Genomic DNA, 72,089 nt, shown 5'->3' with positions numbered 1-72,089 from the left:
TGATCACAGATAATGGGGTACAGCTCACGTCATCAGCAACGTCAGAATTCTTGGAAAAACTCAAAATTACCCATCTAAAAACCGCACTATAATGCCCGTGGGCAAATGGCATGATCGAGAGAGTGAATAGAATGATTAAAGAGAACATCCAGTTAGCATGTGCCAATAATGTTCCTGTAGAAAGGTCAATCAGAGAGCTATTATGGGCATTTCACACAACTCCAAACGCAGTCACTGGAATATCTCCTTTCTGTTCCCTCAGAAGAAGGAAGCCGAGTACCAAATTCTTCCCTTCATGGATAGGAGGTGGAGAATGTTCTTCTCATTCGGTTGAAGAAGCAAGAGGAAAAATAGAATCTCATCAAGCCAAGTATAAAGAAAAGTACGATGCAAGACATGGATGCAAAGCACAAAATTGGGCGGTTGGAGAGTTGGTAATGGTAAGGAGACCGAACATTACTGGACATTTTGAATCCAAATACTTAAAGCCCAAAAAGATTGTAGAAGTTAAAAACAACACAGTAACATTGGAGAATGGACAGAACTGGAGCATGGACCGATTAGCAAGGTATCATGAACCAGGAACCCCTGCACAGGGGAGCTTTAGGAAAACCACCGACCAAAGGGTACACACAAAGAGAGTTACCAAGACTCCTAATTGGCACAAGGACTATAGGATGTATTAATGTTTGTTGTAGACAATTATATCTCTTGGCATTTTTGTTAGGAGGGAAGATGTGTTATAATCCTTACGTATGTATATACATGTTACAGGCTTCTACTTATGTTATATCCACAATGTATTTATATGGGTTGTATGTTTATACAACGCATTCCGTTGCAACGCATGCCTTTACCACGCATGCGTTACAACGGAATGATTTTTTAACGCATATCCTTTTCCTCTAATTCTTGCGTGGTGGCGTCGTACATCGTTAAGAGGAAACGGAAGTTTTTTCCGTTTCCTCTTAAATGACGACGATTGCCTGCATAATATGACGTGATTTTAGGTGAGGTTTTTATTTGGGGGGGAAAGCCCCCAAGCCCCCTTGTTTATTTTGAACCTTTACCACATATGCCTTTACTACATACCTCGTAGTAAAGGTATGCGTGGTAAAGGCTTTCGTGTTAACCACGCATGCGTTGTAATGCATGCGTGGTTAATGTATTCGTGGACACGGCCGCGTTGTAGTGGCCGTTTCCCATTTATATGCTTATTATAGATTGCTAAAATCCTATTATTAAGATTGGGATATGAGCTAGCTCTACACAGGTTAAGGTATGTGGTTTATACCTGAGGTTATATAGTACTTGGTATCTTACTCCACCCCTCCCTTTCCTACCCCTTGGAACGTTCCTTACCCCTGGAGGCTGCTGTAGAATGTTGACAGCGATTAGACTGATCTTGAAGGGAGAATGAACTGAAGTTTCCTGTTAATCTGGTGGCACTGTGGAGGCCGTGAATAAAAAAGAAATTTACTCAGATTGCATCTGGTATACTTTTTAACACTTGCCTTGTGTTGAGAAAGTGTTCCATTGATGGGGTATGGGCATCCCCACGACTCCACCCTTGGATTTCGGCGCAGTCCTCGATTTAAAAAGCCTTGTCTATATGGGAATGAGTCAAAATGCTATGACTTCCCCAGTGACATGTAATGAGGAGAAATTTCGTTATTTCTTAATGTTATTTCCTCTTTCCACGTGTTGCATTTTGCACTACATATGTGGAAAACCTTGTTAAGGGTAATTTGTGTGCCATAAGGAGTTTCTTCTTGCACAAAAACAACCCTCCCTGTATCGTATGCACCCAGGAACCATGGTGGCTGCATTAGCACTAGGTAGTACACAGTGGGTCTGTGCTAGGAGGGAGTAGACATGGCGCATTTCTTCTGTGTCTCCACCCCGCAATGCAGTGTAAAAGGTTGCCTTGCTGAATTTGCGAGAAGTGTAAGTAAATCTGGCCCACAGTTTCTAAGGCCAGATGTACATACCTTTAGGATAGCAATTTCCAAATAGCATTTTTTTCTGAATCGTTATTTGGTAATCGCAATTGAAAATGTATGAAAGTTTAATTTTTTATTTAGCGATTCTTAGTGGGTAACCAATCGGCCGACCTCATTAATATCAATGCGGTAGGTATCAATTTGTGACCCATTAGAAATTAAAGCTGTCACAGGGATGGTGGCCTGCTGAGGTCAATAGACAACCATGTGTGTCATTGCTTTTTAAATAAAGCAATCTCTTTTTTTGTTGTGAAATACAGCCATTTCCAATAAAGAAAAATGAGATGAATTTAAAAATGAAAAATGTAACTTTGATTTTTTTCAGCATAGGAAGTGATCCATGGGACCAGAGCCTACCTTTGAATTGGTGGTAAAGTATTAATGTATTGCGATTGGAATACAGTAGCAAAACATTAATACATACTACCGGAAATCGGTACTTGGAGTGGACAACCTAAATGTGGCAACTCCAAATACTGAATAGCTAATGCAAATTGTGGGCTAGATGTACAAAACATTTTGCTTTTGTGAACAGCCCAATTTGCAGAATCAGGCCGTTTAAAAATGTAACCTGTTCTCAAATCACAATTTGGATTTCTGATTCGGTAGTTGAGAGGGGCGAGTTTGGGGTGTCCTTTCCAAATATTGCATTGGCGTATACAAATGTTTTGCGACCAAAATGTGGGTGCAAAACATTTCAATGTTGGTGGTAATCCATTTGAAAATAGGAAGGGGTCCACAAGGAACCCCTTTCACTTTGAGAATGGTTGAATAAATACTACTCTTAAAAAATTAATTTTGATGCAGATTTACAAGCCCCTTCTGCCGCTAGTGCGTCATGTTGCATAACGCACCGGTGACGCAGCATGCTGCGTGATATTTACAAGCACACGTAAAGCCACCCTTATGAGCAATTGTAAATCTGATAATGCGTCAGAATGCTAAGCCACCTTAAGGGTGACGTAGCGAGGTGCATCGAGGAGAAATGTTTTTATTTCTCCTCCTTTTTTTCCTCTTTCAATGCATGCTGCATTCTACACCACGCATTGGAAGAGGAAATCACCTCAATTGATTGTTTTTTTTCAGGAAGGTGCCCCTTCCTGCACAAAACAATCTCCCCATGAAGCAGTCCTCCTTGCAACATGGTCACATCCTTGTGCTTCGAAACTGATGCGGCACAGCACAGCAAAATGACTTGCGGCACTGCGGTGCGTTAATTTCTTGTAAACCTGCCCTTCATTTTTTTCTTTTGGAACCCATTCCATTTTCATTTAAGGAAAATGGCCTGCGTTTAAAAAAAAAAGATTGCTTTATTTAAAAACAATCACAGACATGGTGGTCTGGTGACCCCAGCAAGCCACCATCACTGTGATGGCAGTGAACCTTAGTGGGTCACAAATTGCCACCTACTTCATTAAGATTTATTAGGTAGGTCTATTTGCGACCCTAAAACTCAAAATAGTATTTGCAAGAAATCGCAATAAGGAAATCGGTAATCCTAACTTTCATACACATAGCCCGTCATTAGGCCACAAGCTGCAGAATCACATTTTGCCTTTTGTGCATTTAAATAAGCTTATTTGCATTTGCAAAAGGGCCCGATTCTGCAAATCGTGACGTTTGTAGCCTTAAAAAACCTGGGTACATCTGGCACCAACTAGATTAAGTTAGTTTGTGTAGGGCAATGAATAATGAGCCCTGAAATATGAATTCGAATGTAGGCTTTTTGATCTGTCTTTGCCTCAGATAACATTCACGCTTATTTGCAAGATCAAAGTCAATGGCTTTAGGAAGGGGTGTGGAAAATCTGTCCATCACAAAGAAGAAAAATGTATTCCATTAAAACTGGACAGGTTTGACTGACACTAAAAGTATTTTATCACCACTTTTAATTGTGCCCTAATTAAAAAGGCAACAGTAACACGGTATCTTCCACGATTTACGAATCCTCATCCGAAACTTAATGGAGAAATTGACTCCTGAAGTTCTGAAAAATAAATCTGCATAATGTATCGCCCTGAAATCTAAACAACTCAATCAAAATTATCTCTGAAAGCCCGGTCTGACTTTCAAAGAAACGGGCTGTCTTCAGAGCCTTCAGGTTTTTGCACATCTTGGAATGAGGCCGAGACAGAAATCTTGCCTCAGACTGCGAACCAGACAAGAAAGAGATAGAGTCTGCCGTCAGCTGCCTGATGCTGGTACTTGTAGCTACATTTGAGGTGCGCGAGGGCGTTCATTAGACATTCCCAGCTCTAATGTCCTGGGTGATGATGAAAGCTTTGATGATGGGATGCACGCCTCCTAAGCAAGAACGCTGTCAACTGCAGTATCACACACCATAATGAATAAACAGCTACATTAATGCAGGACGTGAGGACAAAGAAATTGCCGCCTGTCAGCTGCAGTTCAAGTATGCAATATTAACACTGTGGGAAAATCTGTTTTCCACCTTCTTCACTTTGTGATCAATCGTTCCCGGATGATGATATTTAATAATGTATACGTAGCCATTGAACAGTGTGGACTGCAGACAAAGCTGGCGTGCACACGAAGTCTGAGTAAGTTTCATTTTCGTTTCTTTCTCGTTTAATTTCATTTGAACGCAGTCATTAAAGAGTTCGAAAGCAAATCAATGCAACTTTTAAAGTGCAATGAAATGTCATGTCATGTTCTACCATATTACTGCATTTGGGTAATATATTGTTATTGTATTTTCCAGTGTGGATGCGGCACATAGGAAATGGAGGACTGTAAGAAATAGCAGGCCTTGGTAAAACCTATAAGTATGTGTTTAATGCACCAGGTCATGTAAAGTCACTGTTTATGAGTATATATATAAACCTTGAGAAAGGCGTTTGCCGAAACACGTCAGTTTCACTTGCGGGTGCTCCCGTAACGTGGGAGTGAACCCAAGTGAAGTATTCCAAACCAATGTCCAAAGGAGGACACAACGCACTCACAAAGTAATTCTCAATTAATTTATTTCCAAGTGAAGTGTTTAGGCGTTCTGCCTTTTTCAAACTTGCTTAAAACAAAACAACAGAGTGGTTGTGGCTTTTTAATACCAATGATGTTCTCTCATTGGACAATAGTCGATAGCAAAGGAGAGAGACCTGGTCCTTCAATGATTGTGATATGTTTTTCATTTCAGCCATAGCCACATGGTTCACATTTGCCTTATTCAAAATAGTGGTTCTGCCACATCAGGAATCAATACATTTCTTACTTAGTCCTCACAGAGGTAGGACTGCAATTAATGATTCAGCGAATCACAACACTGATTGTACAAACAAGACACACAATTGACTTGAATAGTGTTAATTAATATATTGAAAAAATCACGTATTTTGAAGAATAAGTCATAAAGAACGACACATACCCAATATGCACAACAAACATAGGTCATTTTTTACAATGGTGACAAAAAAGAAAAGAAAGTGACTGAAGTGGTTGTATACATGTATCAACAATACAAACTATACATAAATATAACACATATTCCAGCTCCAAAGTACCCAACGTACAAAGGAGCACCCGGACCTCAGCTGCCCACAAGGAGCCTTAAATTTTCACAAGAACATGCTCCTCTATCCTCCTCCAGACTCCTAATTCCCTCAAAGTAGATGGCTGGATTACTCCCAATGAAGAAAGACTCTGCACTTGTGGGGATGTTCTACTTCTTTGCGGGTGAGTTGACGGGTCTGGGGCATGGCTGTGAAGGTCTAATACTGGCTAAAAGTGGTTTGGAGAAAATCGGAGCAGAAAAAGTTTGTGCGCTTTTGATCACTTGCCTGTCTTTGGGGTGCTGTTTCCTAAGTGTGGCTTTTCCTGGTTTTGCTTTTCGGCTTTTGGGGGGGTGAAACTTGTTTTTGCCCGGGTTCACGGGTCTGGGGGCCTTGCTTGAAAGGTGTAATACCGGCTAAAAGTGGTTTGGAGAAAATCGGAGCAGAAAACGTTTTTGCGCTTTTGATCACTTGCCTGTCTTTGGGGTGCTGTTTGGGGGGCTTTTAGGTTGTTGGGGGTGGGTTGTGGTCTGTGAGCACTGTTGGCACATTCTAATGTTGATTGCATTTGTTTTACAGGAAATCCATGGTGGAAAAGGGGAGTTAGGGCCTAGCTGCAGAGCGCATTTGGCCTGAATTCCAGGTAGGCCCAAAGTTTTGTAAGTGTGGCTTTTCCCAGGTTTTGCCTTTTGGCTTGTTGGGGGTGTTAAACTTGTTTTCGTCCGGGTTGACAGTTCTGGGGCCATTGCTGGGAAGGTCTAATACCTGAAAGAAAGTGTTTTGGAGACAATCCCTGGGGAAAAAGTTTTTGCATTTTCTGAGATTTCGCTCACTCTACCGTTTTTGGGGGGCGGTTTGTGGGGGTTCCTGGTGTTTGTGGGGGGGTTTGCGAGTCTTGGAGCAATGCTGGGTATGGATACTTTTGCTTGCTTGCAAGTGATTTAAATACAATCCTTGGTGGGTAAGGGGGATTTGGGCCTACTTTACTTTCAAAGTACGTTTGGTCACCATTTTCTACTAGGCCTCTGACAGGTAGCAGTATCGCACGTTTTTGAGATCTGATTGGGGGTCTTCTACATTTTTGCGACTGGGTTTAGTAAGGGTCTGGGAGCACTGCTGAGAAGGTCTAATTTTGTTCTAAAACACAGTTTACAGTACACCTAGCTTGAGGGGAAAGATCCGCTAAATTAATTCGCCCATACTTATTTATCCTTCAAAAGTAGACTCAGACAGAGTACACACTTTAAAAATATTGTACTGTCTATTAGGAAACTCAAAGTGTGACTTTTTGCACTACACAGCGTACATACCTTATATTTATTTGTCAGTGGTGTTCTAATATCACTTCCTGTTTTTCCATCAATAATTACAGGCCGGGTTTCAGCCTGTGCAATGGGAAAAAAAGGATGAAGTCAGGCTTCACATTAGCGAGCCGCAATTCAGCATCCGCCAGGCAGGCAGTGGACGATGCATGCAACTTCCCAAATTCAACAGGACAACTACAACAACATACAGATACAGTATCCGTTCTTTTCTAATTATCTTTTAAGTAATGTTATTGCTGTGAAATTCTATGAGTGTGACTCTGCATTTCTTTGATCTCTGCTTCTAAATTCATCCCTACAGCCATTGTATAGGGTTTACTTCTGCTATTTTTCAAACCTAATTTAATGTACGAAGTGTTTCTCTGAGTGCAGAGATAGGCAAGTGAAAACGCATAATTACTGCAGCCCTGTACTGTCGCATTCTTTCATTCACGGTTGTCTAAAGTACTACTTACTTTTCAGTAACCATGCATGCAGTAGTCCATGCACTTCCTTTATGTCACTTAAAAGATTTATGGATAGCTTTGTACCCAAAGATTTGTTTATCTTCAATTATTGTTCATCCATGCTGTGCTTTTTTTTTCTTCTCTCAACAAAACTTTCCCAAAAACACCCATTCCCATCCATTTTCCAAACCCTAACCCTCTTCCCCCAGGCTGTGTGGTTTTGATTGATGTGTGACTAAATGACAGCAATAATTCCACACACTTGCTGGGGAGGATAAGGTCATAGCAACAGGCTGGTGAAGGAATCCGAGGATATATTCTTACTCAGCTTGACACGGACCCATGACTATTGGCAAATGAAAGCAGATTTTCATGTGCACCATCAACTTGATTACTCATCAAGAACATCCTCCTCCTAGGCGTGGCGAATGATTACGCTGCTGTGTCCTTCACCTTCAGTACTATTTCTTGTAGTAGTAGCCAATCTCAAAGAAATTCAACGCAAGTAGTAGTTATACTTTCAATACTTTACCATTTGTTAGGCTACATTGTGGCACTGTTCTAGTGTACTGTCACCTGCTATATTCTCTATCGTACCGTTCTAATGCTACGGTAAGGACAAACAAGGTTTCATTTTCTTTTTTTTTCAGATGCTGCAACTGCCACTGTGTAACACCACTAGTACCACCGCAATGATGACATTTCATCCGCCCAGGATTGCCAACCTTAATCGCCATTTTCCGTGCATCCAGCCCTGTGGCTAGCCCTATTTCCAAACACAAATTACAGGTAAGTTAAGCGTTTGGGGGGAGGTAGTATAATGGAGTATTAGGAGAGACGAGAGACTGACGGTCCTAGGACTATTGAATTCACTTACTCTGTGAGAGGCACTTAGTTTTGAAAACATTTGGGCAATAATTACTTACACAACTTGAATCAAGATACCACTTAAGTTTCTGGAAAACAAACTTACTGGTAAACCCCCACCCACCAGCCTCAAAAGCAGTAAAAACCACGTATGTTAAGATAAAGTTTAAAGTATATATTTATATCCCTAACATAAATAATCTCCCGCAAGACCCAACCCACCCCCCCGAACCCCAACGAATGTCCGTGAAAACTAAGTCCAAAAAAGTAGAAAACCCTAACTCCCAATTCTCACCCCCCAGAAGTCTTTAAAAAAGGGGCAAGGGACAGTCTCCTCCTACTGCTGGCTGCTGTTGACTTTTCGGGCCAGGTCGGCATGCTCCTTGCGGAGGGTCTCGAGAAGGGTTTTGGTGTTGAGCAGCTCCTGCTCGAGGTAGGACACCCTCAGTGAAAGGTGGTGCAACCTTTTTTTGGTACTGCTGTGGGGGGCAGCTGATTTTTTTGCTGCTCGGCAGTGGCGGGTGGCTGTGGTACCCCGGCTCCGTACCGCTGGAGACCTGCTGCGCTGACTGGCACACCCAGGGAGTGCGGAGGAGGATGCAGCTGTCCCGGTCGATGTTGTGGTCGACTGCGTGTCCCCCTCCTCCTGGGCCACCAGCCGCCGATATTCGGCGACAGTCGCCTCCAGCCTCCGTTACCGGGCCCTTTTATCCAGCTCCTTCCGTGTTGGTTTGGAAGGAGCATCTATATGAAGAAAGAAAGACATAGTCTGTAACCAATGCTCTTTAAGATTAACACAAAATGACTCAGCAGAAAGTTGTGTCACAGTAGAACTAGCAACTTGCAGGCGCAGTACATAACTATTGTGGCCAGTCTCTATCTAACCTCCCACTTCTTCATCCTTGCTCTAACATTAGTGGGAGTTTAAGGAATCAATTCTACGAGCACTATGGACTCACTCCATTACAGTAGACTATGACAGTACACCAGTCTTATTCTTCTTCTTCTCTCTTGTTTAGCCCGCCATGATGAGTGAGACAGACTTGCGTTACTGTACCGGTCCAGTACATGCAGGTGGTGATGCTCTTACTTTTCTATTACGGGTGGCACTGAGAATACTCTGTTACAAGGGCTACTGCTTAATTAATTTAAATTTCACCCTACAGTGCCAATGAATACTAGAAAAGGAAAATGAAGAAGATAAATAATCTGATTATCTATCACTGCACATGGTATGTATTTGCTTACATATGGGATGACTTTAGGTGCTTTGCTTTTTATTGAGTGAACAGTGATACATCCACACATGAATGACAGAGTTCAACTAAACTTATTAACAGAGGTAGTGAGTGGCCATCGTAATAGCCGCATATATTTGCTGTGCTTGCAATAAAAACCACTGCTACTATTCATGGTAGTATTCGGACAAAAATAAAACTTCTTTTCCTTGCCTTTCCTACACTGGAATGGACGTGCGGGTGCAGTGTTACATGCTCTTCAAAGTAACACTTAGTTCATCCAGTGACCGTCTACTCTCTCTAGATACACATATGCTATCTAAGAGTCAGATAGTACCATGATCCAGGCATCCATCCATTCGAACTATATCTCAATCATTCTTCTTCATGTCTCTCATCTGGACAAACCTTACGTTTTCCCACGGGAAAACAACCATTTCATTTTATTTGGGAAACCGCAAGCCATACATCCGTGCTTGACTTGCATTTGAATTTCAACCAAAGGATATATTGCGCACACATACAGTTTCTGTTTCACCCACCAAGGCTGTTCTCCTTCCACCCATCCTTGCTTCATCCTTCACCCAGCCATGCATCATATTCCTTCCCAGCCACCTCGGGCACCAATCAAACACGTATCATTCTTCTTTGTCAGTCATCATTACTTTTAACTTGCTCGTCCTTCCACACTTACTTAGACCCTTCTTTCGCTTTTCGTTCATCCCATCCATCAAGTTCATCCCAGATCTGATTTGGATTCTCAAAAAAAATTCACAGCTGAGTTGAAGTACATTTAGAGGAGGCTACTTCCTGGTTGATAAAAACTTTGTTCTAAATTTGAAAATCTTCTTAACAGTATAGTAACTTAACTGTACAACATATATATTACACACGTGCAGAGAGAACACTCTGCAGTCTGCAATCTCAATAAGTAAGGAATATAAGAGCTTACCACTGCCCGCCACTACCGTGGCAACCCTCACAGCAGTATCCTCCGGCACTTGCACCGCCTCTTCCCCAGAAGTGTCCTCCTCCACCTCCGCGCTGGCCCCGTCACCAGATGTTCCACCTACAAAGTACATTTAAGAATGTTAGATGTGATAGACATACACCAATCACTAGTATTTTGTCTAGGAATGAAGAAATGTGAATACAGAAACCAATCTAATAATTTGTGACTGTCTACTCTAAAGTAAAAATGTCCCTTTTTCCAGGGAAGGGTGTTGTCTTGCTGCACTTTTTGGCACAACTGATGAATGCTTGCTTTTTAACACGCACCATTTTTCTCATAACAGACAGAAGCTTCACTTCTAAGAACAAGAGCAAGATCAGATCATCATCACTAGGACGGAGTGACCAACGATTCAGCACCAAAAAGAAAAACTAAAGTTCAAACCAGGTGAGGGCTCGGCTCGCCCACAATAAATGTGTGAAATAAATCACTAAGCACTTTTCCATTTTTAATCAACCGTTTATGTTTTATGGCAAACTTGATTTTTAATAAATGTTTTTACTTTTAATAAAGCTTTAAAACTTAAATAGACTCTGTGGTTTTTGGTCAAGAGTGACTGAGCAAAAGGTTTTGCAATTTGCACGCATGAGTCCGTGCCTCTGACACTTCTGGACTCTGACTCCGTACTCTTGTCCTGCGTTGGATAATCATCATTGGGGATCAATCATCGATGAATTCGGGAGCTAAATGACTCTGTCACACTATCTAGTCAGTAAGGAGATTGGGGGTTCTTCAAAGTCTGTTATCACTGAGGTATGTGGAAAGTCTACCTGCGCCTATTATAATTGATAAATAATGCACTATTTAGTGTCCATAGTTCTGTTTGTGCAGATTTGTCCCTGCAACAGTAGTAGTATGGATTGTCCTCCTATCCAAACCAAAAGTAAAGTAGTATCTTATTCTTTCTTGGTGGTCATTCGCATTTTATTGTTGGGAATTGTCAAAGCATAAACATTTTGAAGACTTGAAAAGACATTATGGACAATCCCAGAGGACTGCACTCAGTTCATAGAGCTATTGATGACTAGAATGGGAGTTTCGTTTGACACCTTTTGCCAACTGTGCAATCTTAGTTAGCTACACAGACAGACTAATAAGAATGATCTAGTAATACCACAGGGAGTCATAGTAGAGGCAGGATAAGAATTTAGATACAGTCTACAAGAAGATCAAAGACGATTTAGAAAAAATCGAATGAGAAATAAGAATGAGAATAAGATAAAATAGGTACTCTATATTAAAATGAAACCTTACTGGGGCCAGCAAAGGAGCCCTCGCCTTACCGATCCTCCTGGCCTTCTACAACAGCAGCAGCAACCACCTCCTCCTCTGTCCTCTTGCCCCTGGGGGGAGCTGATGTACAACATGAAAGAAAGAAAGACCCGAAAACATGGATGATTGTTGTCAACCAAATCAAACATTTCAAAAGAACAATAACAAAATATTTTGGCGAAATAGCAAATAGACAACTATTCCACGAGATATATTGACCTATCTCATGTGGTCTACTACGATATTAGTATTGCTTGATTTGCGGACCGTTGACTTGGAAAGTTATGTAACTCACTAAACAAAGTACTAAAAAGGTTCGCCTAGGACTGGCAGGCAGCAGTCCGCAGCACGCGAAGTGACATACAAACTCCATCGTGATTGCAGATCATTGACAACACTAAAAAGTTTCCTACTACATTAACCAGTCATTAAAATACTCAAACTATCAATCCACCACCACTATGTCTTCTTATTGCCAGGTGTACAAAGGAAGGACTGGACTTGAGTCTGTAGGGGCAGATTTACAAGTCCCTTGCGGCTCTTTTGCTCCGTTGTTGCGTGACTTTTGTGACGCAGCGGCAGAACAAAAGAGGCGCCATGGTGCGGCGTATATGACGCATATGGGAGATGCATCACGTTGTAAAGCCCTGCGCCATCAGGGGGCGATCCGGCGCAAGGGAGGGCGTTCCTTCGCAGGAACGCATCCTAAGAGTGGCTGAGGATGGCAGAGATTGATAGAGGATACAGAAAGGATGCCCAGAACCATAGCAATGAATGAAAAACAAGATGGCCGCGCCCGTTCACGACCACGTGGGTCAGTTTGCGCGAGATTTCCCCCGCTAACACGCGAACTTGTACTAGCGAGCCGCACACTTTGCGAGATTACACATAGCGCCCGGAAACGGAAATACGTCACGCAAACAAGATGGCCACGCCCATGTACGACCTCTAGGGTAACTTCGCAACGTTGCGCTACAAGCGGCTTGCGAAAAGGCAAAAAATCACGCGAACTAACACGCCGCAAAAAACAAAATCGTATATTCGCATGAATTTGCGGCTTCCGAATTCGATCTCCCCGCGAATCGCGCAAAATTGCAGAAAAACGATTTTTGCAAAACTGAAAGCACTCAGCAGGTGCAAAAGTTCAAGCTCATCATTAGTAACCATTCCCTGCAGTGCTTCCTGAGGGGCCCCTCCAGAGTTCAGTTGCCTACTTGCAACTATTCTATGACCCTGCTCTGACCCTCACAGCAGGCTTTAGAGAATAGCTACAAGTATGCCACAAAGGTCCCGTTAAAAAAAATTACACTGCAACAGAAAGCAATTACAGATAAGGAAGCAGGTGCCAGACTGGAAGTTCAAATTCAGTGACACATTAATCAGCCCCTAATTCATTCATGTCAGTTGAGGCAGGGCAGATGTGCTAACGAATTTTGCAAAACTGAAAGCACAGCAGATTCAAAAGTTCAAGCTCATCATTAATCAGGAAGCACTTACAGCTATGGAAGCAGGTGCCAGCTCAAATTCAGTGACACATTAATCAGCCCCAAATTAATTCATATCAGTTGAGGCAGGGCAGGTGTGCTTTTCCCACCATAATCTACAGTGATAAACCAGAGGGTGGCAGTGATGAACCAGAGGTGGCATGGGTGAAACAGAGGGTGGCAGTGGTGAAACAGAGGGTGGCAGTGGTGAAACAGAGGGTGCTGTGATGAACCAGTCGTAGAAACAACATGGTCGCGACCGTTGCGACCCGACAAGTAAGTTCGCGTCTGCGAACTGGTAAAAAAACCTCGCGAACCGGCAGAAACCCTTGCGAACACAAAAAAAAAAATCTGCTAATTCGCGAGAGTTCGCGAATTTTGCGGATTGCGAATCCGTAAATACGCAATTTCACGAATTGCGAATTCGCAATATTCGCCCATGCTTAGTCATCATTGATGTAATTTGAGATGTCATCAGAGATGTCACTGACCCTGTCATGAGTGATGTAAAATGGCAGGTCATAAGCATTGCATTGTGGGTGTGTAGGTTAAAGTTAGCTCAGGTAACTATAACAACTGAATTTCAATGGTTTTAGACAAGTGAAAAGTGAGCCTAACTATAACATCCCTGTAACCTTTGTTTTTCTTCAGTGTATATATATATATTACCTACTGGCGGTCGCCAGTAGGTATATATAGTTAGGATTTTTTCTCTATGGGTTTTTTGAAAATTCTATGTCTAATAACTTTGGCGTTTGTGGACGGAATTGGCTGAAATTTTCAGGAAAATGGCACATTTTGTTTCTGAGCAGCCCTTGAAAATTTGGGGGGGGTTCGTCAAGGGGGGGCCGAGAAAAAAGGGGGGTCCCAAAACGTGTTTTTAACATTGAGTTTTCCATAGGGCGGTTGGCCTCACTTTTAGCCCGAACGGCTGAATGGATTTGCACGAAACTTGGCAAAATTGTAGGGACTGGTAGCCCGATGTGCCTTTTGTAGGTCTCAATATATGTGCTCCAGTGGATTTTGAGAAATTAACGTTTAAAAAAAGATATATATCTGTAAGCGCGGACCAGGCAGCGCTCTGGTTCGCGGACTTTTCGCGCAACGGAGCTTTGTGAAGCGAAGCTGATTGGTTCTCCGGCGTCTGTCAACATTCCAAACAGTCCGTAGCGGCCGCCATCTTGTCTCTCGGTAGGATCGAGAGACAAGAGGAGGCCGAAGCGAAGGGGCAAATGACCATAAGGGGGCATAGTACATTGTCGCTCACCCCCTAGGTTTGATGTGGAGGTTTTAAAAGGGCCCCGCGGGGCAAAAAAAAATAAAAATAATAATAATCGAACAGCTGAATGGATTTGCACGAAACTTGGCAAAATTGTAGGGACTGGTAGCCCGATGTGCCTTTGCTAGATCTCAATATATGTGCTCCAGTGGATTTTGAGAAATTAACGTTCAAAAAAAGGTATATATCTGTAACAGCGCACCGCTTCGCGTACTTTTCGCGTTACGGAGCTTTGCGAAGCGAAGCTGATTGGCTCTCCGGTGTCTGTAAACATTCCAAACAGTCCGTAGCGGCCGCCATCTTGTCTCTCGGTAGGATCGAACAGCTGAATGGATTTGCACGAAACTTGGCAAAATTGTAGGGACTGGTAGCCCGATGTGCCTTTGCTAGGTCTCAATATATGTGCTTCAGTGCATTTTGAGAAATTAACGTTCAGAAACAAGATATATATCTGTAACAGCGCTTCGCTTCGCGGAGATAAAATTATATGTGTATTACCTAGCTGTTGCTAACACCAGTTAGCGACGGCTAGTAGAAGATAGCGACCATCTTGGGCCCCACTTTGCATGTGAGTGATATTTATCACTAATGACATGCAAAGTGGGCATGCCAAGATGTTAGCGACTGGAAACAGTCGCTAACATCGCTATCTCCTATTATCAACTTTTGGAAATATTCGAGATAAGGGCGAATATCTCTAAAAGCTACCACCTGCCCTGAGCAGTTCTTAGCCATGTTATCCAATGGGAGGTGGATAACATGGCTAAGAGCATTAGCTCGGTAATGCATGAATATCGCTGAGTTTTCAGCGATATTAATGCATTGCGGTCGTTTTTTATCGTATTTCCGATAAACCTTGATAATAGCAAGGTTTATCTGCGATAATTTCTGACGGTAAAAAAATCGTTGCTAAGCATCGTTAGGGATAAATATCGCTTAACTTTGGTAATATGCCCCAACGTCTGTTAACGTTCGATTCGAAGGAAATCAGGAAGTGTTGAAAAACATTGTCTGCGCCATCTTGTCTTTTTTCAAATGCCACACTTTTGTCGTGCACGGCAGCCATTTTAGATGCCTTGACCAGACCCACTCTGTGCACGCTGTCGATCCTTAGCATGGCTCCCCACCCTCGCAAACATCTCCCCCAGGCAGTGGTCACCCCCGCTCTCTGTCTTATGCATGGGTAATAAACCTCCCCCATCTGTGCTGCTGTTCCCTGAGAATCACACCCTGTGCCCGCCCGACACCTCCCTTTCGCCCTATTCACTACCGCACCCTCTGACACTCCTTTTCCTCTGTGTCCGATTGTCCAGGCTGGTGCTAGGGTATCAGCTAGCCCTGCAGATGTAGTTTATGGCCACAGCTGTAAAGAATCACCCCTCTTCAAAGGAGTTATAGTAGATCAAGGCCCACACTCGATGAGATTCGTCACAGCAGAAGCGTTGCTATTATCTGAAAACCATCCTGTATTGTGATTGGGGAGGGGACCGAGCCTGAAGCGGAAGATTCCAGGGATGACTGTTTGTACATCAAAGTTTTTACAATTATGTGTCACATTAAAAATATATAGCACTCCGACAAAGTAGTAAGATTATAAAACTTTAATAATTTATAAATATATACAAGAAAACAAAAATAGTAATAACATATAAACATTTTTAGGGAAAAACAACGAAGTAGCGGTCGGCTGTGCGAATAGTCCCAACGCAGCACAACGTCCAGATTTCCGGCGTGGGGCGTCGCGGGGGGTGGGTCATCAGTAGCAAACTGTTGTGCGAATAGTTCCAAGGCAGCAGAACGCGTTGAAATCTAGATGACACGAAAGTGATGTCTAGTAAGTTGCCACCCAGCAAATAACGGCATGGGGCGTCGCGGGGGGTGGGTCATCAGTAGCAAACTGTTGCGCGAATAGTTCCAAGGCAGCAGAACGATGGCACCAAGGTGATGTCCAGTAAGTTGCCGCACTGGTTTTGGTATCCTACAATGCTGCTCCGAATAACGGCGTGGAGCGCCCCGGGGGAGGCGGCGTGAACGGGCCTCTCCAGGTGGAGTGTCATCTGTTGTAGTGGGGCGCCCCTTTACCGTTTCAGTTGCCATTCCGTCCGTTTTTGGTCCACTGTGTCAAAAGCCGCAATTCAGCTGAGTTGCGCCCACTCTCGCGGTGCAGCGATAGGCGGCTGTCACAGGACTCTCAAAATGGCGGCAGGCTGTTTCCTTTTTGGGCCTGGTCCACTGAAATGGCCCTGGGACACCTTGGAAATCGGACGCTTGTCTGCTAGGTCTTGGACCTCATTCTCGAAAGCGTCCCCTCCGCCTTGAGAATTCATCAAAAGTTTTGGGGGCTCCGACTCCTGCAGGCTTCTGGTGGGGAGCGGCTGCCATGATTGCTCGCGGAATGACCACGACTGAGCTACGAGATGGTGGTGCTTTCATGCTGATGCCAGCTTCAGTCTGAAACATCCAGAAACAAGGTGGGGCTTTCATCGTTTGGGGAAAAAAAAAAGTTTTCATCCTATGAAAAGTGTTGTTTTTAGGTCACATGATCAAGCCTTCCATCATTAGGAAACCAAAATTAAAATGAACCAATGAAAAGTTTTATAAACAAGTCACATGACCTGTTATGCGGCATAGGGTGTAACATTAGGAGAAAATACGTTGGCACGTGAGGCGGCGTCAGTAGCGGACCGATGTGCAAATAGGCCGAAGGCAACACAACGCGCCAAGATCTGGATGGCACCGAGGTGGTGTCCAGCAAGTTGCAGCACTGGTGTGGCCATCCTACAATGCTGAAAGTCGGCGTGGGGCGCCCCGTTGGCCTGTGAGTTTGCGTCAGTAGCGGACCGATGTGCGAATAGGCCGAAGGCACCACAACGCGCCAAGATCCGGATGGCACCGAGGTGGTGTCTAGTAAGTTGTCTCACTGGTGTGGCCATCCAACAATGCTGAAAGTCGGCGTGGGGCGCCCCGTTGGCCTGTGAGTTTGCGTCAGTAGCGGACCGATGTGCGAATAGGCCGAAGGCAGCACAACGCGCCAAGATCCGGATGGCACCGAGGTGGTGTCTAGTAAGTTGTCGCACTGGTGTGGCCATCCTACAATGTTGAAAGTCGGCGTGGGGCGCCCCGTTGGCCTGTGAGATGGCGTCAGTAGCGGATCGATGTGTGAATGGGGCCGAAGGCAGCGCAACAATATTTTCTGATTTGAAGACACCAAAAGGCGCTGAGATGCCAAGATCCGGATGGCACCGAGGTGGTGTCTAGCAAGTTGTGGCACTGGTGTGGCCATCGTACAATGGTAAAAGTCGGCGTGGGGCGCCCTGTTGGCCTGTGAGATGGTGTCAGTAGCGGACTGATGTGTGAATGGGGCCAAAGGCAGCGCAACAATATTTTCTACTATATTTTCGGAGTAGAAGACACCACAAGGCGCTGAGATGCCAAGATCCGGATGGCACCGAGGTGATGTGTAAGTTGCGGACGGATGTGCGAATGGGGCCAAAGGCAGCTCAACAATATTTTCTGAAGAGAATACACCACAAGGCGCTGAGATGCCAAGATCCGGATGGCACCGAGGTGATGTCTAAGTTGCGGACCGATGTGCGAATGGGGCCAAAGGTAGCGTAACAAGATTTTCTGTATGGAAGATACCACTAGGCGTTGAGATGCCAAGATTCGGATGGCACCGAGGTGATGTCTAGGAAGTTGTGCCACTGGTGTGGCCATCGTACAATGGTAAAAGTCGGCGTGGGGCGCCCTATTGGCCTGTGAGATGGTGTCAGTAGCGGACTGATGTGCGAATGGGGCCAAAGGCAGCGCAACAATATTTTCTGACTGACACCACAAGGCGCTGAGATGCCAAGATCCGGATGGCATCAAGGTGATGTCTAAGTTGCGGACTGATGTGCGAATGGGGCCAAAGGCAGCGTAACAATATTTTCTGTATGGAAGATACCACTAGGCGTTGAGATGCCAAGATTCGGATGGCACCGAGGTGATGTCTAGCAAGTTGTTGTGGTCATCCTACAATGCTGAAACTCGGCGTGGGTCACCCCATTAGCCTGTGAGATGGCGTCAGTAGCGGACCGATGTGCGAATAGGCCGAAGGCAGCACAACGCGCCAAGATCCGGATGTCACCGTGGTGGTTTCATAGTTGAGAGGCACTTCATCTGCAGTGGGGCGCCGAGATCCGGATGGCACCGAGGTGATGTCTAGCAAGTTGCTGTACTTGTGTGGTCATCCTACAATGCTGAAACTCGGCGTGGGTCGCCCCATTAGCCTGTGAGATAGCTGTTCTTTGGATTTGGGCCTGGTCCACTAAAATGGCCCTGGGACACCTAAGAACTCGAACGCTCGATTTTTTTTTCCTTTCCTGTACATGCAAAAAAAGGTAAATGCCCGGTATGTTACACGCTTCATCTGCCACGATGAACTCTCCAGAGGAACCGAAAAAATATATAGTTGTGGTAACTATACCATGCATCGTCATATGGAGAGGTGGCACCAATTAATTATAGTGCTGCATAAAAGAGAGATTTGGAGGAGAACCCCTGACCTGCTAGTACATTCATCAAAGAAGTGGCACTGAGAGCTTCAGAGGCAAGGGAAACGGTCCCAAATATTTAGAAGAACTTTGGAAAGATTAAAATGACATGTTTAGATTGTGGTAAATTAATTTCATGTGGGCAGATGAGTGTTACTCTAATAAATACAGCATATGAACATCATCATAGTCGATGGTTGGTAGAGACATTTTGACTATATCCTGGACCTGCCCGTCCTCGCCCAAAATGACGCCGGAATAAATGGGACTCGTAACTCCTTGTTGTGTACTGGTTGCAGAACCTTGAAATCACGAGATACGTATGCAGTTTTGAAGCACATGGCGGGCGGGGACGAGAATTGATTGAATATTTCGACATCCCTATTGATATTAAGTTCTGATGTGTTATTGATTACTGTACTGTTGAAAATTCGAATTAACGTCACCCATGGTACTTGCCCGCAAATGTATATCTAGATAATTTTATTGTAACTGGCCCTGTCGTATTTTAATTATAAAATGTACGTCCACCGATTCCGTAACTGTTAGACACCTTAGTTTTTGCAACCTAATGGCCCGCCCGTTACGTTCCTGTACAGTGTAAATGTCTATTCATCATATACGATTACAGTTTGCTCCGTGGCAGGCCCACGTGGTTATAGGCTCGTATTTGTATAATGAAATTTTCACAATAAAGGTTTTTAAAAGAAAACATGGTAGTAGTGTATACATTGGTAAAGTTTTTAATAATAGTCACTGTTTTAGAATCATTAAAAGGCAAGTGAAATAAAGCAGACCAATTACATGAAGGGTAAAAGGTATAATACGAAGGAACGCAGTAAAGATAAATGGTCAAGGGCTGTTGTGTTTTCTATTCCTGCAACATAAAGTGATCGATAAGAATCTCATATTCAGGCGTATCGGCGACTAAGACAGCAGGTCGACCCTCTTTTGCTCAACTGCTCCGTCATGGGACGAAGAAACGCTCTTTTTCTCGAAAAAAGAATATATTTTACTTGCAGGACAGTTGTAAAATTTCCGGGAAAGTACATTAGCCTGGAACATTATAACATATATTTAAGAGAAAATAATGTTCGGAAGTAATTAAAAGCGTAATTTTTAGGTGATATGACCAAGGCTTTCATCATTAGAATAAGAAAAGTAAAATGAACCAATGAAAAGTTTTATTAACAAGTCACATGACTTGTTATGCTTACGTTACGCGCTGCGCGCCCCGGATGACTTCCGGATGCGCTAACGCGGCGCGTCATATGACGCATTACGCGACAACGCAGGTCCAGAATATAGTCAAAATGTCTCCACCAACCAGCGGTCGAAACACAACCCCTTTCAGCAGGCTAAATAGTTCTGTTAAATGACAACAGAAAGGACAGGCAACAAGAACCATCAGTCAAAGAGGGGAGGGCTAGTTCTTCTCTACCGGGTTACATTGGGGCGCTACCGGAACTGATCGAATTGGTAGTCTACAGTGTTTCTGGATGTTTCAGACCGAAGCTGGGGTTAGCATGAGAGCAGCACCATTTCGTAGCTCCGTTGTGGCCATTCCGCAACCAATCATGGCAGCCGCTCTTTATCGTTATTTTGGGCGGGGTGGGTGGCGGAGCCGAGCTGTTTTGCAGCCATCATTGTGTGGAGTTCAGTTCATCTCACTAGTTTTGTATTTGTCATGAGGGGTTGTTCCTAATGTTTCTATTTTAGCGAGGTCAAAAAGAGATCCCATTAGTGGCCTACTGATTTTGCTCGATTCCTTTTCTTTTTTTTTACACGATTTTTCATTATCTGCAAAGACTAAACAGAGTATTGCGACTCTGTGTTTGTTTGTAAATAGAGAATGAACCAAAGAGAACTAATTCTAAAACAGTAAATACTTGGATAACAATCAATCAAATGGAGAGAGAAGCAGGCACGACGGATTACAACGGGGGCAAAGGCCTGCGTTAACTACCTTTCACTATCTGCAAAGAGAGAGTACTCCTAATAGAAATGAGGGGGGGGGGCACCATTCAAAGCAGATCAGTGTGCATAAACACGAAAATGTTTTCACTTACCACGTACTTGACATTCGACAGCTTATGATATTTGCTATTAAAAAACCATTGAAATTCACTGAAAAAACCATAGGTTATAGACCATATATAGTTAGGAATTAGCATTTACAAAACCTTGAAAATTCACTGAAAAAACCATAGGTTATACACCATATATAGTTAGGAATTAGCATTTAAAAAACCTTATTTTACTCACACAAAACCATTGAAATTCCATATATAGTTAGTTGCACTAACTATATATCGCGCACCCGCAATCCACTGCTGATCATGTCACATATTACATCATTCATGACATGGTCAGTGACATCACTGATGACATCACTGATGACATCTCAAATGACATCACTGATGACATCACTGATGACATCTCAAATGACATCACTGATGACATCACTGATGACATCTCAAATGACATCACTGATGACAACATCCAGTGACTGTATTTTTCTGTAAAGTTAAAATATGTCTTACATATTTAAGAATGAGTGGATGTATAAATGTCTGGATGAAGGATTTAGTAGGTGCATGACTGACTGTATGAGTGAGTGATTAAATGTGTCTCACTGAGTGCATGGGTTAGTGACTAAACTGTCTTAATTTGTGCATCATTATGTCTGTTGTTCTGTAAACTGCAGCGTGTGTTAATCATTAGCAATATGATTAACTATATGGGTTATTGATTGGTTGCCCAAGTATTTGTATGGCAGACTGAGTGTGTGTGTGGGTGGCTGGGAGGTGTATGACTCTGTGCATAGATGTGTGAGCAGTTGATTCACTAGATGTATGGGTTCAAAAGTGCATGTGGAAACAGCTGTATGGGCGGTTGACTGTGTGCATGAGTGTATTGCTGAGTGAATGGATATCTCAGTGCTACATGTCAAAGTAAGTACATATGTAAAACACAGTACATGTGAGAGTTGACATATATAAATAACTGTGCATAAGAGCCAGTGAATGTGTGAGTGGCTGTATGGATCATTGTGAACTTGTATCAGGGATTGTATAAGAGAGTAAATATGTGTTAGTATATGTTTGAATAAGTAAGGTGTGTATAACTGTATAGTTGAGAAAATGGAGGTGTGATTGATTCTTTGCATGACTGACTAGGTGTGTGTGTAACTCTATGGATGAGTGACAGTCTGTGAGTGTCTGTTTACACTTACTGTATCTAAGGTTATATTAGAGTCTGAAGAGCTTCATCGTATTATCACATGAATGAGGTCATCAGTGATGTGATCAGTAATGTCAAATGAGATGTCATCAGTGATGTCATCAGTGATGTCATTTGAGATGTCATCAGTGATGTCATTTGAGATGTCATCAGTGATGTCATCAGTGATGTCACTGACCATGTCATGAATGATGTAATATGTGACATGATCAGCAGTGGATTGCGGGTGCGCGATATATATTTAGTGCAACTAACTATATATGGAATTTCAATGGTTTTGTGTGAGTAAAATAAGGTTTTTTAAATGCTAATTCCTAACTATATATGGTGTATAACCTATGGTTTTTTCAGTGAATATATATATATATTGCCACAGCTTCTTCTCTCCACTTCTTGTAGATCAAAGGACACGGCACAGCAACAGTAGTTTTAAGCGTTTTATTATTATTTACACACCAGTGCAAACATAACGTGCATCAAAAAAGGACGGTCTACGCGTTTCGGCTCCTGCCTTCCACTGGACCATAGAGTCCCTAGGTCTAGACCTTGTTTAAATAGTGTATTTCAGTGTAAGTACCCTCTACCATTTCCATGGTCATCTTGACCAACCCACCCAGCAGTATATACATGGCTTGTACATGTTAAAGGTATATACACAAATTTTATGTACAATCAACGTAAAGTACTCTACTGCATTTTCAGATCAAAACATTATTGAGATAAAGTATTTACAAGATATCCCTTTTCGTACATATATTTTTTGCAAAAAATTTAATGTGAAATACCCATTGAGAAAAGGAGAGAGTTGAACCGGTAATTTAAATAAAGTATTAACAATTATTTACAACATGATCCTTCTAATGGTGTATGGTGTTCATCCATACCAATTTTAATTTCAATTAAGGGAGTAAAGATTATTCGAACTTAAAAAGTGGGACAGGGATTGTATGGTAATTATAATGCGGGATGATGATATTGGGATCAAGTGAAGGATTGGGTGAGGTTTCTGTATTTAACAAAATCAGGTTTCTAAGTGCATTATTTCATCCCATCCAACTTAAAAAAATTTATAATTTAAAAAGATTTAAAGAATTCCTATGGTGAAGTACCAAAATTATCACATCTCCTTTTCATTATTCCATATAATCCCAATTTTGTAGTAAACCACAATTTCTCCCTCTTAATGAAAACTTTGTATGTGTAGGACCATCAGCATTAACCGGTTCAATGTCTATATTACTCGCAACATGTACAATTTCCAGCATCAATTTAGGTAAAGACTTCATTCCCTTGGAAAACTATATAATCAAATGGCAATATTGTCATTGGTTCTTCAGAAAGTCACAAATGTACATGCAGTTCAGCATCCAGATTATGACCAAACGGTGCCTCCGTTCCCATACTCAATATCATTCGGGATTCTAGACGTCTTAAAAGTTGCATTTGGTCTCCACCTCGTTCTGGTGTTTTACATAGTTTGATTCCCGAGTATTTCAAAAGAGAGGTGTCACTTTGATGGTACTCGGTGAAATGGGAGGCCATTGGGTAGCATGGGTCCTTGTTCTTGATCGCCCTTAGGTGTTGTAGTATCCTTAACTTTAGTTTGTTTATAGTGCTCCCAATGTAGTACTTGTCACAAGGACATTTGAGTCGATAGACAACACATTTGGATTCACATGTGATGTGGTCATAGATAGTTTCTTTTCTTCCATTCTGAAGTTCATAGTGCTTGATGTTCTCCCCATGTTCACAGGCTTTGCACTTATGACATTTCCAGAAGCCCGGTGTTGTCAGCCATATCTGTTTCTTCTCCTTGCGGACTTCCAAATGACTTTGTATTAATATGTCTCTTAAGGAGGAAGTCTTTCGGTATGTTATGCTCGGGTTGGCTGACAGGCTTTCATTCAAAGTTTTGTCCAAGCGAAGAATCGGCCAATATTTTTTATAGGCTTTCTTCATTTGTGTGCTCTGATCGTCGTATTCCACAATGATTCTAGTTGGTGCACTACTCGAATCTGTGTCATGTTCTTGATCTCTTCGCAGTCTCTTATCCTTAGGTGTTAGCAATTCTTCTCTCTTCTTTAAATGCATCCGATTTTTGGCAGTGATGATGATTTCCTTTGGGTATCCCCTTTCGAGGAATCTGAGGCTCATGTTGTTTATCTCTTTTTCCAGATCCTCTACTTCAGAGCAATTCCTTTTTGCCCTTAGCATTTGTCCGTAGGGAATGCTCCATTTCAACCTAGTCGGGTGTCCACTATTAGCATGTAGGATGCTATTGCATGCTGTTGGCTTCCTGTGGATTTTGGAGCAGAGTTTGTTGTTCTTGATAAATACTTCTACATCCAGGAATATCAATGATTTGGAACTTATTGTTGATGTGAATTTCAGAGTGAATCGGTTGTTATTCAAAGTTTCTGAGAATTTTGTTAGTGATTCCTCATCTCCGTCCCATATGACGAACAAGTCGTCTATGAAACGACACCATAGTTTAATTTTTGGTCCTTCCGGATCTTCCTGGTCTTTCCTGATCACCTCAGTTTCCCATGCCCCCATCACGATGTTTGCGTATGTTGGTGCAAAAGATGTCCCCATAGCTGTGCCCTGCTTTTGGAGATATGTGTCTCCCAGGAAGAGGAATGCGTTGTGTGTTAGACAATATTGGAGCATGTCCAATAACATTATTGAATGTTCCAGAAAATTTACAGACCGTGTCTTGAGGATCTCTTTCACAGCCTCAATGCCATCCTCATGGCGTATTGAGGTGTATAGTGATGTGACATCAATTGTTGTCATTTGATAAGTCGGTTTCCATTCACAGGTAGATATTTTCTGCAAGAAATCCATTGTGTCCCTTAAAAAGGATGGCAGAGTGGTCACATAGTGCATCAAAAAGATGTCAATGAATCTCGATGTGGATTCTAGTAGGGACCCTATCGAGCTCACAATGGGTCTTCCTGGTGGTTTATCTAGTGACTTGTGGATTTTTGGTAAGAAATATATGGTGGCCATAATCGGGTTGTTTGTTTTCAAATAGTTGTACTCATCGAAGTCAAGGAGACCCCTATCTTTCCAGTTTAGCAGTTTTGTGTGGTATTCATTTGTCCATCTCTCTAGTGGATTTGTATTTAATTTCTCATAATGATCCTGGATGAGGAGTTGCCGATTGGCTTCTTCAATATAATCCACAACATTTTGAATAACAAGATTACCACCTTTATCAGAGGGCTTTATAATTATAGAAGTGTCTTTTCTTAGGTCAACCATCGCTCTCTGTTCCTCCAAGGATAGACTTGGTTTTTGTTTTTTACCTTGTCCGCGTTTCATAGATCTATCTGAAATCTTCATTATTTCCTCCACCATCAGTTCTTGGAATAAGTCGACCTTATTCCCCGGAGGCAGTTGTGGACAGAATTTGGAAGCTCTCTTTAGTCCACTATTTCCACCTATGTTAGTGGATAGACCAATATTGTCACAGAAATCTATTTCCATTTCCGGAGTGATCGTATTATCTCTTTGGCTTTCAGAGGGGGTCTCTTTGATAGATGTTAAAGTGATCATGGCAGTTAAATCTTTCTGTGTAACTGCTGTTCTTGTATAACTATCCAAGGCACATGTTTTCTTATTTTTATTAGATTGGGTTCTCTCAGCAAAGTGTTTTTTAAGTTTTACCTTTCTGCAAAATTTGTAGAGGTCGATGCGGGCATTTGGTGTGTTCATTGTCTTCATTGGGCAAAAGGAGAGACCTTTATTCAAAAGTTTTAGGTGACTGTCTGATAATTGTTTGTTTGATAGATTCACTACTATGTTGGGCACAGACAGTTGCTTCTTAGCCTTTAATTTTTCTTTGTTCCCTTCCCTTTGCCTCGTTTTGGTTTTACTTCTTTTTCCGCCCCTTCTGGTTTTTGGTTTACCGGTGGTTTCTTTGGAGGACGTTGTTCTCTTCCCCAAGTGCTGGCTCTGCCTCTTCCTCTTTGTCGCGTTATCATGTGCGCAAGTTTTATCTCCCCCTGAAAATCCAAAGGGGTTACATTTAGATCTCCTTCGACTGAGCTTACTTCTGAGCTGTCTACCTCCTCAATTGGATCGTTTGATTTATCCACAGTTTTATCCATACTGACGTGGCTCCTTAGTGTATCGTATTTTCTGGCGAAGGTATAGATTCGACCATTCATATAATCAAGTCTGTCTCTCATAAATTTATTGGCCTTCCTTTTTTCTACCTCCATTTCATGCTTTGCTATCTTTTTTTCCATAGCCTCCAATGCTTCCTTGCTTTCTTCCGATACGGGCATGTCTTCGAGTTCTGCTTCCAAGGCCACTATTGTGCTTAAAATCTTTTCAAGTTTCCTCTCTGCATGGATGATTAGGGTCCTCATGAGTTTGTAAGAACATTCGTTTGTATCTGTTTGCCAAAGTTTTATTAGATCAGCGTCCAGGTCATTTAGGGTAGGCATTATTAGGATCCTCAATCCTCGTGGTACTCTTTTATATTCAATATATTTCTCCAATGATGTTTTCTCCCACCACTTATTTATTTCCTGGATACGCTGAAATTGTAATTCCCGAATTATATTGGCAACTGTTCTCTCCTTTGTTTTATCTCCCCCATCTTTCCCATCTTTCCTTGCATTGGAGGACGTTGTTGGTATTTTGTCATCATTTAGAAGCTCACTCGCCCTCTGCTGGCGGTTCTTTGTTTTATCAGCCATGTATTCACTATAGCTGGGTTGGGTTATTATTTATTATCTATTTGATACACTGTTATACTTGGACGGTGTGTTAATTGGTTGTAATAAGATTGGGTTGTCCTGCTCTCCTGATCCCAGGTCTTGGCCGGACCCAATTCCACGCTTACTATCGCTTGTCTGTGATATATATAGAGGCACTGGGGTTTTAGGTTTAAACCTATATTAACTGATAAAACCCCACTGAAATTGATACCCGAGCTGAAGTGAAAGTGATTCCCTGTAGTAGATCCTTGCCACTTGTTAGATGGTATGCTGAAAGCATATTTACTATCTTCAGAGTTAATGAGGGATGCTCTTGACTTTTTAGTCCATTCTGGTGCACTGTTTTCTTATGCACTGGAACTAAAATGCAAAAATTTATAATTTTGTGCTTTATATGGCATCAAAGAAGGAGTCATCCCAACTGTGTCCCTTAGCTGATGGTTCTCAGCACAAGGTGCTATGAATGCTGAGAGGGCCTTTTCACAGAAGTTTACATGGGAAGGAAAGAGCGAGCACACATGACCCGAAGACTCACTGAAGAAGTATTGTATGGTGTACTACAATATGATTAATTTGCAAAAATCTATTTGGACCTCATATACACTATAAGTACACTGTCTATGTATTATATTCTTTCAGTGCAATAAGCAAGCAATAATAAAAGCAAAACGTTCCATAAACACCGGAAAAACACTTTTTCTGTTGCTTTTAGTGGCGCGAAAATGTGTAACCACTGATAACAACCGTTTTTTAAGATATTGAAAACACTGAATAAACCCCACCAGAATTTACCAAAAATAGAAACTGGAAACAGGAAAGCCTATATATATATTACCTACTGGCGGTCGCCAGTAGGTAGTTATAGTTAGGACCTAGTTTCCATAGGAAATCCACAACATTCTATTTGGAATAACTTTGGGGCCGGTGGACGAATCTTCGTGAATTTCTCCAAGAGAATGGCCTGCGCGGTTCCGCTCCTTCCCTGAAAAATTGGGGGCGATTCGCCAAGTGGGGGCTGAGAAAAAAGGGGGTCCCAAAACATGTTTTCCCCATGCAATTTTCCATAGGGACCTTTAGCCAGGGCTACAGCCCGAACTGCTGAATGAAATTACACGAAATTTGACAGAGAGGTAGAGTTCGGTTCGCAGATTGTGCTTTTTGTTAAATGGTGTAAATCCGTTCAGTAGTTTCTGAGAAAATTACAAGTAAAATCATAGCGATATCTAGAGATGGAGTTCTGCACGCGTACGGAAATACGTTCAATTACGAGCGCGAGCTTCATGCTGATTGGCTGTGAACACTCGAAACCAGGAAGTGTTGGCAGCCTTCTTGTGTCTCGGAAGAACCGAGTCACAAGAAAACAGTAAAACAAAGTTGAGAAATAAGGGAAGAGGGTAGGCTAGAAACATTCTGACCCTTTACGCTTGCTCAGGGGGTCGTACATGGATGTTTAGGCTCTATTTTTCTTTTTTTTTTTTTTAAGAAAAATCGGGCCTACGTGTACGGAAATACATAAAATTACGAGCAGGAGCTGCTTGCTGATTGGCTGTGAATTGTCTGTCAACACTCCAAACCAGGAAGTGTAGGCAGCCGTGTTGTTGGTCGCTAGAACCGAGTCACAAGAAAACAGTAAAACAAAGTTGAGAAATAAGGAAAGGGGGTAGGGTAGAAACATCCTGATCCTCTAGGCTTGCTCAGGGGGTAATTCATGGATTTTTAGGCTATATATAAATATTTTTTTTTTAAATGGAAAAATCACGGCGTACGTGTACGGAAATCCGTACAATCACAAGCTGCATGCTGATTGGCTGTCAAAGCTTCAAACTAGGAAGTGTTGGCAGACATCTTTTATTTTTAAGTATGTGGGACTCATGGCCGTCGTACATGCTCCAGGGACAGCCACATTCCTGGGGCAGTAATATTTCAAATAGGGGGGTCCGTGACGGCACGGACCTCCCAGCCCCGGAGATTACCACTTTTTAGGCTTTTTAATGTTGGGAGGGGGTCGCACGGCTTCCGTCCTGGAGCTCTTCATTGTTATGGGGACCACCATGTCTTAGGGCTGACTCTTGCAGCGTCCCGGGGTGTCTACCCCCGGGACACTGCTGTTTGGTATGGTTGGGCAGGAGCGTCGCGGCTCCCACTTTAGCACAGCAAACCGGTTTCCTATTTGAAAGAGAGAGCAAGTTAAGCTGCTGTGTCTTTCGAGTAGGAAAGCAGATTGCTTTTCATTAGAGAGCAGCATATAAACTGCTCTCTCTGACAAAGCAATGCCGGCTCTCGAAGGACGCGGGGAGCCGGCTGGGACCGTGCGGGCATTGGTGTTCCCCACACGGTTCCAAATGATATTTTTTTAATCCCGGGGAATGGGTTCCTTTGCAGCTCCGTAAACATCTGTACATATAATTTGTGCAAAATCCTTTTTTGTGTTGGGGAATAGAGTATTACTCCAGTGACTTTGTCTTTCATGTATCTTTTTTACTTTTTCTTTATTTGAATTCCGCTTTATTCAGAGTAAGTTTCTACCTTTATTCACAATGAATTCCACAGCGTAGAGTCCGTTTCAGTGTTCTTAGCCTTTTTGTTCTTTTGGTGACTTACCAGTTTATGTTCAAGATTTGGTGTCCTATTTGTGTTGCTTTCCTTTGTGTATCTTTAATGCAGCCTTTTTTGTGTATGTTCTTTTGTATCTAACTTTATTTATTCAGTGGTTCATCAAGTGTTCTGAATATAGCAGTACATCTGTGGACATGTACTTTACTTCTTTTCCTTGCCTCCCTCCACCGTAATTGACAACGTAGTGGGGTGAGTCAAATTAAGGCAGTGCTGTCGTCATTGTTTTAAGTTTGCAAAACAGTAGGTAGTATAAATAAATAAAGCACTTGAGACAATGCAGAGTGACACTGTATTTATTGTATTTAATTTTAGAATATTTTGAAAATAATGTACAGTCATGTGGAAAATATTGTTGTTTTAATTGTAAGAGAAATATTGAATATATTTCATATGATTTACAACATATGCTGATATTACAGTGAAGATAAACTTAAGTGTTTATGTTTTTGTACAAGGACCTACAACATAAGAAATTCAGTATGGAAAATCTACATAAAAATTTGAAAGACTGTTCCGACATTAGTAACAGTGTCATAGAAGAGCTAAACATAATTTTTATAAGTAGGGAGAATGAAGAGGAAGATATAAATGCTGTTGATATCAGCTGTCATTTTCTAGACTAAACTTTAGATACTGATTTTGTGGAAGTATAACATGACTTCGAGTACGATCATATGAGTTTTGAAATTGATAATCAGGAATATGAAATGCATGCATTATTTTAGAAGCTCTATTCAGTTATGAGATGTTATATTCTTCAGTGTTCAAATCACTTTATTCGATTAAGAAAAATCATAAAAGTACAAATACAAAACACAAGACAATTCAATACATATAGGCGATATAAAACTGTGGATCATTAGTACTCAGATATATAAGAAATATTTTAAAACTAGAAATATATATATCAATTGAAAGAAATTCATGGTTTTAAAAAAATCAAGAGGAATACACAGTTCAATCATCAGTGGGAATCTTTGTTTCCTTAGGGGAACAGCCGCAACAAGAAAACTAGCAATGTTAAAAATGTTCGAGGTATTGTCTAACAATTGAAGGTACATTAGTGCTGGGCAGACCTGAAGAAAGCCCTTGTCCCTCGAAAGCGGAATTAAAGTCTTCTTCCTAATTTCAGTATAAAAATCACAGAACATTATAAAGTGCGTAGTGTTTTGATTTGAGAAACTATCGCAGTTACACGGGGCAGAGTCTTCCGGTTTGCAGCATCCTGAAACATTTTGCAATGAGAAATGAGTCAGTTTGAAGCAAAACTTGGTCAAAAGCCAATGATGGAGGGGCTTTGTCACGATTCTTAGATAGGTGATGGTGATAAGATTAATAAGTAGTGAGTCCTAACCAGTTGTTTTTTTATTTCGTCAACCTCCTGTTCCAGCCGCAGTAAACTTAAATAGTGTGATTTAATTCATTTTAGGTTAGTTTTCTTAATTCCTTCTGGAACTTGGTAAATATCTGGGTGCCCACGTTTAAAAAAATATAGTCTTGACATACGACAGCCACTCAATGTTGCTAAAGTTTGTCTAGGGCAAAGCAATTTGTTAAGATCTGGTGGTTCAATGTGAGTTTATGGTTAAGCCAAGTTTTTATCCAGCAAATGAAAGGAGCCAAACTCACTAGGTCGGTCACATATCCCATCCCTACTTCCTGGTGGATAGTAAATGTTGGAGTGGATTGGGGGATGGATAGAATGGAGCAAAAAAGTTGCTTTTCTGCCACCTGGACCTCTATTGGTTGTTTGTATCCCCAAATAGCTGCTCCATAAGTGACAATAGACAGGTATTTCGAGCGATAGATGGCTAGAATAGTATTACAGGGCTTGGCTCTCAATTGGTGTGCAAAGCTTAGTAGTGCTGATAATGATCTCAGCACAGCATATTTTTGGGCTTTAAGCTGGGGGGGCCCAAGAGCATCTGTCTTTAAACAGTATGCCCATTTATGTGAAAACTTTTACTGTTGTGAGCTCCGCCCCTTTACAGTAAAACGTTTTAGTTGTATTCTTATGTTGTCGCATGGTCAAGGGATGAGATTTTGAGATATTTACCAACAAATCCAGGTAATTTATAAAGGTCCCAAATGTGTCCAAGAGTCTCTGAAAACCTAAAGATTTTTGAGTAAGTAACACAGCGTCATCTGCGTATAGGAGGACAGGAATGGTTCCTACACGCGTTATAAGAATACATATATCACAAAAACTAATTTCACTTGACTGAGAACATGTTTCTTTTCTATTAACAGATCATATATGTTACAGGTGGAAAATGTCACTTGCACAGTAGGTATTTCTTTTTGGCATGTAGTGCTGTAGATTTAGATATTTTTTATAGTGGTGCTATGTTGTGTTGTGTTTGGCTGAGGTAGTAGCTATAATAAAAAGGCTCTATAAAGGGCATTGACTGTGAATCAAAATATGAAATTCAGGAATAATTGATAACTCCAGTCAAAAAAGGCAGCAAGTAGGTGTGTATATTTGTGGATGATGTGTTGATTGAGTGGAAGATGAAAAAGTTGAAAAATAAGAAAGGCAGCAGACGTTGAAACTATGCACTGGCTTGTAAAAGAAGTGGGTGTTTTGTTTTTCAGGCTATTATAGACTGTGAGTCGGATTCCGTAGTGGGAGCCTGAGAAACTGTCACTACATCTAAGGAGGGAAGCAATTGAATAAATTACATACACTGTGTGGTTGAAAAGGCGCAATAAAGGATGTAAGTGTGCAAATTATGCACTGCTATTCACGGGAAGTCTTGCCAGATTTTCTTACTCTTAGTAGGAATGCCATTGACAAGAATACCTAAATGTTCATCCTATACATTTTCTACACTAATTGTCCGTGTTTTAAGTAAATCAAGATTGTATTGAATGTTTTCTGTAGTGCTAGCGCTCTTGGTATGTAGTTGTGAACTGTACTGAGCAGAAAATTGAAAGCACTTCTCAGGACAGATAGTGAAGAGTTGAAAGTTGAATTCAAGTTGTGAACACAGCTGTGTGTAATGTAGATCGAAGGTACTAATCGATACAAATATTGATGAATATTACTTTGTACAGTTAACAGAATCTGAGGACAGAGTACAATTGTCTCGACTTAAATAAAGCAAAGCTGAAAATAATGGTGTCCCTAATGTAGAAGGAAAACTGAATTGAAGTTGTGAACCCAGCTGTCCGCAGTGTAGATTGAAGGCAGTTGTGCACACAAAGATTGAAGAATGCTATTTAGTTACAGATAACAGAATCTGAGGAGACAGTATAATTGTCTCTGTCTTAAGGAAAAAAAAGGCTGTATGCAATGCTGTCCTTAATGTAGAAGGAAAGCTGAATTGAAGTTGTGAATCCGGCTATAGATTCTTGAATTACAGTATAAATACTACTACAATTGCAAGAGTTCACTGGAGTTTTAGGACGTCTCCCTAAATGTTCCTCAGCTAACACTTCTTTTGCATTTCTACGAACAATTTTGTCTTTCACAATAGCACAACCATTTCCAACTTCATAGGCACGACTACTAGTGTCATCTGCATGCAACAAATCATTACTCTGAAGATAACTCTTATCATTAAAAAAGGCTCAGAACTTGAACTATGGTTCCATTCACCCAAAAAAAACACTGAAAAATTACTTCTGTTAGTTCCTCTTTTCCACTTACTCTTGACCTTCATTAAAGGGATTAGTTTATCTAATGATCGAATTGTATTGATTACTAAAACAAATGTAAAAAAAATTGAATCGAAATCCTTCTCAAGTAGATTTTCTATAGTTTTCTTTTTCATATAATATGCGGTTTAAAAAAAAGTGAACACATAGTAGAATTGTGTCTGCATTAAGTAAATGAAGGCTGGATTTTCTAGTATTCAAAGTTTAAAAAAACTGAGGACATTGTGCAGTTGTGTCTGTTTTAAGTAAATCAAGATTGTATTGAATTTTTTCTGTAGTGCTGGCACTCTTGGTATCTAGTTGTGAAGTCTACTGAGCGCAGAATTGATTGAAGGCACTTCTCAGCACACATAGTGAGAAGAAATGTATATGGAAAACTGAATTGAAGTTGTGAACCCTGCTGTCTGTCATGTAGATCGAAGGTAGTAATAGACACAAACATTGATGTATGCTATTCTGCACAGTTAACACAATCTGAGGACAGAGTACAATTGTCTCTGCCTTAAGGAAAGCAAAGCTGAAAACAATGCTGTCCTTAATGTAGAAGGAAACCTGAATTTAAGTTGTGAACCCAGCTGTCCGCAGTGTAGATTGAAGGCAGTTGTTCACACAAAGATTGACGAATGCTATTTAGTTACAGATAACAGAATCTGAGGAGACAGTATAATTGTCTCTGTCTTAAGGAAAAAAAGGCTGAATACAATGCTGTCCTTAATGTAGAAGGAAAGCTGAATTGAAGTTGTGAATCCGGCTGTCCGCAGTGTAGATTGAAGGCTCTAGTAAGCACAGTTATAGATGAATGCTATTTGTGACAATCTTTTACAAAATCAGAAGACATAAAATCCATTAGTCTCTACCTTAAATAAAGCAAGGCTAAATTCAATTTTTTCTGTAGTAATGGAGCTCTTGTTATCAAGTTGTGATTTTTACTGACCGCAGAATATATTGAAGGCAGTTGTTAGCAATGATATTGAAGACAAATTTAGTTGGAAAACTGAACTCAAGTTGTGAACTCTTCTGTCCGCACTGTACATTGAAGGCTCTAGTGAGCACAGTTATACATGAATGCTGTTTGTGACATTCTTTTACAAAATCTGAAGATATAAAATCCATTAGTCTGTACCTTAAATAAAGCAAGGCTAAAATGAATGTGTTCTGTAGTGCTGGTGCTGGTGGTATCTAGTTGTGAAATCTACTGAGCACAGAATTGATTGAAGGCACTTGTCAGCATACATACTGAAGAGAAATTTACATGCAAAACAGAATTGAAGTTGGGAACCCTGCTGTCTGTAATGTAGATCGAAGGTTCTAATCGACACAAACATTGATGTATGCTATTTTGTACAGTTAACAGAATCTGAGGACAGAGTACAATTGTCTCTGCGTTAAAGAAAGCAAGGCTGAATATAATGCTGTCCTTAATGTAGAAGGAAACCTTAATTCAAGTTGTGAACCCAGCTGTCCGTAGTGTGGATTCAAAGCAGTAGTTGACACAGACATGGAGGAATGCTTTTTGTCAGTTATTTAAACAAAATCTGAAGACATACAGTAGAAATATCTTTAAATTAAAAAAATGAAGGCTGAATTTCATACTGTTCAAACTTTAAGAAAATCTGAGGACATTGTGCAATTGTCTCTGTTTTAAGTAAATGAAAATTGAATTGAATGTTTTCTGTAGTGCTGGCACTGTTGGTATCTAGTTGTCAAGTCTACTGAGTGCAGAATTGATTGAAGGTAGTTCTCAGTACACAAACTGAAGAGAAATTTACATGCAAAGCTGAATTGAACTTTTGAAGTCTTCTGTTTGCAATGTATATCGAAGGTAGTACTTGACAAATATCAATGTATGCTTTTTTGTTCAGTTAATGAAATGTGAGGACATAGTACAATTGTCTCTGTCTTAAATAAATTGAGAGTAATATGTCATACTATTTTGAGAATTTTTAGCATTTTTAAATGCACTAAGGCAAGCATTAAGTTTGATACCATGCTTACGTCATCAATATTGAGAACTTAAATTTTCTTTAAGAGTCTTCACAACAAGCTTCTCCAGATAGCTTGTGGTATTGTAATTTGTTGACATGCTCCAGAGGTAGATTAAGTAAAAGATGTAATGTAGCATTGGAAATGTTAATATTTGGTCATATTTTGAATATATGGAATTTATTACAAATATGCGACAAGCATATGATGCTAGTTATGGAATAATTCTATAAGATATAAGAATTGGAAAAAAGAGTGAACATGGCAAAGACGTTTTACAGATACGATTACTTTGCAATTTGTTTGCAAATGAAAACATTGTTCCTGAGTTTGAAGCTATTTTTAGAATGATTGATAACCTAGTTAAGAAAGGCAGCAAGTGTGCAAATTTCCAACTGCCTTCGGCTGGGGTAGTAGCTACAACAAAAAGGCTCGATAAAGGGTCTCGACTTTAAATCAGAATATGAAATTGAAGAATAAATGATAACCCAGACAAGAAAGGCAGGAAGTAGGTGTGTTTATGTGTTGATGATGTGTTGAGTGGTTGGAAGATGAATAAGGTAAAAAGTAAGAAAGGCTGCAGACGTGCAAAGTAACCACTGCTTTATTAGGGAAGTTGTTGTTTAGATATCAAGCTCATTTCACAGATTGTGCGTGGCAAGAAAGGATTAAAGTGTGGAAATTAACCACTGCTATTCACGGGAAGTAGTTACCAAGTAGGCTGAATAAAGGGTCTGTACTTTGAATTTGTAATACAAGGAGAATAATTCATAACCCCTGCGAAGAAAGGCAGCAAGTGCAACATTTTCAACTGTCTTCTGTTGGGGGTAGTATCTACATAAAAAAGTTCTTAGCAGAGATACTGAAGATACATTTGGATTTAAAGTTGAATTTAAGTTGTGAACCCTGGTGTTTGCAGTGTAGATTGAAGGCAGTTGTTGACAGAAAGATCAATGAATGGTATTTCGTTACAGTTAACTGAATCTGAGGACACAGTACAATTGTATCTGTTATAAAAAAATCAAGGTTGGATTCAATGGTGTTCTTAGTGTAGATAGAAAGCTGAATTGAAGTTTTGAACCCCGCTGTCTGTAGTGTAGATTGAAGGCTCTAGTGAGCACAGTTATAGATGAATGCTATTTGTCACATTCTTTTACAAAATCGAAGACATAGAATCCATTAGTCTCTACCTTCAATATACAAGGTTGGATTCAATTTTTTCTGTAGTGGTGGTGCTTCTGGTATGACGTTTTGAACTCTAGTGACCGCAGAATATATTGGAGGCAGCTCTTGGCACAGATAGTGAAGACAAATTTAGATTAAAATATGAATTGAAGTTGTAAACCCTGCTGTCTGTGGTGTAGATTGAATGAAGAATCAGTTAAATTCTGGATGAATATGGATATGTGGTGATGGTAGGAGGTAGCGGTTACCAAGGCTTCATGTGTGTGTGACAGCTGCACAATATTGTTAATTTAGTGTGTGTTAATGCAGTGCTGATAAGTGGTGGAATGAGTTAGTGGCACCTGAAGCAAGTAGGTTTTGTGGAGTCTGTAATTATCCATGATCGAAGCAGGATGTATTGGTAGCAAAGTCTTTAAAATTAAGTTTTCTAATAAATATTGGTTGTCCATTCACAGAAGTTAAGTTGAAGTATATCTCCAAAAAGTAGGATATATTTTTTTCTAAATAAGTCAAGTCATAATTGTCTCTGCCTTAAGGAAAGTAAGGCTGGATTCAATGCTGTCCTTAATGTAGAAGGAAAGTTGAATTCAAGTTGTGAAACCAGCTGTACGTAGTGTAGATTGAAGGCAGTTGTTCACACAAAGATTGAAGAATGCTATTTAGTCAGAGATAACAGAACCTAAGGACACAGTATAATTTGATAACGATAGACCATACTGGCTCTTTTTTAATATTGGTAGACTTTTATTTAATTTACTAACTGCCATTGATGAGTAATAGTTACTAAGAAGGCTCGATAAAGGACCTGCACTTTGAATTTCAAGAAAAATATTTGATAAGGCCAGCTAAGAAAGGCAGCAACTGCGCATATTTCCCACTGACTTCTGGCAGTGCAGTATCTACATGAAAAAAGGCTTGATAAAGGGACTTGAGTTTGAATCAGAATAGGAAATTCAAGAGTATTTGATAATCCCAGCTTAAGAAAGGCAGGAAGTGTGCAAATTTCGCACTGCCATCGGCTGGGTTAGTACCTACAACAAAAAGGTTTGATAAAGGGCCTGCATTTTTAATATGGATATGAAATAGAAGAACAGTTGTTAACCATTGCCACGAAAGGTAGAAAGTAGGTGTGTGTGTACGTGTAGATGTTGTGCTGATTGAGTGTAAGATGAATAATGTAAAGAAATAAGAAAGGTTGAAAGTGTGCAAATTACCCACTGCCATTCACGGGTAGTAGTTACCAAGAAGGCTCAATAAAGTGCCTGTACTTTGAATTTGCATTGCAAGAAGGATAATTGATAACCCCAGCCAAGAAAGGCAGCAAATTTGCAAATTTCCCACTGCCTTCGGCTGGGGTAGTAGCTACAACAAAAAGGACATTGACTTTAAATCAGAATATGAAATTGAAGAATAATTGATGATCCTAGCAAGAAAGGCAGTAAGTGTGCAAGTTTCCCACTGTCTTTGTCCGGGGTAGTAGTTACAACAAAAAGGCTCCATAAAGGGCCTAGACTTTGAATCAGAATATGAAATAGAAAAATGATTGATAACCCCAGCGAAGAAAGGCAGCAAGTGTGCAAATTTTTTTACTGCTTTCGGCTCAGGTAGTTGTTACTATAAAAAAGGCTTGATAAAGGGCTTGCATTTTGAATAGGAATATGAAATAGAAGAATAGTTGATAACCATAGCCAAGAGAGGCAGCAAGTAGGTGTGTGTATGTGTAGATGATGTGTTGATTGAGTGGAAGATGAATAATGTGAAAAAAAGGCTGCAAGTGTGAAAATTATCCACTGCCATTCACGAGTAGTAGTTACCAAGAAGGCTCAATAAAGGGTCTGAACTTTGAATTAGGATAAAAAATAGAAGATTTGATAACCATAGACCATACTGGCTCTTTTTTAATATTGGTAGACTTTTATTAAGGTTTTTATTATACATGAACGGCAGCAAGTGCGCAAATTATCCACTGCCATTGATGAGTAATAGTTACGAAGAACGCTCAATAAAGGGCCTGCACTTTGAATTTGAATTTTAAGAAAAATAATTGATAAGCCCAGCTAAGAAAGGGAGCAACTGCGCAAATTTCCCAGTACCTTCTGGCAGTGCAGTATCTACATGAAAAGGCTTGATAGAGGGACTTGAGTTTGAATCAGAATATGAAATTCAAGAGTATTTGATAATCTCAGACAAGAAAAGGAGGAAGTGTGCAAATTTCGCACTGCCATCGCCTGGGTTAGTAGCTACAACAATAAGGTTCCATAAAGGGCCTGCACTTTGAATACAGATATGAAATAGAAGAATAGTTGATAACCATAGCCAAGAGAGGCAGCAAATAGGTGTGTGTATGTGTAGATGATGTGTTGATTGATTTCAAGATGAATAATGTGAAAAAATAAGAAAGGTTGTAAGTGTGTAAATTATCCACTGTCATTCACGAGTAGTAGTTAGCAAGAAGGCTCAATAAAGGGTCTGTACTTTGAATTAGGATAAAAAACAGAAGATTTGATAAACATAGACCTTAGTGGCTCTTTTTTAATATTGGTAGACTTTTGTTAAGCTTTTTATTATAAATGAATGGTAGGCCGTGCAGTATCTACATGAAAAAGGCTTGATGAAGGGACATGAGTTTGAATTAGAATATGAAATTCAAGAGTAGTTGATAACCCCAGCCAAGAAAGGCAGCAAGTGTGCAAATTTCCCACTGCTTTCGGCTGGAGTAGTAGCTACAACAAAAAGACTTGAAAAAGGACTTTGACTTTGAATCAGAATATGAAATTGAAAAATAATTGATAATCCCAGCCAAGAAAGGCAGTAAGTGTGCAAATTTCCCACTGTCTTTGGCCGGGATAGTAGCTACAATAAAAAGGTTCGATACAGGGCCTGCATTTTGAATATGGATATGAAATAGAAGAATAGTTGTTAACCATAGCCAAGAAAGGTAGAAAGTAGGTGTGTGTGTACGTGTAGATGATGTGTTGATTGAGTGGAAGATAAAAAAGGTGAAAAATAGGAAAGACAGCAGACGCGCAAACTACCCACTGCTTTGTAAAGAAAGTGGGTGTTTGGTTTACCAGTCCATTACACAGACTTCTGCAGTGGGAGCCTGAGAAATGGGTATCTCATCCAAGGAGTTTAGCAAGTGCACAAAGTACACACACTGTGTGGAAGAAAGGACGCAAGAAAGGACGCAGGTGTATAAATTACCCACTGCCATTCATGGGTAGTAGTTACCAAGAAGGTTCAATAAAGGGCCTGAACTTTGTATTACTTGAAGAATAATGGATAAACCCAGCCAAAGAAGGCTGCAAGTGTGCAAATTTTCCACTGTCTTCGATCGAGGTAGTAGCTAGAACAAAAAGGCCACATAAAGGGACTTGACTTGTAATCACAATATGAAATTCAAGATTAATTGATAACCCCAGCCAAGAAAGGCTGCAAGTGTGCAAATTTCGCACTGCCTTTGGCCGGGGTAGTAGCTACAACAAAAATGCTCGATAAAGGGCCTGCAATTTGAATACAAAAAAGAAGAATAGTTTATAACTATAGTCAAGAAAGGCAGGAAGTAGGTGTGTGTATGTGTGGATGATGTTTGATTGAGTGGAAGATGAATAATGTAAAAAATAAGAAAGGCTGCAACGTCACCAAGTACATAAAGTGCAGCTCTCTAAACATGAACTCGCACAAAATGAAGGTACTCATCCTCAGACCCACCCCCTCAGCCTCGGATGACTTATGCTAGCTGAGTACACTGTGGACAGTACCAACACCTATCAACCATGTTCACAACCTAGGATTCAACCTCAACTCCTCCCTTTGTACGTGTAAGCAAGTCTGCACCGTCTCCTCGTACTGCTATAACACCCTTCACATGCTCTGCAACATTTACAATTGGATCCTAAACAACAAAAGAAAAACAGTGACACGGTCCCTCATCAGCAGCAGACTATACAGTGGCTAAACACTGTATACAGGAATTCCATCCAAACATGTACAACAGCTATAACAAATCCAAAAGACCTCCACCTGAGTGATTATCAATGTCCTCTGCTGCAGCCACATCATTCACCACCTGATACACCTACACTGCCTCAATACCAACAATAGGATCACCTTCAAGCTCCTCACCGTCACTTATAAAATACTCTACAACACTAGACTAATCTACCTTAACAGCAGTAATCCTGAAAGGCCAAATTTTGATCTTAAAATGTTGGCTTAAAAAATATTAGGTAAGATTTTGGTAAATGTTGCTTATAAACTTATTGACCATCATTACAATGTATCCAACCTTTCAGAGATTTTAAATAAACAGTGTAGTGTCCAGATGTTGTAGAAGGTCCATCATGAAAAATAATTGCAACAGCTACAAAAGTTCTACTTGATATTGAAACTTGACCAGCTACAACATTTTTAATAAAAGTTACCAATATTTTTATTGGCTGCAAAAGTGTGAAAATTACCTATTGTGTTTAGTTGGGGAAGTAGGTATAACAAAAAGGCTCGATAAAGGGCCTTGTCTTTGAATTAGAATATGAAATTGAAGAATAAGTGATAACCCCAGCCAAAAAAGGCAGCAAGTAAGTGTGTGTACGTGCGGATGGTGTCTAGATCGAGTAGAAGATGAATTAGGTGAAAAATAAGAAAGGCTGCAGATATGCAAACTACTCTCTGCCTTGTCAGGGAAGTGGATCTTTGGATATCCTTTTTATTATACAGAGAGGGTGTCGGATTCCACAGTGGGAGGCTGCGAAAAATGACTACCACATCTAAGGAAGCAAAGCAAGTGTACTAAGTTCCCACTCTGGGCCGTAGTGTTTAAAAATAAAAACACCCGGCCCTTTTCAGGGTCTCTACTTTGAATTAGAATAAATAGTTGGCGAAGACAGTCAAGAAAGGCAGCAGGTAGGTGTGTTTGCGCTAGTGGATGCAGAATAAATTGAAAATTAAGAAAGACAGCAGACGTGGAAACTACGGACGGCTTTGTAAAGTAAGTGGGTGTTTGGTTTTCTAGTCCATTACACAGACTGTGCCCCAGATTCTGTAGTGGGAGCCTGAGAAATGGGTATCACATCCAAGGAGTTTAGCAAGTGCACAAAGTACACACACTGTGTGGAAGAAAGGACGCAAGAAAGGACGCAGGTGTATAAATTACCCACTGCCATTCATGGGTAGTAGTTACCAAGAAGGTTCAATAAAGGGCCTGAACTTTGTATTACTTGAAGAATAATGGATAAACCCAGCCAAAGAAGGCTGCAAGTGTGCACATTTTCCACTGTCTTCGATCGAGGTAGTAGCTAGAACAAAAAGGCCCCATAAAGGGACTTGACTTGTAATCACAATATGAAATTCAAGATTAATTGATAACCCCAGCCAAGAAAGGCTGCAAGTGTGCAAATTTCGCACTGCCTTTGGCCGGGGTAGTAGCTACAACAAAAATGCTCGATAAAGGGCCTGCAATTTGAATACAAAAAAGAAGAATAGTTTATAACTATAGTCAAGAAAGGCAGGAAGTAGGTGTGTGTATGTGTAGATGATGTTTGATTGAGTGGAAGATGAATAATGTAAAAAATAAGAAAGGCTGCAACGTCACCAAGTACATAAAGAGCAGCTCTCTAAACATGAACTCGCACAAAATGAAGGTACTCATCCTCAGACCCACCCCCTCAGCCTCGGAGGACTTATGCTAGCTGAGTACACTGTGGACAGTACCAACACCTATCAACCATGTTCACAACCTAGGATTCAACCTCAACTCCTCCCTTTGTACGTGTAAGCAAGTCTACACCGTCTCCTCGTACTGCTATAACACCCTTCACATGCTCTGCAACATTTACAATTGGATCCTAAACAACAGAAGAAAAACAGTGACACAGTCCCTCATCAGCAGCAGACTATACAGTGGCTAAACACTGTATACAGGAATTCCATCCAAACACGTACAACAGCTATAACAAATCCAAAAGACCTCCACCTGAGTGATTATCAATGTCCTCTGCTGCAGCCACATCATTCACCACCTGATACACCTACACTGCCTCAATACCAACAATAGGATCACCTTCAAGCTCCTCACCGTCACTTATAAAATACTCTACAACACTAGACTAATCTACCTTAACAGCAGTAATCCTGAAAGGCCAAATTTTGATCTTAAAATGTTGGCTTTAAAAATATTAGGTAAGATTTTGGTAAACGTTGCTTATAAACTTATTGACCATCATTACAATGTATCCAACCTTTCAGAGATTTTAAATAAACAGTGTAGTGTCCAGATGTTGTAGAAGGTCCATCATGAAAAATAATTGCAACAGCTACAAAAGTTCTACTTGATATTGAAACTTGCCAGGCTACAACATTTTTAATAAAAGTTACCAATATTTTTATTGGCTGCAAAAGTGTGAAAATTACCTATTGTGTTTAGTTGGGGAAGTAGGTACAACAAAAAGGCTCGATAAAGGGCCTTGTCTTTGAATTAGAATATGAAATTGAAGAATAAGTGATAACCCCAGCCAAAAAAGGCAGCAAGTAAGTGTGTGACTACGTGCGGATGGTATCTAGATCGAGTAGAAGATGAATTAGGTGAAAAATAAGAAAGGCTGCAGATATGCAAACTACTCTCTGCCTTGTCAGGGAAGTGGATCTTTGGATATCCTTTTTATTATACAGAGAGGGTGTCGGATTCCACAGTGGGAGGCTGCGAAAAATGACTACCACATCTAAGGAAGCAAAGCAAGTGTACTAAGTTCCCACTGTGGGCCGTAGTGTTTAAAAATAAAAACACCCGGCCCTTTTCAGGGTCTCTACTTTGAATTAGAATAAATAGTTGGCGAAGACAGTCAAGAAAGGCAGCAGGTAGGTGTGTTTGCGCTAGTGGATGTAGAATAAATAGAAAATTAAGAAAGACAGCAGACGTGGAAACTACTGACGGCTTTGTAAAGGAAGTGGGTGTTTGGTTTTCTAGTCCATTACACAGACTGTGCGTCAGATTCTGTAGTGGGAGCCCGAGAAATGGGTATCACATCTAGGCAAACAGTGCAAGTGCAGAAAGTACAATCACTCTGCGGTAGAAAGGACGGACAAAAGGACACAAGTGTGTAAATTACTCACTGCCATTCACGGTTAGTAGTTACCATGAAGGCTGAATAAAGGGTCTGCATTTTGAATTTGAATTCATTTTAGAATAATTCGTAACTCCAGCCAAGAAAGGCAGCAAGTGTGCACATTTTCCACTGCCTTTGGACGGGGTAGTTTTTACAACAAAAAAGTTTGATAAATGTCAAAATAACTAATGTTAAGGACAGTGACGCTTTTGTTTGTTGTTTTTGATGAGGTTGATAGACTGTTTCGCGTAACACAAAAGTTATTCTCAATAAATGCATAGAAATTTAAGTTTACCAAATTGAAGATCAATATGTGAGTATGGACTGTTTGCTGAAGATGCTGTTGCAGTAGTTGATGTGCTTGATGCAGAAGGAAGTGGGTTGTTCTCCACTCTCTGTGTTGCCGTGAAGCAAAGTTGTTGGGGTGCAAGTTGTTTAAGTGTTGCACTATATTTGCTGTGCCAAAGGAGCATTTTTTTGATTGATCACACCTTGAAAGAGTTGTTTGGTAAATTTAACAGGTTTCTAATGGTTGGTATGTTTCAGTTAGTATGTGTCTGGACTTTGCTGGAATCTATAAGGGACACATTAGAGCTTTCATAATACAGAAAAACTTTGTACTTAGTGACGTCCAATTCTATTTTGTAAAGAACGGTTGAATTCTACATCCGCCTTTAGAACTAGTGGGAGGGTAGCATTTTAAAGTGTTTGATAGCTCACACTACATCGTGCATGCAGCTAACGAAAACTTAGCATTGTTATGCATGGGCATCCTTTCACAGAAAACGTAGCATTCAGGATTGTAAAAGCTTGACATAGGAGTGACTGATGAGTTTATATATGTCAGTGACAAAAGAAAAACATGTACGATTGTTTTACATTACAGATATACAGACCTGAAAGACTATGCATGTGAATCCATGAAATCGTTTTTGAAGGTATGGAGGGAAGCAGTGAAAGGGTGTTTAGAAGCAACACTGTCCAGCATAAAAAGTGCATAAGTATGTTTTTAAGTAACATATGATCACATGCAAGATATCTAATTAGATATTTGCACACTCCTGCAGTCTAGTCTTGTGTCCAAATTATCTTAAAAAGTAATGTTGAGACACTTTTTTTCACCTGTTACGATTTGCACAATCCTTTTAGAGTTGGACCAGAGTTCCTCTAACATTCTTACTTTATTTTCTTTTTGAAATTGAGCAATTATTTTGTTTACCTGTTGAAATATACATTTAAATCTTCCTCTTTGAAGGTCAAGAAGCAACACCGCTCCTCTACACAATATTGTTCAATGGTAGTCTAAAAAGAAGTGGTAATTCCACTGTCACCAAGGTAGATATCTGACAATAGAATGAATGATATTTGTACACCTCTATTTCTTAGTCCTAATGCAAAAGGTGTATTTAGACTCAAACAAATGATTTTTTTTTTACATATATAGGTAGTAACAGGTAAGTATGATTTACATTTGCTTTTATGGATTGAAGGTGGAGTCATCTGCTGCATTCGAAACATTGGGCCTGTTGAAAAGAAAGTGAAAAGTGAGTTGTAATTAATATTGCATGGTTTAAAGGTGAATAGCTTGTTGAAATAAAAACTTTATATGTATTTACATGGTAAACATAGTTCCAGGGTCAGAATATGCGGTTTCATAAGCAGGATATCGGCACATAAAGTAGTTTTGTTCAGTGCCAGTAACTACTGTGGAAGTTTGTGCTTTTTAAAACCCAAAATATTTTTTGATTTAGCTAAAGTTTGTTATAATGGTGAGGGCCCAGAAGCTTCCACTGCAATAACGTTTTACAAACACGATGCCAGACAAGTCACACAATGACAAAACTAAAAAGCCGTACATCAATTTCAGATCTACTGCCTTTGCCAATGCTTGTTTAATTTTGTTTTCCATAATCTTTTTGAAACTAGTTACAGAGATTTTCCATAATGACTATTTTTGAGAAATAGTAGTATGGATCAAAACGTTACTAAATGATTCTGCAAAAAAAAATGGTAAGTGTAGTTTAGCAAAATGTTTTTTTTCCTGCTTTCTCTTTTTTATGAACATTTTAGTTTGAAAGCAAAGAATCATCAATCTTGCTTTTAAGCTTGTGCAATTATTTGCATCAAATCGCAGAGCATTCTGGGAGCAGTATACATAGCCTCATAGTGGTAATATGTGTACACTTTTTTTACTAGAAAAACTGTCAGTAGTGTAGTCTCAGCTTACAACATTTATTTTGAACACTCCCTCTAATAATAATAATGAGTTTGCATCAATGTTATGGAAGTTGGAAGGTCATTAACATATGGACACAAATATTACCTCGGCAGCAGACAGTTCCCATTCCTGCTCCAGAACGTTTTATTGAAAATTGGCAGCTGAAGGATTTGTGCTGCAGGGGCTGGGACTACTTGTTCCAAGGACAAAGTAAATGTGAATTTTTGATAGCCCTGGCCCCAATAAATATATCATGGTGATCATTGAGAGGTGCAAGAGTTCCTGATAAGTATACGTGGGTCAGACGTGTTTCAGAGCTGTATGCTTTTGTATACTGCAGCCACGGACAGTAGTACAGTGAGAGCTTACAACATTTAGTTAGAGTGTGCAACTGAATAATAAAGGCATTCAATTAACGAAGCATAAATACAGGTTTGAAAAGCATTAACATATGGGCAAACATATTACCTTAACTGCAGACAGTGCCCTTCCCTGACCCATTATGTGGTACTGCTAACTGGTAGCCAAAGGGTTTGTGCTGCTGGGAGTTGGGCCTACTTGTTCCAAGGATATAATACACATGAAAACGTGTTGCGCTTGATCCCAAACAATATGTCCTGTTTTTTCGGGCTATAGGAATTCCACATCCCTGACAGTGCATAGCTAGCTTTCGAACATAGTGGAGGCAACTTAGAAAAGATCCTTACCATAAAGTTTTCTGTATAAATTGCTGAAACTGTTTGGTTGTAGACAGCACAATACTTTTCAACAGACTGTAAATGTAAAAAAGATGTATATAAGCGCATCATAATAGCAATGCTAACCATTGGAAAGTTAATTTGCAAATTATTGTAGATGTTGCAATGTTTTTGAAATCAAAGCAATGGGACTGTGGCAACTATTCAAAACAACAATAATTGTTCGTATTGGGGTTGAAAACCAATCATAGGTTTCATAGCAACTGTGTTAGGACCATAGTAGTGGTGAGACAAAATGATATGCAAATAGCAATATGCTTCCAACGGGCACTATAGATTCATTTGGTAGACGTTCATAAATGTTATCCTTGAAAACCCTCTTTGCTATTTACGAGTATTTTAAAGAAGTAAACTATTAAGATGAGTAACTGCCATTGGTCATAGTCGCGACGCTTCAATTGTTGTAGGGAAACCCTTTAGAGAGATACGAATGGTTATGTTTAATAGTTTGCTGTTTTTAATTTCATAAAGAGAAATTATATTGGCAATTTTATATTTGTGCAATATAATAAATAATAAAGAGATAAGGAACATTTTTTGTAGGGAAAAGTTACCTTCAATTTAATAAAAACTCTTGATAGGTCTGAATTTTGTTACTCCGTGAATCATGACCGATTGTCTTTGTTAAAGGTTTGGAAGTGTATAGAAAATATTATAGAAATATGATTTTTAGTTTTGAGAGTTTACATTTTACGGTACAGATGTTTACATTAGATACATTACAAAATTATTTAAAAAGATTACCCTTTAAATTATTTGATAAAAAAATGTAGATAGTTTAAACTATTACAACCAGTTATATTTTCCAAGAATAACTTTGAAAACGGACTAATAAATGTTGAAAAACTTGCACTTACCAGAAGTGTCCAATGACAGGCAGTATTTGTTGGACTAAGAAGAATGTCCATTTTCTCAAAAGGTACCTGTAGAGTTAAAATGCAAGCATTAATCGCTTTACATTACAACCCAATTACATTCGTTTAGACTTATAAGTATTCGAAAAAGTTAATAATAAAGAATATATTTTCAAAATAAACAATCTTCCATTGAAAAAGTTTTAAAAACATCTTACATTTGTCATAGTCTTCTAAACATTACTCGATTCTACTCTAAAACATTAATTCAAATAGAGGTCTGAGAGGGCCATATGAGGTAGCAGTAACTATTACAACCATGTACGCATCATTTTAAAGAATACAGGCTTGGGAGTGTCACGTGACGCAGTAATAAATATTAAAACTAATGGGAGAATTTGGAAGGGGCAAATACGATGAACCAGAACGTATATATTCCACAAAAATAAAGCAAAACAGAGCTGGGAGGGCCACGTGACGGATTAAAAAAAATTATACCATTATGAGCACACAATTTATATGAATAAAGGCTAAATCACGTGACAGTTTAAAAATACGAAACCAAAATGTATGCACTGAGAATTTTTTAAAAATAGAGGCGTGGAGGACCGCGTGACGCAGAAAGAAACATTTATACTATGTACATACAATCTAAAACCATTGAGGGGTAGGAGGGCCACGTGATGGAGAAAAGAATACCATCATGAATGTACAATAAAAAGAACAGATTCCAAAGCACGTGACACTGTTCAAAAGTACGACACAAATTCATGCACGCTCAATTTATAAAAAAAGAGGCCTGGGAGTGCTCCGTGACACAGAAGGAAATATTAGGATCAACAAAGGAACATCAATAAGAATACAGGCCTGGGACGGCCTCGTGAGGCAGAAAAAAAAATACCATCAAGCACGCACAATTAATAATAGAGGCCTAAGCACGTGGCGTAGTAGAGAAATACGAAAAAGAAATTCATGCATGCTGAATTTATAAAAAAAGAGGCCTGGAGGACTTCGTGACGTAGAAAGAAAAATTTCCATTATGTATGCATAATTTAAAACCATTGAGGGGTGGGAGGGGCAAGTTATGCAGAAAAAAATACCATCATGCACGTTTAATTTATAACAGAGCCGAAAGCACGTGACACACTTAATAAATACGACACAAATTCATGCACGCTCAATTTATATAAAAAGAGGCTTGGGAGTGTTCCGTGACACCGAAGTAAAAATATTACGATCATGAACGGAAGATGAATATGAATAGAGGCATGAGAGGGGCTCGTGACACAGAAATATATAATATCATGCACGCACAATTAATAATAGAGGCCTAAGCAGATGGCGTAGTACACAAATACAACACAGAAATGTATGCACGCACAATTTATAAAAATTAGAGGTGTCTAGGACCTTGTGACTTATAAAGAAACATTTCAATTATGTAAGCACCCTTTACAACCATTGAGGGGTAGGAGGGTCACGTGATGCAGAAAAGAATACCATCATGTACATACAATAAAAAGAACAGATTCCAAAGAACGTGACACTTTTCAAAAAATTGACACAGAAATTCATGCACGCTCAATTTATAAAAAAAGAGGCCTGGGAGTGTTCCGTGACACAGAAGGAAATATTAGGATCAACAAAGGAAGATCAATAAGTATACAGGCCTGGGACGGTCTCGTGACATAGAAAAAAAATACCATCATGCACGTACAATTAATAATAGAGGCCTGAGCACCTGGCGTACTACAGAAATACTACACAGAAATTCATGCACAAACAATTTATAAAAATAGAGGTGTGGAGCAATTCGTGAAGCAGAAAGAAACTTTTAAACTATGTACATAAAATGTAAAACCATTGAGGGGTAGGAAAGCCATATGAAGGAGAAAAAAATAGCATCATGAATGTACAATTTACAGTGGAGGCTGATGTTGTGACGTCTTCTCTTACCTTTGCTTCTGTCGTCTTTTGTCGTGTCTTCAAAGGCTGTGGTTTCGCTGAGTCTGGGGTGTTTTGGGTGCGGGCGCCGCCCCCTCCGTGCCTATGGTATTGTGGCTGGGCTGCAGCAGCAGTGACACTCCTCTGCTCGAGCAATCAGTTCGTAGTAAAATCGATGACGACACCCTGTTTGTCACCGCGACACAGGCAGGCAAAAGAGAGAGTGCTCACGTCAGTGCCCGCATAATATGGGAACCGCAGGGGCTGACCAGACCAAGCCCAGGGCCGTCATTGGTAGCGTTTTCGCGGTCTGCAAGAATGACGGCCCTGGGGGACATCCCATTGCCTAATGTATTGGTTTCCAGGCTTAGTGATAGCAAGCATGCTAGGTGGTGGCATGTAGGGAGTGTGGGCGGGCGTGCACCGCTCATGTGCAAGTATGAGTGTGTGCACTAACAATTAACAACAGAGAGAGATGGGGGCAGTGTTATAATGTACGCAGAGGCAGGCCCAGAATCAGATCTACAATGAGTGAACACTTATAATCATTCTCCTTAGCGCGCCCTGCGTACCCGCGCATACGGTACGAATATGCTTTGACGTTACGCGTCGCAATAAAGCTTCCATGTAACGTCATGTACGGAGTTCTGTATGCGAAAGGCAGCAATGTTTCGACTTGGTTTAAAACATTTATTTATGTATTTAATGTACATACTAAGGGCAAACATTTGGGATATCTATGATTTTTTTTATACTTGTAACAATCATATTGTTACTTTTAAAAACAATTACACAAATCGCGGTAGAACATCATGCATGCTCGTATCGAAAGATCTGCGTAAGCGCATCATAAGCTTACGCAAAGGCATGTGACTTTAAAAGTAGAGATTTGATTGGTTCATAACTTTTCCTATTGTGACTGTTGAAAGTTCCGTCTCATTATAATCATTTAACTTTGACTTTCTAATAAGAAGCATTTCTTCTGAGAATCTTCTCAAATAGAAGGACGATCACCATAATAAGAGCAATGGACTAATCTTCCAGCAGTTCTTCAGAGGGAGAGTTCATTCCTGAAGAACCTCCAAAGAAGAGGAAAGAATCTCTAATTTGGAAGTTTTTTACTTTTCCAGAAGGACAAAAAAAGGTTAATGCTCCAAAAATAACCTGTAAAATTTGCCAAACAACTCTTTCAAGGGGTGATCCATGTAAAAATTACTCCTTTGGCACAGCAAATATTGTGTGACACGTGAAGAACTTGCACCCCAACAACTTTGCTCGAGCTGCAAGGCGCAAGTTGCATGAGAACCCACCTGCTACTGCAACAAGCACATCAACTGCGGCAGCAGCATTTTCAGCAAGCAGTCCACACCCACAAATTGATTCTGACTTCGCTAAAGTTAAAACTCTAGGCATTTATTGCGATAAACTTTTGTTTTATGGGGAACAGTCTAAGGACCTGATGAAATGCAGGATACAGGATCATTGGTGTCCTCGACATTAGTTTTTTTTTTTTTCATTCTTTTCTTCCGCTTGGAATTTGTTGAGAAAACACAAAAAAAATACAAAACAAAAAAACAAAAAAAAACAGTTCTTTTTAGAACTACCTTCACTGGTCAAAGAAAGAACTATGTTAGTGTGTAAAGGTTTGTCAGAATGAATGTGTAGTTGATAAATGAATGAATGAATATATTACTAGTGTTTGGAGAATGTGAAAGTGCAGAATTATAAGGAAGTGCTACAGCACAAATCTATAAGGTGTTTACTTATAGTATACTGTAGTATGTCCGAAGCACTTGAATGTAACATATGTAAATAAATATGTTACAAGTCTATGCTTCAATTTGCGCTGCTGGTGAAACTGCCTGGGTGAATTTGTATGTGTTATGGGCGGATTTACAATCCCCTTGTGCCTCTTTCACACAGCCGTTGCGTAACTTTTGTGACACAGCGGTGGTGCAAAAGAGGTGCCATGGTGTGTGCTAGTAACAATGTGACGCATCTGGAGGGTGCATTACAGTGTAAAGCCCTGCATCAGAAGAGGCTTTCCTGTGCAGAAGGGGGTGCAGCAACGCCTCCTAAAAGTGACTGAGTGAAATGTATAACATTTCATTCAGTCTCTTTTGAGCTTATGCTGCATCAAAACCTTGCACTTGCTTGAAGCAGGTGTAAGGATTGATACAGCATTGTGAGCATAGGGCCCCAAGAGCATTGCTGGAGCTGTGTTATACTTGCAACCAAAGTCAAGCTATAATTAATCCAAAAATTACTTTGCAATTTAGTTTTGTTATTATTTTATGATAAGAATATGAAATATCATCTACAAAATAAAATAAAATAAATATTTATATTAAAAATATGAGAAATTAGTATAAAAAGAAAGACATAATAATTAATACATTTATAAATTATCATTTACAAAACCTTTGAAATTCACTGAAAAAAATATAGGTTTCACACACGTTGTAGTTAGGAATTAGCATTTAAAAAAACCTTGCAAATTCATTGAAAAAACCATAGGTTTCACAAACTTTATAGTTGGGAATTAGCAGGAGAGAACTCTGGGTAGTTCTCAAGTTTAGGTGGAAAGCAGCCCCTGTTAGGGCAATCTCAACACCAGCGACACTCTAGATTTGCTCACCTCAAATGTCTGTTTTTCTATCAAAGTTTTTAAGCATAGGATTATCACAGTGCTATCCACGCCGAGATAGAAAATGACAAAGCTCACGAATGTCACAGTGCCACAATTATCATTTCGCAAGTATGCAATTTAGAAAGTACCATTCACAGTGGTATTAACCTAACATGCCAGATATTCTCCAAATTAATCAGAATAACATTATAGTTATTTTAACCCAAGTGGGAAAAACATAATTATTATTGGCAAATATACTATCACTTTTACCACTTTATTATTTTTTCACTTTTTGTTTATTGTTTAGCACTGGCTACATTGAAATACAGGCCATGCAATGTCTATCAGTGATCTAGAACAAAATTCTATGTTTTTTCACAGGTATTACCGTAATGGAGAAGAAGGAGTATACGAAAGTTCTCACTTGGGAATTGAGAAGATGTATAATACTACTAAGAAGATTATATTGTGACTCTTTTTACACCTAATGTGAAATATTCTCCCACTTGGGTCAAATATGAATTGTTTGTTTTGTCTAGTTCCAAGATTTTCTGGTATGCAATGACATTTATGTATCGTGCCTAAGGATGGTTCATATAGTAATTTACTTCTGAACGGCAAATGCATGATATGAAATTTCAAATACCGCAATGAAGGTTTTCTCAATAATAATTATGTTTTTCCCACTTGGGTTAAAATAACTATAATGTTATTCTGATTAATTTGGAGAATATCTGGCATGTTAGGTTAATACCACTGTGAATGGTACTTTCTAAATTGCATACTTGCGAAATGATAATTGTGGCACTGTGACATTCGTGAGCGAATTGACTGCTCCAACATGGCCGCTATATTTTAAGTTTGTAGTCCTTTGTTGATTTTCACACAAGGAAGTGGTGTGTAAAACTTTATTTAATCATTGTTTTGACAAACACTATTCACCCGTGATCAAGCCGAACCCTCGGTGAAACGCGTTGGGTTGGTTCCGTTGCACTATGTATTATGCTGGAATAAAATGAGTACATGATATACGACATGCTGGATTAATGGATTGGTGATTTTGCTGAACTAGAGTGCAAGACGCGACCTTTTGGAGCGTTGTGTGAGACGCGATATATATATACATATATATATATATATATATATATATATATATTTCCAACAAAACGATCCTTCCGCAATAGGAGCGCTCAACAGTGTGTGCTCGCCCCAGGGCTGGATCAAAGCCCGAATTTCAATTATCACCACAAAAATGGGCAGCTCAACCGGATACTACAGGAAGTTTTATTTTTCACAACACAACACCCCACCGACGCGTTTCAGCCTCACAGCTTTTCTCACGGTCAGCAAGTCCCTTCTTACTTTCCAGTTATATACTACCCCACCCTAGCCTTAAGGTGGCATTGTGGGATACGTAGTTCTTACTGATTAAAAAAAGTGATTATTCATTTCAACAGACAAAAGGACTGGTGTGTTCACATATGTCCATGTGTAGTACATAGCGTCCCGTATGCATTTCGCTTAGGGCATACACTTTTAAAATTATCTTCAAAGGGTTTGATTTTGAATACATATAATCTTTACTGTATTGGGTATAGTATCCATATTAACGATGTTATCTGGTCAGTTAAACGCATTTTTTCTCCTACTCCAGATGTATGTGGAGATCTTCTCCAAAGTTCATCCCTTTGGGATGCTTGGTGCGGTAGTGAACAATGAGACGTGATTCCATTTGTCGAAGAAGTCGAGTTGTGTCTCCTCTCTCTGGTTTTGTGAGTATTTTTAGTCCATAATAGCTCATTGCTCGCCAGTCCCCATTTTGACAAGTGTTCAAGTGTTTGGCTGTAGCATACAGCATGTTGGAATTTTTTACAGCGCGAATATGCTCCAGTATCCTCTTTTTAAGCATACAGGTGGTGCATCCTATATACTTCATCCCACATCTGCATTCGATGACATATACCACGTTCTTTGATGTGCATGTGATGTATTGTTTGATAGGCATGTTTTTGCCATCCGGTTCCACCACACTCTTCATTCTCTTCCCTATTTTGCAAGCTTTACATGAGGTGCAGGGTTTGAAACCTATATTTTGTTCTGTCCACCATTTTGGTTGTTGCTTGATTTGGAAAAAACTTTTCACCAATAAGTTTTGCAGATATGTATTTTTTCTGTATGTGATGGAAGGATGTTCGCCAGCCATTGTGCCTATATCCGGATCACTGGTGATAAGATGCCAATATTTTTTTATTTTCTAAGCAATTATTCCGCTCTCTTTGCTATACGTCGTGACAAATCTTGGAGGATCTTTTTCTTGAGGGGGTTTGGGTTTTTCAATCAAAGTTTCTGCTCTGCTGATCTTATCCACTTTCTTTTTACAATTCTTCAGGACATAGTTTTTTTATCCCCTTGACTGAAATCTCGCTGTGCTTTGTTGTATATGCTTTTCTGCATCTTCTGGATTTGAACAGTTTCTTTTCAGACGTACGAACTCCCCATATGGGATGCTTTTCACTAGTGTTTTGGGATGAAAACTGGTGCCGTGTAGCACACTGTTTGTGGCAGTCTTTTTGCGGAACAGAGTTGTTTCAAGTTTACCATTGGAGATATAGACCTTGGTATCTAAAAAATCTATTTCTCTCTTGTTAGTTGCACAGGTGAATTGTAGACCAACCTCATTATTGTTTAGTCTGGTGAAGTATCTTTGAAATAGTTCATCACTTCCCTTCCAGATCAGGAAAAGGTCGTCGATATATCTGACCCATAAAATTATGCGATCCAATTCCTCCTGGTAATTGTCGTTCCAAGCAATTGTTTTTTCCCACCATCCCACGGTGACATTGGCATAATTTGGGGAAAATGAAATCCCCATGGCCATACCACACTCTTGTCTGTACAGATCGTTGTTAAAAAGAAACACGTTGTTCTTGAGACATATCTCTATCAGATTGAGTAGCATTGACGTATGGTCAAGTTCTTTAATGCTTCGTTGTTGCAGAAAATATTTACAAGCTTGTAGACCCACATTATGTCTGATTGATGTATATAACGACACAGCGTCAATTGTCACTAAGAGATAGTCCGGATCCCAAGTTACATTCATTAATGTTCTAAGGAAGTCTCCAGTATCTTTTAAATACGATGGCATGCTTTGGGCGATCGGTGCAAGAAAGGTATCGACATACCGTGAAACATTTTCATATATTGAGCTGCATGAGGAGACAATTGGTCTCCCTGGTGGATTGATCAGTGTCTTATGGATCTTGGGTAAAAAATAAATGCATGGCGTAATTGGATGTTCCGTTGTCATAAATTTCTTTTCTTCCTCATTTATTAACCCTTTTGCATAGCAGCTTTGGAGTAATTCTTTTAAATCCGATGTCATCTTGGGAATTGGATTAGATTGATGTTTGCTATAATGATGTTCAATATTAAGCTGTCTCTCAGCCTCTTTGATGTACTCACTAGTGTCCATAATAACGATATTCCCACCCTTGTCCGCGGGTTTAATCGTTATTGTTCCATTGTCCATCAGATTTTGAATAGCCTTCCGTTCTTTCATGGAAAGATTTTCCCTTCTGTTGTCCTTGATCTTTGTAAGATTATCAATTTCCTCTGTCATGGCATCTGAGAACAAGTCAATTTTATTCCCTGGTGATAAGACTGGATAAAATCGAGACTTTTTCTTTAATCCAGTGTCTTTGCTTTGATTGGTTTTAATATTCATTTGTTCCAGCATTTGTGCATCAGGCACAGTTTCCCCCATCGGGTTAAACATCAATTCAAATGTTTCTCTTAAGTCTGGTATTTGTTCAATGGTCATTGTTGATTCTTCTTCTCTTGCCTGTTCCATTGGATTATTAGTATTGGCAGATGTCGCTTTGTTAGCATGTATTTTAGCTAGTTTAAGCTTTCTTACGAACTTGTATAAATCAATTTTTACCTGAGGATAGTCAAAATGAGCTTCAGGGCAGAATGATAGACCTTTATTCAGCACATTGCGTTCTTCAGCTGTTAATTGATATTGTGATAGATTCACACTCAAATTGGTCACTTCCTGTTGCGGAGGGGATATTGTCTTTTTTCGCTTTGACCTGCGGGTTTTGCGGGTGCTGGTGAGGGACTTGGTTGGTTTTGGGTGGCTCTTCCTCTCCCCCTGCTTGGGAAGGAAGCTCGTCCCCTTCCTCTTCCTCTGGTGATATTTTTCTCCAAGTTCACCAATTTCACTTCCTCTAAAACAGTCAAGTTTTTTGACTGATGACGCATCGCATCGATTATACTTGCATCTGATTCACTTCCACTAGATATTTGCTGATTCGGTTGGAAGTTCTTTTTCAGATTATCGTAGCGTCGTGCAAACGTAAGAATTCTGCCTTGTAAGTAATCTAATTCATCTCTCCTGAATTTTCGTTCCTTACGTTCTTCTATTTCAATTTCATAGGCCTCCAGTCTTGTTTCCATTTCTTGTCGCATCCTAGCGATCTCTTCTTTATTGGTTTCTGTGGAGAGAAGTTCTTCTAGCTCCTTGATTTTTATAGTAATTTCATCAATATCCATTTTGGCATGTTTTATAAGAATGCGCATCATATTCAAAGAACATATCGTGTTATTTTCCAACCATTCACTGATCAGTTCTTCCTTCGTATCTGGATGAGTCGGCATGGTAAAGATTCTCAATCCACGTGGAATTCGTTTCACTTCCACATAATTTTCAAGCGTTATAACTTCCCAGCTTTTATTCACTTCTTTTTTGTATAAATGTTCCAATGTATTTAACTGTTGCTTTAATGTAATATTTTCTTTTTCTGATACCGTATTGGTTTGCACAATATCATCCTTCTTTGCCCCAGGCTGATCAGTGAATGGTTGGAAAATAACACGATATGTTCTTTGAATATGAAGTTCTTCTAGCTCCTTGATTTTTATAGTAATTTCATCAATATCCATTTTGGCATGTTTTATAAGAATGCGCATCATATTCAAAGAACATATCGTGTTATTTTCCAACCATTCACTGATCAGCCTGGGGCAAAGAAGGATGATATTGTGCAAACCAATACGGTATCAGAAAAAGAAAATATTACATTAAAGCAACAGTTAAATACATTGGAACATTTATACAAAAAAGAAGTGAATAAAAGCTGGGAAGTTATAACGCTTGAAAATTATGTGGAAGTGAAACGAATTCCACGTGGATTGAGAATCTTTACCATGCCGACTCATCCAGATACGAAGGAAGAACTGATCAGTGAATGGTTGGAAAATATCACGATATGTTCTTTGAATATGATGCGCATTCTTATAAAACATGCCAAAATGGATATTGATGAAATTACTATAAAAATCAAGGAGCTAGAAGAACTTCTCTCCACAGAAACCAATAAAGAAGAGATCGCTAGGATGCGACAAGAAATGGAAACAAGACTGGAGGCCTATGAAATTGAAATAGAAGAACGTAAGGAACGAAAATTCAGGAGAGATGAATTAGATTACTTACATGGCAGAATTCTTACGTTTGCACGACGCTACGATAATCTGAAAAAGAACTTCCAACCGAATCAGCAAATATCTAGTGGAAGTGAATCAGATGCAAGTATAATCGATGCGATGCGTCATCAGTCAAAAAACTTGACTGTTTTAGAGGAAGTGAAATTGGTGAACTTGGAGAAAAATATCACCAGAGGAAGAGGAAGGGGAAGAGCTTTCTTCCCAAGCAGGGGGAGAGGAAGAGCCACCCAAAACCAACCAAGTCCCTCACCAGCACCCGCAAAACCCGCAGGTCAAAGCGAAAAAAGACAATATCCCCTCCGCAACAGGAAGTGACCAATTTGATTGTGAATCTATCACAATATCAATTAACAGCTGAAGAACGCAATGTGCTGAATAAAGGTCTATCTTTCTGCCCTGAAGCTCATTTTGACTATCCTCAGGTAAAAATTGATTTATACAAGTTCGTAAGAAAGCTTAAACTAGCTAAAATACATGCTAACAAAGCGACATCTGCCAATACTAATAATCCAATGGAACAGGCAAGAGAAGAAGAATCAACAATGACCATTGAACAAATACCAGACTTAAGAGAAACATTTGAATTGATGTTTAACCCGATGGGGGAGACTGTGACTGGTGCACAAATGCTGGAACAAATGAATATTAAAACCAATCAAAGCAAAGACACTGGATTAAAGAAAAAGTCTCGATTTTATCCAGTCTTATCACCAGGGAATAAAATTGACTTGTTCTCAGATGCCATGACAGAGGAAATTGATAATCTTACAAAGATCAAGGACAACAGAAGGGAAAATCTTTCCATGAAAGAACGGAAGGCTATTCAAAATCTGATGGACAATGGAACAATAACGATTAAACCCGCGGACAAGGGTGGGAATATCGGTATTATGGACACTAGTGAGTACATCAAAGAGGCTGAGAGACAGCTTAATATTGAACATCATTATAGCAAACTTCAATCTAATCCAATTCCCAAGATGACATCGGATTTAAAAGAATTACTCCAAAGCTGCTATGCAAAAGGGTTAATAAATGAGGAAGAAAAGAAATTTATGACAACGGAACATCCAATTACGCCATGCATTTATTTTTACCCAAGATCCATAAGACACTGATCAATCCACCAGGGAGACCAATTGTCTACTCATGCAGCTCAATATATGAAAATGTTTCACGGTATGTCGATACCTTTCTTGCACCGATCGCCCAAAGCATGCCATCGTATTTTAAAGATACTGGAGACTTCCTTAGAACATTAATGAATGTAACTTGGGATTCGGACTATCTCTTAGTGACAATTGACGCTGTGTCGTTATATACATCAATCAGACATAATGTGGGTCTACAAGCTTGTAAATATTTTCTGCAACAACGAAGCATTAAAGAACTTGACCATACGTCAATGCTACTCAATCTGATAGAGATATGTCTCAAGAACAACGTGTTTCTTTTTAACAACGATCTGTACAGACAAGAGTGTGGTACGGCCATGGGGATTTCATTTTCCCCAAATTATGCCAATGTCACCGTGGGATGGTGGGAAAAAACAATTGCTTGGAACGACAATTACCAGGAGGAATTGGATCGCATAATTTTATGGGTCAGATATAGCGACGACCTTTTCCTGATCTGGAAGGGAAGTGATGAACTATTTCAAAGATACTTCACCAGACTAAACAATAATGAGGTTGGTCTACAATTCACCTGTGCAACTAACAAGAGAGAAATAGATTTTTTAGATACCAAGGTCTATATCTCCAATGGTAAACTTGAAACAACTCTGTTCCGCAAAAAGACTGCCACAAACAGTGTGCTACACGGCACCAGTTTTCATCCCAAAACACTAGTGAAAAGCATCTCATATGGGGAGTTCGTACGTCTGAAAAGAAACTGTTCAAATCCAGAAGATGCAAAAAAGCATATACAACAAAGCACAGCGAGATTCCAGTCGAGGGGATACAAAAACTATGTCCTGAAGAATTGTAAAAAGAAAGTGGATAAGATCAGCAGAGCAGAAACTTTGATTGAAAAACCCAAACCCCCTCAAGACAAAGATCCTCCAAGATTTGTCACGACGTATAGCAAAGAGAGCGGAATAATTGCCAAGAAAATGAAAAAATATTGGCATCTTATCACCAGTGATCCGGATATAGGCACAATGGCTGGCGAACATCCTTCCATCACATACAGAACAAATACATCTCTGCAAAACTTATTGGTGAAAAGTTTTTTCCAAATCAAGCAACAACCAAAATGGTGGACAGAACAAAATATAGGTTTCAAACCCTGCATCTCATGTAAAGCTTGCAAAATAGGGAAGAGAATGAAGAGTGTGGTGGAACCGGATGGCAAAAACATGCCTATCAAACAATACATCACATGCACATCAAAGAATGTGGTATATGTCATTGAATGCAGATGTGGGATGAAGTATATAGGATGCACCACCTGTATGCTTAAAAAGAGGATACTGGAGCATATCCGCGCTGTAAAAAATTCCAACATGCTGTATGCTACAGCCAAACACTTGAACACTTGTCAAAATGGGGACTGGCGAGCAATGAGCTATTATGGACTAAAAATGCTCACAAAACCAGAGAGAGGAGGAGACACAACTCGACTTCTTCGACAAATGGAATCACGTCTCATTGTTCGCTTCCGCACCAAGCATCCCAAAGGGATGAACTTTGGAGAAGATCTCCCCATACATATGGAGTAGGAGAAAAAATGCGTTTAACTGACCAGATAACATCGTTAATATGGATACTATACCCAATACAGTAAAGATTATATGTATTCAAAATCAAAACCTTTGAAGATAATTTTAAAAGTGTATGCCCTAAGCGAAATGCATACGGGACGCTATGTACTACACATGGACATATGTGAACACACCAGTCCTTTTGTCTGTTGAAATGAATATTCACTTTTTTAAATCAGTAAGAACTACGTATCCCACAATGCCACCTTAAGGCTAGGGTGGGGCAGTATATAACTGGAAAGTAAGAAGGGACTTGCTGACCGTGAGAAAAGCCGTGAGGCTGAAACGCGTCGGTGGGGTGTTGTGTTGTGAAAAATAAAACTTCCTGAAGTATCCGGTTGTGCTGCCCATTTTTGTGGTGATAATATATATATATATATATATATATATATATATATATATATATATATATATTCACTGAAAAAACCATAGGTTATAGACCATATATAGTTAGGAATTAGCATTTACAAAACCTTGAAAATTCACTGAAAAAACCATAGGTTATAGACCATATATAGTTAGGAATTAGCATTTAAAAAACCTTATTTTACTCACACAAAACCATTGAAATTCCATATATAGTTAGTTGCACTAACTATATATTGCGCACCCGCAATCCACTGCTGATGATGTCACATATTACATCATTCATGACATGGTCAGTGACATCACTGATGACATCACTGATGACATCTCAAATGACATCACTGATGACATCACTGATGACAACATCCAGTGACTATGTTTCTGTAAAGTTAAAATATGTCTTACATATTGAAGAATGAGTGGATGTATAAGTGTCTGGACGAAGGATTTAGTAGGTGCATGACTGAATGTATGAGTGAGTGATTAAATGTGTCTCACTGAGTGCATGGGTTAGTGACTAAACTGTCTTAATTTGTGCATCATTATGTCTGTTGTTCTGTAAACTGCTGCATGTGTTGATCAGTAGCTATATGAGTAACTATATGGGTTATTGATTGATTGCCCAAGTATTTGCATGGGAGACTGAGTGTGTGTGTGGCTGGATGGGAGGTGTGTGACTCTGTACAGATCAATGTGTACTTGTATCAATGATTGTATAAGAGAGTAAGTATGTGTTAGTATATGGTTGAAAACGTAAGGTGCTCTATGTTTAACTGTATAGAGTAGAAAATGGAAGTGTGATTGATTCTTTACAGGACTGACTAGGTGTGTGAGTAACTCCATGGATGAGTGGCAGAGTGTGAGTGTCTGTATAGGTGTATGAGTGCATATGATTGTGTTGTAAACATGAGTGATTGTATGTATGAATGATTGTATGGGTGAATGAGTGAATGTGTGTGTAGACGTAGGAATCAGTGAGTACGTATGTAGTAACTAGTATTGGTGTGTCAATGGTTTCAAAAATTATACTCTGTTTTTAACACTGGGTGAAACAGAGGTTATATTAAAATGTGAGGAGATGCATTGTATTGTCACATGAATGATATCATCAGTGATGTGATCATTGATGTCAAGTGAGATGTCATCAGTGATGTCATTTGAGATGTCATCAGTGATGTCATCAGTGATGTCACTGACCATGTCATGAATGATGTAATATGTGACATCATCAGCAGTGGATTGCGGGTGCGCAATATATAGTTAGTGCAACTAACTATATATGGAATTTCAATGGTTTTGTGTGAGTAAAATAAGGTTTTTTAAATGCTAATTCCTAACTATATATGGTCTATAACCTATGGTTTTTTCAGTGAATTTTCAAGGTTTTGTAAATGCTAATTCCTAACTATATATGGTCTATAACCTATGGTTTTTTCAGTGAATTTCAATGGTTTTTTAATAGCAAATATCATAAGCTGTCGAATGTCAAGTACGTGGTAAGAATTTTTTTTTTCGTGTTTATGCACACTGATCTGCTTTGATTGCTGCCCCCCACCCCTCATTTCTATTAGGAGTACTCTCTCTTTGCAGATAGTGAAGGGTAGTTAACGCAGCCCTTTCCCCCTTTGTAATCCGTCGTGCCTGCTTCTCTCTCCATTTGATTGATTGTTCTCTTTGGTTCATTCTCTATTTACAAACAAGCACAGAGTCGCAATACTCTGTTTAGTCTTTGCAGATAGCGAAAAATCGTGTAAAAAAACAAAAGGAATCGAGCAAAATCAGTAGGCCACTAATGGGATCTCTTTTGACCTCGCTAAAATAGAAACATTAGGAACAACCTGTTGAAAATAGCAATGCGTATGTATATAAGCGGCGTTCATTTGTGTTCACAGTACCCCTTGTTGATTGTTTCAATCGAGCATTGAATTGTTCGAAGTTAATTCTCTTAACGATCTTCTCTACCTGCAAACGAGGAAGAATAGGAATATTCTATCTCCCTTTGCAGATAGTGAAGGGTAGGTAACGCAAGCCTTTAACACGTCGTACCTATTTCATTCCTCATTGATTGATTGATTGTCCGAACATTGACTGTTTGGGAATTAGTTCTTTTTGGAGGTATTCCCTGTTTGCAAATAAACGTAGGAAAATCTTCGCAAGTAGTGAAAGGGTACGTAATGCGGACCGTTCTCCCCCGTTGTAATCTGTCATGCCTATCTACTCCCCACTGATTGATGCACCTTTTTCACCCGGACCATTTACTAGAGATACGTCATCTGGCCCGACCAGAGAGCACCCCTAGTGAAAAGGACATATGCAATAATAACGAAGTGATCACTGTATCCTGTTAACAGAAACTTTACCATGAAACAACCTGGAAAGAAAAAAATAGGAAAACGAAAATCAGTAGGCCACTGATGAACATGAACTTTTATTAAACAACGAACAAAGAAACGATAACATAACGTAATGATAAAACCTATTAATGTCCTAGAAACAAGAAAACGTTAAAATATGCCAGTGGTGAGAGACCAGAAAAACAGTAAGAGAAACCAAATCACCCCTCGCTGTCCCACCGCCTGCCACGCCAAAAAAATCGATAGACTAGGGAAAATGCAAGTCAGTAGAACATCCACCCCCACTCTGGAAACTTCCAAGGTGGGGCAGGGTTCCGGCTACGCCCAGCCGGGAGCAGCCCATATAAGGCAGGTCCTGCTGCCACGCCTCGGCCAGGAGATCCTAACGTAGGGTGTAGCCGGAGGAGAGGCCGAGACCAGCGGGACCCGGCCAGGGGATTGCCTTTACAACGCTGAACAGTTGCAGGGGGGGGGAATGTCTCCTCGACCCTCCCCTCTCTCTCCCAGTCCGGCCGCGGTGGCCCTTGAGAGTTGCAGGTAGTCCCGCCACATGCTCTTCCGGTCCGACCACCAACGGTCGGGGGGCCGAGGCCGACGGGATCCGGCTGCAGCCGATAAACCAAGAAACCCGTTCATGGGGCCAGAGCCAGGGGCGTCCGGCCGACATCCACCGGAAGCCCGGCCCGAAGACGGACGGGACACTTCTTTCTTTTATAATGGCTGCGACAACACTGGAGGGGGATGTCTTGCACATGCCTCCGACCCCCCCCTCGTCCTCATCGCCTGGTCCGGCCATAACAAATCTCAAGCGAGACGCCGTGGGGTGCACTGGGAGGGAGAGACGGTGCGAACAGGCCTCTCCCGCCTCCCCAGGTGGAGGCTTCCCAGCTGCACCCTCAGCGCTCCAGGCGGTGGCATCCTAACAACTACAGTGCTGCACAGTTTCGGAACGACCTAGATAACGGTTCTTCCACTGTGGCCATGCTGCAACGTCTCGCCCGGCAGGGTGGAGCCCGTCCGCTCATGTGACCCCGCGATCGCCAGTAGCTGCCGAACTCTCAAAATGGCGGTCGACCTGGCAAGAGCGGGCCCAACATAAAGAAATGGCCCGGTCACTGGTTGACTCCACCACCGTAGTCCTCCACGACCTTGAAGATTCTAGAGGAGCCGCGGGAGTCTCCGACCCCCGATGGGGAATGACTGCCATGATCGCCCGTGGAGTGACGAAACTGTATCCGCGGGACGTCGGCGCTCCCATGCTGGCGCCAGCCTCACTTTGAATTACTACAATCCTGCAGACCTTACTTCCGGTGAAAGCACAGTGTGACCCGGTAGGAAAAATTATTGCACCCCCTCCCCTTTTTGACTGATAGTTCAAACCACCGATCCTTTCCTTTGCCCTTTTAACGGAACTTTGGACTGCCTCCCCCTCTTTTACATTTTCTAGAGAAAACAAAACATTAACCACTACATTAGCATAGCAGTTGACACCAGAACTGTTTTCAAATTGAAAACCAACAACATCTTCAACAGAATCCTTTTTGTTTCTGCTGTGACCCTGCTACAGCACAGGCATTGTCCCCAGCAGTAATTCTGCAATGCCGGTAAGAATAGCTGTGGTGCCTACTGGACTCACTCACCCCCGCGGCGCCCCACGCCGTTTTTTGCTGGGCGGCAACTTACTAGACATCACTTTCGTGCCATCTAGATTTCAGCGCGTTCTGCTGCCTTGGAACTATTCGCACAACAGACCGCTACTGACAAGAATATTTCATTATTGGTGCTGTCAATTTCAATAAATCTATTGGATAATTAAAAAGAAATTGCCACGGTCTCTTCGTTGTTTAAATGTTTTTACTGTTTTTGTTTTGTTGTATATATTTATATGTTATTAAAGTTTTATATTCCTACTACTTTGTTGGAGTGCTATATATTTTTAATGTGACACATAATTGTAAAAACTTTGATGTACAAAGAGTCATTCCTGGAATCTTCCGCTTCAGGCTCGGTCCCCTCCCCAATCACAATACAGGATGGTTTTCAGATAGTAGGAACGCGTGTGCTGTGACGGATCACATCGGGTGTGGGCCTTGATCTACTATAACTCCTTTGAAGAGGGGTGATTCTTTACAGCTGGGGCCATAAACTACATCTGCAGGGCTAGCTGATAGCCTAGGACCGGCCTGGACATTCGGACACAGAGGAAGAGGAGTGTCAGAGGGTGCGGTAGTGAATAGGGCGAAAGGGAGGTGTCGGGCGGGCACAGAGTGTGATTCTCAGGGAAGAGCAGCGCAGATGGGGGAAGGTTTATTGCCCATGCATAAGACAGAGAGCGGTGGTGACCAGTGCCTGGGGGAGATGCTTACGAGGGTGAGGAGCCATGCTACGAATCAACAGCGTGCAGAGAGTGGGTCTGGTCAAGACATCTAAAATGGCTGCCGTGCACGACAAAAGTGTGGCATTTCAAAAAAGGCAAGATGGCGCAGACAATGTTTTTCAACACTTCCTCATTTCCTTCGAATCGAACGTTAACAGACGTTGGGGCATATTACCAAAGTTAAGCGATATTTATCGCTAACGATGCTTACCAACCAATTTTTTACCACTAAGCATCGTCAGAAATTATCGAAGATAAACCTTACTATTATCAAGGTTTATCGCAAATGCGATAATAAACGGCCGCAATGCATGAATATCGCTAAAAACTCAGCGATATTCATGCATTACCGAGCTAATACTCTTAGCCATGTTATCCACCTCCCATTGGATAACATGGCTAAGAACTGCTCAGGGCAGGTGTTACTTTTTGGAGATATTCGCGCTTAGCGCGAATATCTCCAAAAGTTGGTAATAGGAGATAGATATCTTGCATGTTGTAATGCAAGTTATTGTGGTATATGGAACTCATACCATAATCTCTCAGGAAAGCAGAAACTGATCCTTTTGGGACCGCCTAAAAAGGCCTAGGGGGTGAGGAGTACTCTACTTTGCCCCCTTTTCACGTTCCGAACTATTTTATTTTACTCTCTTCTGTAATTACACAAAATACCAGCGATAAGATGCATCGGAGACACACAGTGAGAGAAAGGAGGCCGGAGATGAAGAAGACATGTCAAATACACATTGGAGATAATATAGTGGCAGAAGGGAAGTAAATATGAGTAAACTTACCATGTAACATAAAAATGTTGCACTCTATACTATAAGTCTCATTTTATACTACAATCACTTCGCTACAACCTCATAAATTAAAAATAAAAATAAATAATGTCTCAAACAATTTTTGATTTCTAAATATAAATTTATTCTTCAGAATTTTCTAAATTTGAAACAACTAGTAACATGTCCTCATCAGTAATTTCCTCTTCAATCATCTCATCTGGAATCTCCTCATTAAAAGTCTGCAATGATGATTCTTGTAACTCTATGGTCTCCAAACACTCGATAAATTCGCCATCAAGAGATTGATCAAAAAAATCATTCAAGTCATCTCCTCCTTCTGACAATATTTCATTATTGGTGCTGTCCATTTCAATCAATGTAGTGGAATCATTCAAGTCATCTCCTCGTGACAATATTTCATTATTGGTGCTCTCAATTTCAATCAATGTAGTGGAATCATTCAAGTCATCTCCTCCTTGTGACAATATTTCATTATTGGTGCTGTCCATTTCAATCAATCTAATGGAATCATACAAGCCATCTCCTCCTTGTGACAATATTTCATTATTGGTGCTCTCAATTTCAATCAATGTAGTGGAATCATTCAAGTCATCTCCTTGTGACAATATTTCATTCTTGGTGCTGTCCATTTCAATCAATCTAATGGAATCATACAAGTCATGTCCTCCTTGTGACAATATTTCATTATTGGTGCTCTCAATTTCAATCAATGTAGTGGACAATTCAAAAGAAATTGCCACGGTCTCTTCATTGTGAGCCATTTTATTTTGAAATTGCTTGCTGTAAATTGCAGAAAAAAATAATCACTTTCATTTATCGTTTTTAGTAATACATAATATAAAACTAACTTCATCAAGTATTTAGTATAACAGAAGGACTGCAAATAAATAACAGAAAACATTTTTCAAATTATCTTCAAGTGTACAACATAGTTCCCCTTACAAATTAACAACTCACCTTTTTAAAAGTAGCAGAAGTGTTAGTACTGTGTAAATCAAACACCAGAAATTCACCACCAAAAATTCCTCACAAATGTACCTCAGACAGTAGTATCACAAAATGGCTGTGGTTTCCTCTCATTTGACATATATACATAACCAATTAACTTTCATCACACACAAATACAAAACCAAAGTAACATTTTAATTGGTTCTAAATTTCAACACTTTCAAATGTGTTTTCCCCATGCAATTTTCCATAGGACATTTACATACGTCTACAGCCTGAATGGCTGAACGGAATTACACCAAACTTGGCAAAATGGTACATCAAACCTAAGAGGTCAGGAAGGATCTACTATGCCCCCTTATGGTCATTTCCCCCTTCGCTTTGGCCTCCTCTTGTCTCTCAATCCTACCGAGGGACAAGATGGCGGCCGCTACGGACTGTTTGGAATGTTGACAGACGCCGGAGAACCAATCAGCTTCGCAAAGCTCCGTAACGCGAAAAGTACGCGAAGCGGAGCGCTGTTACAGATATATATCTTTTTTTCAACGTTAATTTCTCAAAATCCACTGGAGCACATATATTGAGACCTAGCAAAGGCACATCGGGCTACCAGTCCCTAATATTTTGCCAAGTTTCGTGCAAATCCATTCAGCCGTTCGATTATTATTATTTTGTTTTTTTTTTGCCCCGCGGGGCCCTTTTAAAACCTCCACATCAAACCTAGGGGGTCAGCGAGGATCTACTATGCCCCCTTATAGTTATTTCCCCCTTTGTTTTGACCTCCTCTTGTCTCTCGATCCTACCGAGAGACAAGATGGCGGCCGCTACGGACTGTTTGGAATGTTGACAGACGCCGGAGAACCAATCAGCTTCGCTTCACAAAGCTCCGTTGCGCGAAAAGTCCGCGAACCAGAGCGCTAACCGGTCCGCTGTTACAGATATATATCTTTTTTTAAACGTTAATTTCTCAAAATCCACTGGAGCACATATATTGAGACCTACAAAAGGCACATCGGGCTACCAGTCCCTACAATTTTGCCAAGTTTCGTGCAAATCCATTCAGCCGTTCGGGCTAAAAGTGAGGCCAACCGCCCTATGGAAAACTCAATGTTAAAAACACGTTTTGGGACCCCCCTTTTTTCTCGGCCCCCACTGGACGAACCCCCCCCAAATTTTCAAGGGCTGCTCAGAAACAAAATGTGCCATTTTCCTGAAAATTTCAGCCGATTCCGTCCACAAACGCCAAAGTTATTAGACATAGAATTTTCAAAAAACCCATAGAGAAAAAATCCTAACTATATATACCTACTGGCGACCGCCAGTAGGTAATATATATTCACTGAAAAAACCATAGGTTATAGACCATATATAGTTAGGAATTAGCATTTACAAAACCTTGAAAATTCACTGAAAAAACCATAGGTTATAGACCATATATAGTTAGGAATTAGCATTTACAAAACCTTATTTTACTCACACAAAACCATTGAAATTCCATATATAGTTAGTTGCACTAACTATATATCGCGCACCCGCAATCCACTGCTGATCATGTCACATATTACATCATTCATGACATGGTCAGTGACATCACTGATGACATCACTGATGACATCTCAAATGACATCACTGATGACATCATCCAGTGACTGTGTGTTTCTGTAAAGTTTAAATATGTTTTACATATTGAAGAATGAGTAGATGTATAAGTGTCTGGACGAAGGATTTAGTAGGTGCATGACTGAATGTATGAGTGAGTGATTAAATGTGTCTCACTGAGTGCATGGGTTAGTGACTAAACTGTCTTAATTTGTGCATCATTATGTCTGTTGTTCTGTAAACTGCTGCATGTGTTGATCAGTAGCTATATGATTAACTATATGGGTTATTGATTGATTGTCCAAGTATTTGTATGGGAGACTGAGTGTGTGTGTGGCTGGCTGGGAGGTGTGTGACTCTGTACAGATCAATGTGTACTTGTATCAATGATTGTATAAGAGAGTAAGTATGTGTTAGTATATGGTTGAAAACGTAAGGTGCTCTATGTTTAACTGTATAGAGTAGAAAATGGAAGTGTGATTGATTCTTTACAGGACTGACTAGGTGTGTGAGTAACTCCATGGATGAGTGGCAGAGTGTGAGTGTCTGTATAGGTGTATGAGTGCATATGATAGTGTTGTAAAGATGAGTGATTGTATGTATGAATGATTGTATGGGTGAATGAGTGAATGTGTGTGTAGACCTAGGAATCAGTGAGTACGTATGTAGTAACTAGTATTGGTGTGTCAATGGTTTCAAAAATTATACTCTGTTTTTAACACTGGGTGAAACAGAGGTTATATTAAAATGTGAGGAGATGCATTGTATTGTCACATGAATGATATCATCAGTGATGTGGTCATTGATGTCAAATGAGATGTCATCAGTGATCTCATCAGTGATGTCATTTGAGATGTCATCAGTGATGTCATCAGTGATGTCACTGACCATGTCATGAATGATGTAATATGTGACATGATCAGCAGTGGATTGCGGGTGCGCGATATATAGTTAGTGCAACTAACTATATATGGAATTTCAATGGTTTTGTGTGAGTAAAATAAGGTTTTGTAAATGCTAATTCCTAACTATATATGGTCTATAACCTATGGTTTTTTCAGTGAATTTTCAAGGTTTTGTAAATGCTAATTCCTAACTATATATGGTCTATAACCTATGGTTTTTTCAGTGAATTTCATTGGTTTTTTAACAGCTAATATCTGTAGCTGTAAAATGTATTCTTCTTTAAATCCAAAAATATATTTTATATGTTTATGAATAATTTTTTTTTTTTATATATTTTTTTCTTCGTTCCCGCTTCGCGAATCGGGAAGCTTCCCGTTAGCTGACCTTGATGCGAAATAGACCGCGAGCCGGTAAACGTTTCTTTACCGCAACTGCCGCGTTAGAAAACAACATCGTGACGCCTCCCGTCCGCATGACGTTTCACGTTGTCGCGTGATACGTCATATGACGTGCTACGTTAGCGAACTGGTACGCGAAGCGAGTCGCAAAGCGCAGGTTTCTGGAAGCAAACCGGGAGGCCCTGCAAAGCGCTTAACGTAAACACAGCAGGTCATGTGACTTGGTAATAACACTTTTCATTGGTTTATTTCACTTTTGGTTTCCTAATGATGTAAGACTAGGTCATATAATCTAAAATGAACACTTTTCATTGGTTGAGAACTCTTGTTTTTCCCAAATGATGAAAAGCCCTCCTTCTTTCCTCACTCTGACTTTCATCATTGTGAGAGAAAGACCCTTTGTGATCACTGAGCAATGGCTTCTTTAGTAGCTTCAGCTGGTGCTTCCCCACCACCTCCACCACCTCCAAGGAAGAGTGGACCACCTGCTCAAGTTATAATTCAACAAGAAGAGGAAGAAGAGGAACAGAACGACGAGCACGAAGAGAGCCAGTTTTTGCCTGAGGAGCCCAGGACGTCTCACCGGAAACAAAACTTCATTTGGCAATTTTTTAAAATTCCCAAAGGTCAGAAAAAAGTAAATGCAAGATACGTAACTTGCCTTATATGTCAAGATAGACTGTCCAGAGGAACCGAGAAAAAATACAGTTTCGGAAACTACACAATGCATCGCCATATGACTAGGTGGCATCCTAACAACTACAGTGCTGCACAGTTTCGGAACGACCTAGATAATCTCCCTATTATGGCCAGAAGATCTGTTGTACCGGAAGTAACGGGACCAGAGGGCAGGGAGATGGTGCCAAATATACAAATGAGATTTGGTGAAGTAAAACAAGTCTGCGTACATTGCAATGGATTCATTTGCTACAGAGAAAGTAGCATCACTCTGATCAACAGAGCTATTGACTATCATATGCAAGTTTGTACGAAACGCCCAAAATAATAAATACTTTTTTTTTGTTTTGTTGCTCCTGTTGAGCCCTTTACAATGAATCGTTTTCATTGCCCCCTCCAAGAAAAATTCAAAAAAAGTAAAAAAATGTTCCGAAAAATAATAAAAAAAATATAAAACAACAAAAACAATAAAAAAAAGTTCTTTTCAGAACTACCTCCCCGTTATTAAAAAATTGGTACAATATTTGGAACTGTGCCAACCTCTATTTCTCTTAGTTCGCTTCCCAGTTCGCTCGCCGGTACGCGAACCGGAAGCGAACCAAAAACAGTAAGTATAAGGGAAGGAAACAGACACTTATGTTAAAGGAAAGACAGCTATAGGGGAGTAAACTAGAGATACTATTACCCGTAATCCACTGCTGATGATGTCACATAATACATCATTCATGACATGCTCAGTGACATCATCAGCAGAGGATTGCGGGTTTTTTGGCAACGTGCCTTATCCACGGTTTAATAACGCTGCCTTTTGCTTTATATAAGTTTTCAAATTCTATGAAATATATACCAATAGGTCGTTATGAACCTTTAGGTAGTGCTTTTCTTCATGAGGTCTGGTCGCTTCCATACACATACAGATGTTTCAAAGATGATCAAGAAGTTTATCTGAATGGAGAGGAATGCACTGAGACGCCAGATCATTCACTAATGTGTAGGCACATACAGTTACACGGTTCATGCAACAAACACCGACCAAATATGGCTTGCGTGTTGCAAGGCACGCCAGTTCCTGCTATCATCCCCACGTTCAAGTTGTTGGAAAATGGTAGTTATTTGATGCTCAATAATGAAGATTGTTCTGAGTTAATTAAAAGTATTCCTTTTATCGTAACAGTAAGTGAATGGGTTATTTGCTGCAGAAATTTTCTATTTCCTCCCACACATGAACATAGGGAGTTTTCAATCTGGCCACAAATACCAACCTTGGGAGAGATTTCAACGACATGGCAAGAATAAGAGCTCTTTTGTCTCAGAGTGAGGTGGCCTTGAGTTCGGCCCGTGAAACTTTCGTGCTTCACATAGCGAACACCCGTACAGAGGTGCAGACCCTTTTCAATTCAGATTTGCCTTTCAATTTCAGCAAGATGGTTCGGACTATCTTTAACGCGCTTAGAGGCCCCGGTGGCTATAACGCGCGATACAAATCAAATAA

Source organism: Lissotriton helveticus, chromosome 8, assembly GCF_964261635.1.
Source record: "Lissotriton helveticus chromosome 8, aLisHel1.1, whole genome shotgun sequence".
NCBI classification, from domain to species: Eukaryota; Metazoa; Chordata; class Amphibia; order Caudata; family Salamandridae; genus Lissotriton; species Lissotriton helveticus.
The sequence above is the reverse complement of the archived record's forward strand: the minus strand, read 5'-3'. Positions refer to the sequence as shown.